This window comes from Drosophila novamexicana, unplaced genomic scaffold (genome assembly GCF_003285875.2).
Source record: "Drosophila novamexicana strain 15010-1031.04,08,12 unplaced genomic scaffold, DnovRS2.1 tig00001488-arrow-arrow-pilon, whole genome shotgun sequence".
NCBI lineage: Eukaryota > Metazoa > Arthropoda > Insecta > Diptera > Drosophilidae > Drosophila > Drosophila novamexicana.
Window position 1 is genome coordinate 72,899 of NW_020824864.1, and position 72,089 is coordinate 144,987.

At 38.1% G+C, this 72,089-nt stretch overlaps 1 pseudogene; it reads right to left on the reverse strand.

Moving 5' to 3' along the window:
* Positions 1-24,098: 24,098 nt before the first annotated feature.
* LOC115767936 lies at positions 24,099-35,361 on the reverse strand (annotated as a pseudogene).
* Positions 35,362-72,089: the final 36,728 nt, after the last annotated feature.

Consider the following 72,089-nt stretch of genomic DNA (forward strand, 5'->3'; position numbering starts at 1 on the left):
GAGACTCGTTCTAATGTGCTCATGCGTGAACACTCTCCGACTACACACCTGTAACAGTTACCTGGGACGCACTACAAGGAAGAACAGACTACAGACGTTGGACATATCGATACATTAATATTTACATTAAGAGTTAACCATTAGACATTCCCGCAGTATAAATATTTTAGAAACAGCTTTAAAAGCAGTAGCAGAAACTCCCGACGTTGATGATTGGGAGCAAATAAAGTTTAGGCAAACGCAATTAATAGATTCAAAAAATAGGCAAACAGTGATAAATACAAAGCTGATGCGAAAGTCAGCATCACTGACAATGCTGGGGCACAACAATCCATATCTGGGACTTACATAGCTCTACCGACCGTTTTTATCAGTAGCTATGGTGTCCTAAGAAAGAAGCCTGTTGTTTCCGCCCTCACGCAGATTATGTTACCGAGTACCGGGAGCATCGTAGTTTGCCATTTCTCTCAGGACCAATCATAAGCACTGGCCTTAATCCTCATATGCCTGATCTATATTCACATGGTTCGTCAACGTTTAAAACTCAGGCTGCAGACTGCATTGGTGGCAAATTTGTAAGCAAACGAGGACGCTCTTCACTTAGCTGAGGGAGGAGTTATCTCCAGCTAGTCCTCTTGAGCAACCGGGTGCCGGCGCAACAATATTGCGACACTTGACGCGGAAGACGCCGACCCTGCAGTGCCCTCCGGTCAACGGCAAGCCTACAGGGAAAATCCGATCACGCACATGCATGTGCTGAGTGGCCGCTGAAGAACGGCACCAGGCGCGGCGTCAGCGATTTGCCAATGCCGAAACGTTGCGGCTTCGAGGCAGCTTGATACATTATTGTAAATCAGTTTTATAAGACCTACGAATCAATCCAAATTAATAGGAGTAATCATCTAAAACCGATTTTATTTTAATTTATACCTTAAATTCACTACTTCAAGCGTTGCTGCTTTTGCTTTCGTAAAGACAAACAGGTATGGCATAATCAGCTGAAATTTTAAGCGCACAATTGTATACCCTATGCCCATTAAAAATGGGTAAAAAGGAAATATTGTATTTGTGCAAAATGTAAAAGTATGTAACAGGCAGAAGGAAAGTAAAGTATATGTATTCTTGATCACCATCAATAGCCGAGTCGATCTAGTCATGTCCGTCTGTCTGTCCGTCTGTCCATCTATCCGTTCGTCCGTCTATCCATCTACCCGTATGTATGGATGCAAGTATAGCAGAACCTATAAGAGCTAGAGACTAGGGACCTGAAATTTTAGATGTAGGTCCTCCTAGTGCCCGTGCAGATCGAGTTTGTTTTTGATAATCGATAACTTACTCTGTTTCAAAGTAATCGATAAAAATCAATATCAAAATCATGTTTTTTGAGCAAATTGGGTAATTATTAGGAGCTTGAGTCACCAAACTTGATATGTTGCTTCTAAAATATTATATATATATCAAGTATCTTTCATTTTATACGTATCGCCACCTCCCCGCTACCACCGCAGAGCTATAAATCAATTGAATAACCCAACTTATATTGCCTACCAATTTAAACCACAATTAAAATGCAATTGACTTTTTGAGAATACACAAATATTCTATAGAAAATTTCATTAAGATCGGCTAAGAGAAAACCAAAGTTATATGAAACTGCGCAATTGGATGGCACAGCTAGCGAATACTTCAATAATTTCTGCATAAATGTACACACACACACATTCATGCGCGTCTGCTTCGCATTCGATCGCATTGTAATTGCGACTGTTTTCTGTGCTGCTATTTTAATTTTTTGTTTTGTTTTTTTCAATAATACTTGATTATTCGTGTGGCTGTTAAGTAAAGGCATAGCGCTCTGTCGCGAGTTCGAGCCATACCGGGAAAATAAAGTTTTTTTTTTGGCTGGTGTGGCTTTTGAGTAGAGTCGTCAGGAAGTAATATTGTCAGTTGCGAGTTCGAACCCTGCCAAGGCAACTTTTTTTTAAATTTATCTTTATTACTTCAAACTTATTCTTTAAGTTACTATGTAGAGCTTTGAAAATAAGTTTGAAGCAAATCTGACAAACCCCAAAATTTCACCAAATATATTTTTAAGTTTACTTTTACAAAGAACACGTCTAAAATGATTTTTTATGTAGATACATGGAAATGAATTTGAGGGTGGAATTTGTTGCGGGTGGAATTTCCCAAATCGCTGAAACACGTATTCATTAAGTTCTTATGTAGAGCTTTGAAAATAAGTATGAGACGAATCGGACAAAAATTAAAACTTTAATCAAAAAATCCTTAAGTCGCATTTCTACAGAAGAAGGTTGGATTCAGCGAAAAGTGTGAAACACCCTTTAAATAATTTTTATGGATCTTTGGAAATGAATTTGAGCGCAAAACGTCACCCACACAATTTTTGACCACCATTTCCACCAAGGAGGAATATATTTAAAAATAAAGGCGAAACACCCATAAAATGAATTTGAACAAATTTCTTTGAAAATGAGTTTGAGGCCGATTGGATGGTAAAGAAACGAGAAAGGCTATCTTCGGCACGCCGAAAATCTAATACCCTTGCAGACCCCACCTTTTCATAATGCTTATAGTGCTTTGCCCGTATCTATGAAGCACAGAGAAAATAGTTAATGCCGAGTTTGGGCAAGATATCTTGATAAACAAAATGTTTTTTCATACAACTTAATTCTCGACCGATCGTTCCTATGGCAGCTATATGATATAGTGGTCCGATCTTAATAGGATTTTGCATATATATGAGGAATAAAGTAAAACTAATAAATGCCGAGTTTGGTCAAGATATCTTGAAAAACAAAATATTTTTTCATACAAAAACTTAATTTTCGTCCGATCTTTCCTATGGCAGCTATATGATATAGTGATCCGATCTTAATAGGATTTTGCATATATATGAGGAGTATAGTAAAACTAATAAATGCCGAGTTTGGTCAAGATATCTTGAATAAAAAAATATTTTTTCATACAAAAACTTAATTTTCGACCGATCGTTCCTATGGCAGCTATATGATATAGTAGTCCGATCTTAATAGGATATTGCATATATATGAGGAGTATAGTAAAACTAAAAAATTCCGTGTTTGGTCAAGATATCTTGAAAAACAAAATGTTTTTACATACTTAATTTAGACAACTTAATTTTAGACCGATCTTTCCTATAGAAGCTAAATAATAAAGTGGTCCGATCTTTATAGGATTTTGCATATATATGAGGAGTATAGTAAAACTAATAAATGCCGAGTTTGGTCAAGATATCTTGATAAACATAATGATTTTGTATACAAAAACTTTATTTTCGACAGATCGTTCCTATGGCAGCTATATGATATAGTGATGCGATCCAGCTGGTTTTCACATATGTGCTGCGTGCAACAGAAAGAGGGACTTCTGCAAAGTTTCATTAAGATAGCTTTAAAACTGAGAGACTAGTTCGCATAGAAACAGGCAGACCGACATACGGTCAGTCGGACAGACGGACATGGCTATATCTACTCGGCTGTTGATGCTGATCAAGAATATATATACTTTATGGGGTCGGAGATGACTCCTTCTATGCGTTCCACATTTCACGACAAAATTATAATACCCTCTGCAAGGGTATAAAAAGTTTCATACAAACATTTTTCGCTAATTACCCACTGTTATGGGTAGAGTTTAGCAAGTCACTGAAACACGCAATTATTAAGTTCTTATGTAGGGCTCTGAAATTAAGTTTGAAGCAGATCGGCCACCATTTAAAGCTTCACCAAAAAAATCTGAGATTCGCACTTTTTACCGAAGCTGCTTTGATTCTGCGAAAGGTGTGAAATACGTTTCAAATGATGTTTCCTATAGATCTGGAAATAAATTAGAGCGTGAAAGGTCACCCACCAAATCTTTGACACCCATTTCCACCAAAGAGGAATACATTTTTGGAAAGGTGTGAAACACCCCTCAAATAAATTAGAACAAAGATCTTTTAAATTGAATTTGAGGGCGATCGGATGACAAACAAAAAGGTTTCCTAACATTTCACACGCAACTGCTGCTTCAAACTCAGTTTTAAACTTATTTGGGAGAATTTATTTGATATCTTTTTCGCAAAATGTATCGCTTTTGGATGAAGAAATTTTTGTCAATAAATGAAAGTTTGCTTTTCGGCTTCAATCTTCTCATCACCAGACTAACATTAAAGGTAACGCTGATTCATATTTGTTTTTCGTTCAATGTACTTTCATCATATTTTCAATAGACAATGAGTTCAAGATAGAGCGTGCAGATTTTAACTCTCCACGGGCCGGAGGTGGTTGGTAATGTTGTATTTAAAGTTGTAGGCAGAAAACTTGCCTTGGGCAAGGGAGGGGTATACCCCATAGTGTTTATAATATATGCAATAATGTGTTGCGTAAAGCATGCTGCATTGCATCTGCATTATAACACTACAACAGAGGCCTATTTATCGATTTTGTGATCTTCGCTGGGTGGCCTCTATGAGCACTTCTCCTGAAGTTATACAAGTTAATTCCAAAGTTTATTAAACAATGAAAAAAATATAATTTTTAGCGAAGCAAGACTTCCTTTATTTTATGTTAATTTGCAACTGAATAAACTTAAATCATTTCTAGCCCTAGTAACCTGTGGCTTAGCGGCAGCGGCGTTGGCAGCGGCGTCGCTGCTTATGTTGTTGGCCTGTTGGGTAATTCTTCTTGAAATTTTCGGCGGTTGCCAGTCGGCGCGTGGAGGAAATGGCACAGACACCAAGTCAGCATTTTGCTGCACTTCTTATGAGGTGTTGCAATGCTTCTTATTGGGACTGTATGAATTTATTTGTTGTTAACTCTTCCCCATTTGATTTAAGCTTGTCCTCAAGCGATCATCAGAAGAAGGGTATGTTATTGAACCTGAGGTTGTTGGCATACGTATTTTGTGTTTGGATATGTGCTGGTTCTTTTTTGGGTCTCTCTTGTTCTTTGTTCAGTTGCAGTATTATATTTTTCTTATTTTTCTTCATTACGTGTAATACACAGGTAAGAAGGATGGCAACTGTGAACAGGGTTATGAAACCGACTCTATTTGCTTTAGAGTGCGTCTGAAGTTTTTGCAGTTTTTTATATTGTGGATGTGCAATTCTTCTAGTGCCTCTAGAGAAAGAATCTTAATTCTGTCGTTTTCTATTGGGGTTATTTGCATTGTAGGATTTCCTGGGGTCATGACGGTGCCCTCTAGGTTGCTGAACTCTTGTTTGTTGATGAATAAGGTTTCGTTCCAGAAGTTAATCATGTAGGTGCCTCTCACGCGTTTCTTCTCTTCTTGCCATCTAATAGTACCGTTGAAGTCGTTCACTAGTATAAGTCCATCGTCGATTTCCTCGATCTCCGGGATATGATCTGCATTGCTAAAGCCACAGAGCGCTTGCTCTCCACTAACTAACTTAGGTATACAATGATTGGTGTTCAAGTTTACAATTTTTGATTTGTTATAAATTTTAATATTATGGTATCTTTTACAATTGTTGTTTATGCCATAGATTGTTTTATTACAATGAAACAGTTCGTTAAATTCTAAATTTATTATATTGTTTTTCACTTTATTGTAGTATTTTCTAAACTTGGAATTTTCACAATATAAAACAGCAAAATGGATACATTTGCAAATTTTAGCATATCTTCAATATTTAAAGGTGTCATGTTGCTTTTATTACAATTATTAATAAGAATCTGTGATTTTTATGTATTTTTTATATTGCTTTTATATATTATTTTGTCAGTTGTTGTTATTACGGTTGTGTTTCTATTTTCTTTAACTATTTCTTTGTTGTATCTGGGTGACAGTTTGGTACCTCATCTGGTATTGACTTTAACGAATATTTCTTGACCAGGTATGTAAGTTTGTATGTCGTTACGTTTCTTGTTATGATTCTGCATGTCAGTCGATTGTTTCTGTTTGAGTCTGTCAATGCTCTCCTTCCTAGCTTTTTCGTATTGGTCTGGGTCTGTAGTCACGTTTCTGCCGTAGAATATGTCTAATGGTCTCTTGTTAGTTGTCGAGTGTGTAGTGTAGTTGTAGTCGCATATTGATTTGTTAAGTAGTTCTTCGAATGTTCTGTATCCCTGTTTTCTTTTGTTGCATCTCATTATATCTGATAGTGTTGAATGAAATATTTCTACCTCACCATTTACTGCGCTTTTGTAGGGTGGTGTTTTATAAACTTCTATATTTAATTGGTCCTGCATCATGAAAGTGATTGAGGCTGAATTAAGGGATTTTTCGTTATCTATTACAACGACTTAAGGTACGCCAAAATAAAAAGGATTTCATGAAGTGGTTTTTTAATGTCTTCTATTGCCCTAGATTTGATAATTCGTCCCTGAGCTAATTTCGAAAATTTGTCTACTGCCGTTAGTACTAAGTTTTTTTCTGTCGTGTATATGTCTATGTGGATTGTATGTCCTGGGTATTCGGGGATTGGTGTTTCTTTGAGTTTTGGGTTAGTGGGATGCCTATCGTATTTTTCTTCTTGACAAACCTGACACTGTTTGACTAATTCTGTTATTCGTTCCTTTATTTTTGGGAAATAGAATCTTTCGGACAATTGCATTTTGTTTTCTAGTGTTCCGGTGGGCTCTGTTGTGTGTAACCAATATCTTCTCATCTTGTTCTGTTTCGTTTGTTAAATCTTTTACTTGAGACTGTGTGAATCTAATCTTGAAGTTACTAAAATGTTAGGGATATATCTGCTGAATTTGGTTCATTATTTCTTCTGAGGGTATTATTCCATTGATTACGGATGGGTTAAGATGAGCTTTCAGTATTCGCGTAAGGTCGTGTTCTGAAAAAGTTGGTCGAGTAATTGTATGCCTGTGGAATGTTGGGAATGGGATGTGGAATTCGTAATTCGTTTCGTTGGCTCTACTGAGAAATATCTGGTTTTTGAATACGTTAATTGGAGCTTCTATGCTCGGAATTAAGTTGTGAACTTGAACTGTCTGCACTGTGCTGGGTGGAGGCTACTGATCCAATATTATTGATCACATGGATACGTGATAGCGCATCGGCTACAATGTTATCCCTACCTGGCTTATAGAGGAGTTCATAATCGAACTCTTCTAGGTAAGCTTTCCACCTCTTTATCCTAGCGATGCCGTTCCACCTGCTAAGAGAGTGGGTTAAGGGCTGATGGTCGGTGTATATTTTTACACTCGCTTTACCGTAGAGGTAATTCTTGGGGGCTTTTAAGGCCCAAATTATTGCCAACATTTCCCTTTCATTAGTGGCGTAGTTCTCTGTTTTAGAGAGAGTTCTAGAGAGGAAACAAATGGGTCGCTTGTTCTGGGATAGGACAGCCCCAATAGCAAAGTTGGATGCATCTGTTGTCAGATGAATTTCTTTGCTGAAGTCCGGGTAATGGAGTATTACCTCATTCGAAACTAGGGAATTTTTTATTTTATTGAATGCTTCGATCGCTTCTTCGTTGAGATTAATGAGCTTTTTAGCTGATTAGTTTTTGGACACGCGTCCATCTTCGCCTCTTAAAAGAGAGGTAAGGGGCTTTGCCAGCTTAGCGAAGTCTTTTATAAACCTCCTATAATAGCTTTCAAGGCCAATAAACGATCTTAAAACTTTGAGTGTTTTTGGAAGTGGGTACTTCCTTATTGTCTCAATTTTGTTTGAATTAGTTTCTATCCCCTTGTCTGAGATGACAAATCCCAGGAATTCTACTCTGATTTTAAAGAACTCGCATTTGTCCAACTGACATTTCATGTTGGCTTCTTGTAGAGTTCTGAATATGGCAGCAAGGTGCTGCGCATGTGATTCATCATCTTTGCTAAAGATAATGATATCGTCAATATAAATGAAGCATATTTTACCAATATGCTCACAAAATTGAAGGCGCATTCTTGAGACCGAGTGAGAGTCGTGTAAACTCGTATTTTCCGTTGTTAACGGAGAAGGCAGTTTTTTCTATGTCTGATTCCTTAAGGGGTATTTGATGAAAGCCACTTTTTAGAAAAACAGAGAAAACTTTGTTATTGCCTAGCTGTGCTAGTACCTCGTTGATTTCGGGTATAGGGTATTTATCTGCGGTAGTTTCTTTATTTAGTGTCCTGTAATAATGCGATATTTCTTTTGGCCGGAGGCATTTAATTTTTTCGGAACAATCCACACAGGTGAATTGTATGGGGATCGGTAGGGTCGGATGATTCCGTCCTTTAAAAGTTCTTTGATTTGGTTGTGTACTTCGTCTTTTAAAGACATTGGAAATTGGTAAAATTTTGAATATATGGAATCTCTGCTTTGACGTTGGTTGTGTATGTCTGTGTTTCGTCCGGATTGGGGAATAGGTGTGGGTGCATTTTAACTAGTTGATTAAGGCTATTTTTTTGTTCGTTTGTCATATGTTCTGTCCGTGGTATTACCGTGTTGACCGCCTCTATTTTTTTCTGCTTAATGGGTATGCAAATATTGTTCTTGATTATAAGTAGATTCTTGCTGCTTTGTATCACAGCATCCAGTTCCTTTAGACTATCGTTACCTAATATGGCGTCGAATGATTTTAGGGTGGGTAAGAGAAAGAATTTTATTTTTATATCGTTTCTATTGAAAAGATTAGCGAACTTGTGGTGTGTGATTTTAATGCTTCTGCCGACTGTGACGGCTTCGAAGGGTTTTTCGTTTGGAATAGGTTCGGACACGAAGTTCGGTTGGACGTAATTTCGGTTTGATCCTGTATCTATTAGTATTTTGAGTAATTTTCCGCTCCCCATCTTACATTCTATGTAAGGAAGAGAGGAGCTCTTTATCCTAACAAATTAATGTCTGAGTGTTCGTATTGGGTATTTTGTCCGTCATCTGTCTCTTCGATTTGTTGGGCGTATTCATACTTTAATTTTGATTGTACGTATTCTTCCATAGTCACATAGTTGTCAGTGTTTTCTGTCTCGGTCTGTTCTTCTCCTGGTTGTATGTTGAAATTTCTTTATTTTTTGTCCGTGGCGTTTGTTGGTGGTGGAGGTCTTTTCCCTACTTTAAAATTGGGTATATTCATGTAATATATCATTCTCGTGCGGATGCTTTGGTCCACGTCCATTGGCTCAGGACGTGGTTGGGGTTTTGGTGCAGAAGGTCTATTGGGTAACTGTTGTGGTTGTGTCTGGTAGGTTCGTTGGTTGGGGTATTGTGGAATCGGTCCATTATTGTTGTAAGTCGGTGGTCCATGGTTTGTATTGGTTGGCCAAGGTGTATGGATCGGGAGTTGGGGCCTGAAGCTAATGGGTGGTGGCCTAAAAGTTTGGGCAGAAGAAGGCTGGGCTGTTCGGGGTGGCAGTGTAGGTGGTAGTATATTTCTATTTGGGTTTCTGGCATGTGTCTGTTGATTTCTATTCAAAGCCATGTTAGTGCGATAGCTTTGATTCTCTAGTTTTTAACTATATTGAAGGGCTGAAGGTAGATCTGATGGCTCCTTTATTCCAAGAATCAGTGGTAAATCTCCCTTTAAACCTCTAATGAAGGTATCTAATGCTTTATCTCGGTATATTTTTGTCATAAGGGTTTCGGATTCCCTCTTTAATTCCATGCATCCTACCTTATTTATTATCAGCGACAAGTGGTTGTAAACGACCTGGTAGAACTTCTACTGTTTGGTTCTTACCTTGCACTAACATTGTCATCTGATATTCTAATGTTCCCAGATCTCTTTTGTCTCCGTAGTGCAGCGTGAGACATTTGGAGATAGCGCTCCAATTTAGGGGAACATTATACGACTCGAGGGCCGTGTCGGCATTGCCAGTGATTTTGTTTCTCACTGTATGCAATATGCCAAAGTATTTTGGCGAACCTGCCTCAGCTGCATAGGCAGAGCGTATACGATCTACACTCTTCTTCCATGAGCTAAATTCCGCTGGATTACCGGAGAACTCTCTGAGGCTTTTAACTATGTCCGGAACTCTTTCTAAGTCATTCAAATTATGGTTGGCAGTTATTGTTTAGTCGTCTACGTCACTTAACTTCCTAAAGTGGTTGCCTAACTGCTTAACTAATGTCGGCAGTTGTTGTGACAAAATCTGGCTAGCCGTGGCTGCTATCATCTGCTCTGCGTTATTCGCCATGACTCTAGTTTGTAAATGTTCGTTTTGTCAGTCGATATGTCGTTGTTGCTGTCTGTTTGAGTTATGTCCGCCTACCTGTGGTTGATCTGATACTATTGGGCGCCTAACTAACTTGCTTTCATTAGCCATAAACGAGTAATATTACTTATATTGTATATTTTAAGATATTTTCGAAGTACATTTAAATCTAGTGTTAATTTTGTACTCTATATTTTAATTGAATTTTTGATCGTTTTTTTGTTTTTTTATACCCTGAGCCCATTAAAAATGGGTATAAGGGTATTTTGTATTTGTGCAAAATCCAAATGTATGTAACAGGCAGAAGGAAGCATCTCCGACCCCATAAAGTACATATATTCTTGATCAGCATCAACAGCCGAGTCGATCTAGCCATGTCCGTCTGTCTGTCCGTCCGTCCGTCCGTCCGTATGTATGAGTCAAAGGATCTCAGAACCTATAAGAGCTAGAGAAATTTTAGATGTAGATGCTCCTAGTTCCCGCGCAGATCGAGTTTGTTTCTGATAATCAATAACTTACTCCGTTTCCAAGCAATCGATACAAATCGATATCGTCATCCTGTTTTTTTTTTTAGCAAATTGGGTAAATAATAAGAGCTAGAGCCACCAAACATGATATATTGCTTTTAGAATATTATATATATTTCAAGTATCTTTCATTTCATACCTATCGCAAACCTCCCCGCTTCCACCCCAGAGCTATAAATCAAGTTAATAATCCATTTTTTATGGCCAACCAATTTAAGCCACAATTTAAGGCTTTTTAAGAATACACAAATATTCTATGGCACAATAAAATATACTGTAGAAAATTTCATAAAGATCGGTTAAGAAAAACCAAATTCGAGCCCTGCCAAGGGAACTTTTTTTTTTTTTTTATTTGGTGTTGGAATAAGAGGGTTCAGGGTATCCCCGAGTCGGGAGCTCCCGACTAGAACCTCTTACTTGTTTCTTTTTAAAAACCTGTGGCTGGTTTCTTCCTTCTACTTTGGAGGGTCCCTTGGGAGTCGCAAAGTTGGAAATAATTTATACTACGTTTGTAGTCCTTATATTTGTTTATCGTTTCACACTTCTTTATCTTGCTTATTGTTCTACAATATTTAGTATTTATTATTCTTATAATTTTATTTCACTTTTTTGTGTCAGTTGTTCGTTTGTTTTTTTTTTTTTGTTTCACTTAATTTCTAACTTACAGTACTATTCCTGATGTGGCAAACTCCCCTGCCGGTCCGGATTTCATCCTTTTTGAAGCCTTTGGGTATCTACTGGGGATCCTGCGACCAGTCTTCGTTGAGAGTATCCTGCGGGCGGGCCTTACAAGATGCGTTGTCCACCAACGCTAATTGCGTTCTAATTGCCTTTCGCGAATTTCACCAATCGTTGAATTTAATCGACGAGAGTTGCACTGGTTTTATTTTATCGTATAACCGACTAACGCGCACGTAGAAGCGTTTTGTTCTGTTGTAACACGAGCCGGACCCTGCTCGGGCAGTTAATTCCAAAGTTTATTAAACGATGAAAGAAATATAATTGTTAGGGGAAGCAAGACGTCCTTTATTTTATGTTAATTTGCAACTGAATAAACTTAAATCAATTCTAGCCCTAGTAACCTGTGGCTTAGCAGCAGCGGCGTTGGCAGCGGCGTCGCTGCTGATGTTGTTGGCCCGTTGGGTAATTCTTCTTGGAATTTTCGGCGGTTGCCAGTTGGTGGAGGAAATGGCACAGACCACAAGTCAGCATTTTGCTGCACTTCTTATGAGGTGTTGCAATGCTTCTTATTGGGACTATATGGATGTATTTGTTGTTAACTTACACAACGTTTCCTAACTAGATTAATTATTTGCAATCAAATTTTCGTTTGCTCGACTGATAATTGGATTGATTTATAATTAATTTGAGAAAGGCGAGCCGGCCGTTTGCTAAGGTAGAGACGTATGTCTATCAATGCTCATAACATTTGACATGTCAAGTAAAAATATATATTTTATTTTTTTTTTTTTGGGATGATAGAACCATTTTATTTCTTCGGCACGCCGAAGATCTAATACCCTGGCAGACCCAACATTTTCATAATGCCCATAGTGATTTGCCCGTATCTAAAAAGTACCGGGAAAATGGTAAATGCTTTGGTCAAGATATCTTGATAAAGAAAAAAGGTTTTTAATCAAAAAACTGGTTTTCGACCGATCACTCTTATGGAAGCTATATGATATAGTGGTCCGATGTTGATAGAATTTTGTATATAATAAGAAGCATGTTAAACTAATAAATGCCGAGTTTGGTCAATATATAGTGAGAAACAAAAAATTTTTCCATACAACAACTTAATTTTTGACCGGTCGTTCCTATGGCAGTTATATGATATAGTGGTCCGATCTTAATAGGATTTTGCATATATATGAGGAGTAAAGTAAAATTAATAAATGCCGAGTTTGGTTAAGATATGTTAAAAAACAATTTGTTTTCGTTCCTATGGCAGCTACATGATATAATGGTACGATCTTGATAGGATTTTGCATATATATGAGTAGTATAGTAAAACTAATAATTGCCGAGTTCGGTCAAGATATCTTGATAAGGAAAAAGTTTTTTTATACAAAAACTTGATTTTCGACCGATCGTTCCTATGGCAGCTATATGATATAGTGGTCCGATCTTAATAGGATCTTGCTTAAATATGAGAAGTATAGTAAAACTAATAAATGCCGAGTTTGGTGGAGATATCTTGAAAAAAAAAAATGTTTTTTCATTCAACAACTTAATTTTCGACTGATCCTTCCTATGGCAGCTATATGATATAGTCGTCCCATCCGAATAAGATTTTACCTATATATGAGGAGCATTGTTAAACTAATAAATGCCGAGTTTGGTCAATATATCGTGAAAAGCAAAAAATTTGTCCATACAACAAGGTAACTTTCGACCGGTCGTTCCTATGACAGCTATATGATATAATGGTCCGATCTTAATAGCATTTTTCATATGTATGAGGAGCATAGTAAAACTAATAAATGCGGATTTTGGTCAAGATATCTTAAAAAACATACGAGAATCTACTTTTCGACTGATCGTTTCTATGGCAGCTATTTGATATAGTGGGATTTTAATAGGATTTTGCATATATATGAGGAGTAAAGTTAAACTAATCAATGCCGAGTTTAGTCAAGATATCTTGAAAAGCAAAATGTTTTTTCATATAAAAACTTAATTTTCGACCGATCGTTCCTATGGCAGCTATATAATATAGTGGTCCGATCCAGCTAGTTGTGACATATGTGCTGCGTGCAACAGAAAAAGGGACTTCTGCAAAGTTTCATTAAGATAGCTTTAAAACTGAGAAACTAGTTCGCATATAAACAGAGAGACGGACAGACGGTCAGACGGACAAACGGACAGACGGTCATGGCTATATCGACTCGGCTGTTGATGCTGATCAAGAATATATATACTTTATGGGGTCGGAGATGTCTCCTTCTATGCGTTACACATTTCACGACAAAATTATAATACACTCTGCAAGGGAATTAAAATGGTAATATTAAACAAGTAAGGTTCTAGCCTACAAGTAGGTTCTAGTCGGGAGCTCCCTACTAGGGGATACCCTGAACCCTCTTCTTCCAACATCAAATGCATATATATATTCCATATTAGAAGCTATATGTCAAGTTTGGTGACTAGCTCTTATTATTTACCAAAATTGCCCAAAAAACAGGATATCGATATCGATTTTTATCGATTGCTTGGAAACGGAGTAAGTTTTCGATTATCGGAAACAAACTCGATCTGCGCAGGCCCTAGAAGCACCTATATTCAAGCGTCTAGCTCTATAAGGTTCTGAGATCCTTACGTTCATACATACGGACGGACGGGCGGACAGACAGACGGACATGGCTAGATCGACTCGGCTATTGATGCTGATCAAGACTATATATACTTTTTGGGGTCGGAGATGCTTCCTTCTGCCTGTTACATACATTTGGATTTTGCACAAATACAATATACCCTTATACCCATTTTTAAAGGGTTCAGGGTATAAAAAATACTTTCACCGGTAGGGCTCCAACTCGCGACAGACCGCACAACTTCCTATGCCTCTACTCAGCAATAGGTATAAAATAAAAAATACTGGACATATATATAATTAAGTTTTACGCGTTCAGTTAATGTACAAAAATATATTTCAATTTATTATTTTCACTGAAGGTTACTTATGTTGAGTACAATCCGCTTTGGTTACCGAATCTGAACTAATTTATCTAACCATTGCCGTCGCTTAGCAAACTTCGCTCGACTCATAATTGAGTGAAGTTCGAGCTGCATCAGCAATTATGCGTGGGATAATGCTATGGTGAGAACATTGATAGTGGCGTGATTTTAGGGTGAATTGTTTATGTCTACCAAAGGGAACAGTTTGATCTTGCCCAATGTCAATGCTATCACCAGACTCTTTGTTTACAAGAATTGGAAATGTTTATACATGTGCTTAAGTGCTAAGTTATATTAAAGGGTGGGTGCGACTATGGATATGTCACTCCCCCAACCATTAGAAAAGAACCTGTCCTTAGGTGTTTAAGTTTGGGTATAGTACAACATTTTCTTCTTTTACAATTGGTGTATCTTCTGCTATTGTAGGTGTTTCTTCTGTTTTTGGTTTGCTATATTCTATTTCTGTCAAAATGTTATTATTATCATCCGGGTATGGAATTATTTCGAATACCGGGCTTTTTATTATTTCTCGAGGAATATGGGATAAGATCAGTATTTCGTTTGTATCTGATTTAAACCAAGTGGAAGTTTTTGTATTCAACAATTTCTCAGAGTTAACATGCAACACATAGTCATGTTTTAGTAATTTCGGGTTAAAAATGCCTAGTCTTGTGAGCTGCATACCCATCTCAATGTCTTCTATATATTCTGTAATGTGTTGTAAGTTAAATATAAGGATATCTAATTTCTTTCCTTTTTATTTCTCTTGATCTAGTTCGTTCATAATTTCTATTCCTTTGTTTATAGCTTCTATTATGTGATTTAATTCGTTAACCTGAACGCTGTTTTCTGCTAAGCTGCTTATTTTTTGTTCAATTTCTATCTTGTCTTCTTGGTCTAATGTTCCAAATAAGTATTTATATACTGTTCCTACTATGTTAACTAAACCTCTTATGCTGCGTTTGGCTATTTTTAAGCCGTTTATTTCTCTGTTTAGTTTTTCTACTAGGTATTCGATTTGTATTAGGTTATTAAATTCTTTACTTTGTTCAATTAAGTTGTTAAAAGTTTCTTCGGTTTTTGTTATGTTAACCGTTAAACAGTGGAATTCATAATCTGTCGGAATGTCTATGGTTCCTGTTTTAAATATGAGATAGCCGTTATGGGCTTTAATAGGATTAATTTCAATGCTTTGTGCATTTATGTGGTTTACAGTTATTGATAGTAATATTATAATAATTAGTTTAAGCTGGTGCTTGTATGTCTTGATCGCTGTCTGTTGTTGACCTGTAATTGTTATATTTGCTTTGATTAGTCTTCTTTTTCTTTTTAAATTTGGTTTTGTAATGTGTTATCTTCCTGCCTTTGTTTGTTTCCTCAAAATGTTTGTCGTCGATTTGTCTTAGTTCTCCTGTCTTCTTGAACGGGGCTGTCGTCTTTGATTTAACTAATGGTGAATGTTTGTATCTAGTGTCAATTTCGTAATTTGTTCGTTTTTTGTTGAGGTTATTTATTAGTTTTTCTTTATTAGATTGAGTGTCATACTCTGTCCGCAGGTGTTCTGTTAGTCGTTTTGTGCTTTGTCTTATGATTGTACGTGTAGAGTATAGTTTCAAATTTTGTAAGTTTATTTTCGACGTCTGAGTCGCTGTTAATGATTCTTAATTTTTCGTTAACTGTCTTATGAAATCGTTCTACGTCGGATATGCCATTTTTACTAGTGGTTATTATAATACTTACTGCTTCTGATTTTAACCATAATTGTAAAGCTGTGCACATAAAAGCTGAGTCTTTGTCTGCTTTTATTTCGATGGGTTTACCCATTTGGTTGAATACTTGTATTATAGCTCGTTTGGTTTCTAACCAGTCTCTACTTTTTATTTCAATTAATGACGCAAATTTTGAATAGATATCAATGCAAGATAAAAATTGTTTATCTCCTACTATGTAAAAATCCATTACATATTTTTCTCGGATATTAGCGATTTCTGGAGTTATTTCGAAAGTTAATTTTGTATCCCTATGTTCTGTTTTTGCGATGTTGCAAATCTCACATTCGTTTATTAGATTTTGAATTAGATTTTGATAATCTGGGAAATAGTGGGTTTCTTTGAACCAATTGATAGATTCCTGAATGTAATAATTCTTTGTGTTTTTTTAATATTAGTTCTTTGAATTCTGCGAATGTTTGAAGATATATTAATTTTTTACTAGTTTTCATTGCCTTTGTTGAATTATTCGGACTTATTATTTCTAAGTAGGCTTCTTGAAAAATTGGAAAATCTGGTTCGTTGTGGAAGTATAGCACACTTTTCTTTGTGCATAAGAATTCTTTAATTAATTCTTTGGCATGCGCGTTAGTCATGTCTTTGTATGTAATTTGTATGTTGGTTTTATGAAAGTAATTCGTAACTTTTGTTTCGTTCGCGGTTCCTTTTTCAAATTCTATTTGTCGATTATAGTAATTAAGGGGTCTTTCTGTGATTTGTAAATGGTTATTGTTGACTTCTTGAGCTCTTGTGCTAATATAGTTCGTAACGAAATTATACGAAACTTTAAAAAAATTACTTCAAACACTCGACAAATCGAAAATGTTATTAAATCAACTCACACGATGGAATAAAATGAGAATGCAAAGCGTAATGTGCAATAGAGAACCGTTACATTCTATATTTATCCTATGCTGGAAATGTCCCGTTAGATTTGCTTCTAAAAGCCGTTGTTTTGCTGAAATTTTATTGTAACGAAATTATACGAAACATTCGAAAAACTGATCTTTAGGCGTGCGTATCAACTTTGTTTGATTTGTAATTTTGAATTTTATCAATTTTATTTAAAAAATCACGAGGTACGCGTTTGACTGAAGAGGAAAAAGGGAAAATTCTCGCTTTCAAAGCGTCTGGCTTATTAATTAACCAAATTGGGAAATTAATTGGTCGAACATGCTGCGTAATCAATAATTTTTTATCAAATGAGGAAGGATACGGCAAAAATAATAATGCTGGAAGAAAATCCAAACTTTCTGGCCGTAACAAGCGTCAAATTTTGAAAAAGGCAAGTAATTCGACCTTGTCGTGTCGACAACTTGCTGCATACAGCAGCATTCCAGTGTCACCAATGTGCCAACTCTCAAAAATCACCACAAGGCAGCACGACTTGAGTTCGCTATTAAAAACCTTGATACGTGCTGGGACATGGTAAGGAATCGTTGTCTTGTAATGCTGCATGCAACATGCAGATGCAACACATGCAACATAAGATTTTTAAATATTTTTTTCTTCAAAAGGTTATTTTTTCGGATGAGAAAAAGTTTAATTTAGATGGTCCAGATGGATTTCGTGGCTATTGGCACGATTTGCGTAAGGAACCCCTCGTATTTTCAAAACGCAATTTTGGAGGTGGTTCTGTTATGGTATGGGGTGCATTTACCAAGTGTAGCACCCTTGAACTTCGCTTTGTGACTTCAAGAATGACAAGCGTAGATTATGTTGAAGTGTTGGACAACACTCTCCTACCCTTCCTACAGGATAATAGGGAAATTCCTTACATTTTCATGCAAGATAATGCGAGAATTCACACCAGTCGTCATACGATGGCCTACCTATTGTCATCCTCAGTCAATACTTTGGAGTGGCCTGCGTGTTCACCTGATCTGAACCCTATTGAAAACCTCTGGGAAATTCTTGTACGTCGTGTTTACGCCGAAAATAAGAAATTTGATAGTGTGACTGAACTTAAAAGTAAGATTTTAAGAGAATGGGGAAAATTGGACCAAACCCTTTTGGCAAATTTAATAAACTCAATGAAAAGAAGGTTATTCAATGTAGGAAAAGAACAAGGAGGCCCTATTTAACGTTCAAATTTTTTTTAACCCATTATCTCAAAGATTTTTGGTTTTAAAAGCGAAAAAAACAACGTATAATTTCGTTACACTCGAAAAGTGTATTTTTTCTTATTTTTTCAAATATTTTAAAAACTATGAACATTTAAATGCCTATGTTATTATATAATGTTGCTTTCATATACATTTTCGAAAATAAAGCATTACTATACTTCTAAGATTACTCAAACAAAAAAAAGTTAAAAATAAAAAGTTTCGTATAATTTCGTTACGCACCTTAGTATCTTCGCCTAAGAAGTTTTCGTTTAATTGTATTCTGGACAGAGCATCTGCCACATAATTTTCTTTTCCTGGAACGTATTTAATTTGGAAATCAAACTCGTTTAGCTTGATTTTCCATCGTTGTAATTTCATGTTAGGTTCTTTCATGTTATTTAACCAGACGAGTGGTCTGTGATCACTAAGGATTTGAAATTGTCGACCAAAATGGTAGGACCTAAAGTATTTAGTGGCCCAAACGATTGCTAATAATTCTTTTTCAATCGTTGAATAATTTATCTCATGCTCGTTGAGAGTTCTACTTGCATAGCATATAGCCTTATGCTCTTGCGAAAGGACGGCCCCTATTGCCATATTACTCGCGTCGGTAGTTAATGAAAATGGTTTTTCGAAATTAGGGTATATTAAAATTGGGTCGGATGTTATGAGTACCTTAAGCTTTTCAAACGCTAATTTGTAGTCTTTGTCATTTATATTGATTTTTGTTCCTTTTTTTAATTTAAGTGTTAATGGTTTTACTATGTTAGCGAAATTTGGTATAAATTTCCTATAGAAACCACATAATCCTAGAAATGATTTAATTTCTTTTGGGGTTTTTGGAATTGGGAATTTGACAATTGCTTGTATTTCGTTGGGATTTGGTTATATACCTTCAGTTGTGATGATGTGACCGAGAAATTCAGTTTCTTTTCTCATAAACTCACATTTATCCAACTGTAGTTTTAAGTTAGCTTCTCTAAGCTTCTCAAATACTTTTTGTAGCGACAAAATGTGTTCCTCCAATGAAGTGGAAAAAATGATAATGTCGTCTAAGTAGACCAGACAATCCTTAAAAATTAAATCTTCTAAGAGATTGTTCATACAACGTTGGAACGTTGCAGGTGCATTCTTAAGACCGAATGGCATGCGAGTGTACTCGTAATGGCCATGTTTAGTCGAAACTGCGGTCTTGGGTATTGAACCAGGATCCATTTGGATTTGGTGGAAGCCTTTGGCTAGATCAATGGTTGTGAAATATTGACATTTTCCAAGTTTGTCTAATATTTCATCCATGATCGGGATAGGGTATTTATCATTAATAGTTAGTTCATTGAGATTGCGGTAATCTATGACTAACCGGAATTTTTGCTTTCCAGATGCATCGTTTTTCTTTGGAAGGATTATTACTGGTGAGCAGTAAGGGGATTTGGATTTACGTATGATATTTTATTTTATCATATCGCTTATTTGTTTATTAACTTCCTCATCGTATATTTGAGGATATTTGTATAGACGCTTATAAATTGGGTCCTCATGTTTTGTTAGGATTTTGTGTTTAATTGTACTAGTGAAAGTAAAATTGTCACCTTCATGGTACTGGATATCACGAAATTCATGTAAAACTTTTTTAATTTTTTCTTTTTCTTCTCAGTTTAGGTGCTCTAGCCTAAACTCATTGCTTTCTATTAATTCGTTATTAATAGCGAAGTTAAATGGTCTGTCCTCTGTTGAGGGTGGATCAAGGCACTCTTGTGCGGTCATGTCCTGTTCAACCTCTTCGTCATTCTATCTAAAACAAAAGTTAAATTCTCCTAAGGTTACGGATCCTTGTGCATAGTCTATTTTTGCTTAACATGCTTCAAGGTATTCTCTCCCAATCAGAACATCATAATGCTCTGAGAAGTCGTGAATATACAATTTTTGTTCACTCGGACAAATTTTGCTTGCTCCTAATCGTATGCTTTGTTTTAATTCAATAACACCATTTATGGTGTGAACCTTTAATGTATCCTTGTAAATAGGAAAATTTAAGCGGTTTGTTTTCATTAGATTTATTGTTGAACCTGTGTCAATGACACATTTTAAAATTTCGTCATTCATTATCAATTTTATGAATGGATTTCTTCTGTTTGTTCCGAGGCTTGCTGATGTAAATTTTCGGATGTATCCATTTTCATCTGCCCACTGTTACTATCTCTTTGACGTTTAGTCGGAGGGTTTGGCGTATTCAAGCGTGAATGGGACTGATTTTGATAATTTAAGGGATTTTGGGATCTACCTTGATTTAATTTCTGTTGGAACTCGTGTTGAGCTTTCTGCTTGTCTTCAGAATTATTATTCTGTTTATTATGTACGTGGTAACTCTGATTCGTGTTGGAATAGCCACTTGAAGTGGTGGTTGGGTTAGCATATTGCTGATAATTTCCCATGTTCCTACGATTGTTATTTTGATTTCCCTGAACATTATTAGTTTTAGGTTTATCAGTTACACTGTTTTTATATAATCCCTCTCTTTGAGCTACTTGCTTTAATTTTTGTGTCGACGTAATGTCGTATCTGGCTAACATCATGAAAAGCCTATCTGGTAATTTTTTTGTAATTACATCTTTGATTGTGTTATTCATGGCATTTGTGTAAAGTGTCGTATTGCTAGGTATATTATCTAATGCTAACTTATTTAATATAACAAAAGATTTATTTTCGAGATCCTCGATGAACGGACGTATCCCTGGTAATTTGTGTTGTATAAGCGTCGAAGGAGTCAAATGGTGTTTGCACTTTATACTCATCAATCAATGCGTTTCTCAGCTCCTGCCAAGTGTTGGCTGCTGTCCTTTGTGAAATTCTCTGAGCATCTCCAGTGACTTGCAATTCGATGGCTCCGTATAAGATGCTGTGTTGTCTAACATCTCGGGTCGGATAAAGGTGTAGAATGTAATCTATCCTCTTAATGAAAGCGTTGAGATTTTCCGTTGATCCGTCAAAACTTGGCACCTGTCTCAGTTGTGAGAGGGCCTGGTTGAGGTGTTGTTCTGATAATTCCATGGTCATCTTAGTGTAATACACTTTTTTTTGTTTTTATTTGTTGGATGATTTTAAATGGTTTTGAGTTTGTAGTTTTGAACTTTTTTTTTTTGATTTTGCACTTTTATTTCTTTGCACTTTGTTTTTGTACTTTGTACATTTAATTTAGTTTATTGCTTGTGATTGGTTATGTGTTTTAAAAGTTTTTTTTTTTGTGTGTGCGTCTAAAAAAAGACCTAGTAATAACGTATTGCAGGGATCAAAAGATATGCAAAGCCAGTCGTTATTAACTGTAGTAGCTTTATTGCCCAAAGGGTCAATGTTATTAGAATACTAGTGACCCGAAGGTTCTTGTGCGGATACGTATTCGAGAAAACGTTTATTACACACCGACAACAATTTCGGTCGCGATTGTGCGTTAGATCTGGGAATTAATTATCCTTTAGCGATCTTCACTTTTTTCCCGACGTATCCTACCGGCTGCGCCAATTAAGTTTTACGCGTTCAGTTAATGTACAAAAATATATTTCAATTTATTATTTTCACTGAAGGTTACTTATGTTGAGTATCATCCGCTTTGGTTACCGAATCTGAACTAATTTATCTAACCATTGCCGTCGCTTAGCAAACTTCGCTCGACTCATAATTGAGTGAAGTTCGAGCTGCATCAGCAATTATGCGTGGGATAATGCTATGGTGAGAACATTGATAGTGGCGTGATTTTAGGGTGAATTGTTTATGTCTACCAAAGGGGGACAGTTTGATCTTGCCCAATGTCAATGCTATCACCAGACTCTTTGTTTACAAGAATTGGAAATGTTTATACTTGTGCTTATGAGCTAAGTTATATTAAAGGGTGGGTGCGACTATGGATATGTCACTATATAATATTCAAGAAGCAACATATGTTTATGATTTACCAAAATCGCCCAAAAAACAGGATATCGATATCGATTCTTAGCGATTTCTTGAAAACGGAGTACGTCATCGATTATCGGAAACAAACTCGATCTGCGCAGGCACTAGGAGGACCTACATTTCAAATTTCAAGTCTCTAGCTCTTATAGGTTCTGAGATCCTTGCGTTCATACATACGGATGACGGACGGACGGACAGACAGGCGGACATGGCTAGATCGACTCGGCTATTGATGCTGATCAAGAATATATATACTTTATGGGGTCGGAGATGCTTCCTTCTGCCTGTTACATACATTTGGATTTTGCACAAATACAATATACCCTTATACCCATTTTCAATGGGTTCAGGGTATAAAAATAAACAAGTAAGAGGTTCTAGTCGGGAAATATCAACTAGGGAATACCTCGAACCTTCTTATTCCAACACCAAATAAATTAAAAAAAAAAGTTCTCTTGGCAGGGTTCGAACTCGCAACTGACCGCATTATTGCTGTCGATTCTACTCAATAGACACACCAGCGAAAAAAAAAACGAGAAAGAAGGCCTATCTTCGGCTCGCCGAATAATACCCTTGCAGACCCAACCTTTTCATAATGCTCATATTGCCTTGCCCGTATCTAAACAGTACCGCGAAAATAGTAAATGCCGAGTTTGCTCAAGATATCTTGATAACCAAACGAGAAATGAAGGCTATCTTCGGCACGCCGAAGATCTAATACTCTTGCAGAACCAACCTTTTCATAATGCTTATAGTCGTTTGCCCATATCTAAAAAGCACAGGGAAAATATTTAATGCCGAGCTTGGTCAAGATATCTTGATATACAAAAAAGGGTTTTAATCGAAACCTAGTTTTCGACCGATCGTTCCTATGGCAGATATATGATATAGCAATCCGATCTTAATAGAATTTTGCACATATATAAGTAGTATATTAAAATTAATAAATGCCGAGTTTGGTCGAGATATCTTGGAAAACAAAAATTTTTTTTCATACAAAAACTTAATTTTCGACGTTTCGGTCCTATGGCAGCTATATGATATAGTGGTCCGATCTTAATAGGAATTTGGATATATATGAGGAGTATAGTAAAACTAATAAATGCCGAGTTTGGTCAAGATATCTTAAAAACAAAATGTTTTTTCATACAACAACTTAATTTTCGAAGGATCGGTCCTATAGCAGCTATATGATACAGTGGTCCGATCCAGCTTTTGATTTTAACATATGTGCTGCGTGCAACAGAAAAAGGGACCTCTGCAAAGTTTCATTAAGATAGCTTTAAAACCGAGAGACTAGTTCGCATAGAAATAGACAGACGGACAGGTGGTCAGACGGACAGAAGGACATGGCTATATCGACTCGGCTGTTGATGCTGATCAAAAATATATATACTTTATATGTTCGCAATTACCATGCTGTTAGGATGCGAAGCAGACGCGCATGAATGTGTGTGTGTACATGTCTACAGAATTTCTTAAAGCTGCTACCACATCCAATTGCGCAGTGGCATATAACTTTGTTTTTTTCATAACCGATCTTTATGAAATTTTCAACAGTATATCTTATTGTACCATAGAATATTTGTGTGTTCTGATAATGTCAATTGCATTTAAATTGTGGCTTATATTGGTAGGCAATATAAGTTGGGTTATTCACTTGATTTATAGCTCTGCGGTGTTAGCGGGGAAGTTGCGATAGGTATAAGCTGAAAGATACTTGCTATATATACAATATTCTAAAGGCAACATATCATTACTTAATACTTACCAAAATTGCTTAAAAAAACAGGATGTGCTTGGAAGCGGAGTAAGCTATCGATTATCGATTATCTGGCCCTAATTCTCATATGCCTGATCTATATTCACATGGTTCGTCAACATTTAAAACTCAGGCTGCAGACTGCATTGGTAAAGAATTTGCAAGCAAACGAGGACACCCCTCGCTTAGCTGAGGGAGGAGTTATCTCCAGCTAGTCCACTTGAGCAACCGGGTGCCGTCGCAACAATATTGCGACACTTGCCGCGGAAGACGCCGACCCTGCAGAGCCATCCGGTCAACGGCAAGCCTACAGGGAAAATCCGATCACGCACATTCATGTGCTGAGTGGCCGCTGAAGAACGGCACTAGGCGCGGAGTCAGCGATTTGACAATGCCGAAACGTTGCGTCTTCGAGGCAGCTTGATACATTATTGTAAATCAGTTTTATAAGACCTACGAATCAATCCAAATTAATAGTAATAATCATCTAAAACCGATTTTATTTTAATTTATACTTTAAATTCACTACTTCAAGCATTCTTGCTTTTGCTTTCGTAAAGATAAACAGGTTTGGCATAATCAACTAAAATTGTCATCATGAATATTTCAAGTCACAATCTGGCGTAAAATGCTAATGAAAATAAGGGAGAGCGAGTTACCATCTCAGACCCTCCCGTGTTGGCACCCCCCAAACCTCCACGAGGCAAGCCAACATACACAATCTTCATTGTGTGGGCGGCGCTAAATAAGACACCCTTTTTTTTACCAAACCCCCCTCTGCCTCCCATAAAGAACGCAGGTGCTACGCTAGCCTTCGAAGAGCCACTGGTAGATTGGCAAACGGTTTCCGCAAAAAAACGGCGTGGGACTACATTATTATCCGAAGGCGTAAAAAAAGGGAAGCAACTAAATAACCGCAACACCAGCCGCGCTGGAGCTAAGCCCGCAACTCCCAGTACCGCTTCGGCAATTAGCAACAAATATGCCTCCCTTGAGCCTCAGGAAGACGCCTCTGTAATCGATGACGGCGAGATGGACACTGCCGACGAAGCGCCTCCAGTCACAGACCAACAACAATCAGCGAAAAAGATCTCCAAACCCAGGCCGATAACAGTCCCTGGAGTCAGCGATATTGTCGCAATGGAGCGAACCATAGATCAGGCAGTGGGCGCAGACGCCTATGAATTCAAGGTCTCTCCCTCTGGCTATCTAAGAATTTACGCCAAAGATGCCGACACCCACAGAGCAATTGTCCGCAAGCTCACTGAAGTGAGAGTGCAATTTACCCACTTCTGCCTAAAGGAAGACAGACCATACCGCGTTGTGGTTAAAAATCTGGCCGCTTCCACTCCCAGAAGCCAGATTGAAGCTGCCTTTACATCGCACGGCCATATTGTGACGAACCTTTACAACCCGGCCGCCAGACAGCCAACAAGTGATGCCAGTGCAGACTCCACCAACGACTTTCCAAGTCGCAACTTCTGGTTTGTCGATCTCAAGCAGTCTCTCAACAACAGGGAAGCGCTGCGGCTCAACAAGGTTGGCCGCCAACGGGTCACTATTGAGCTTCCGAGGAAGAACAATAGTATAAGGCAGTGTTTCCGCTGCTTCGAGTTCGACCACACCAAAAACTACTGTCTCAAACAGCCCAAGTGTGGTAGGTGCGGTCAGTCCCATTGGACAAACTCCGAGCAGTGCCAGGCCAAAACAGTGGCAGACCTGCGATGCTCCAACTGCGAGGGAAACCATGCTGCTTCCTATAAAGGATGCAAAAGCTATGAGGTGAGACTAAATGCAGGCAGCCGGCCATCAATGTCTCCCCTCCTACACGATATAGCCATCCTCAAAATACACGAAGAACCACTCAGCAGTTCGTACCTTCCCGAATTGTGCAACATGGCCTGTCGTATGCTGATGCGCTACGGCCAGGCCATCATGTACAAGTCCGCCAACCCCCAGCGCGCACTCTTCAGCCCACCGTCAATCCAATGCAGCTCCAACAACCACTGCAAGGACCTCAGGAGCAAGACGCTTCCCTTGGAGGCATCCTTCAAAACCTCTAGCAGTCCATTGCAGCACTGAATGCCGCAGTTGCAACCATTCTGGTTAGCATTAAAGAGCTAAAGGATGCGCAAGGTTCCCCGCAGCTTAGATTCCCAAAAAGCCGCAAATAATGGCTACCCAGTTACGTCTCGGATCGTGGAACGCTCGTGGCATCCTCCAAAATGCTAACGAGCTCAAGCTTTTTCTGAAAAAGCATGATGTAGACATCATGCTCATCTCAGAAACACATCTGCACACAAACTTGTACCTAACAATGGAGGGGTACGTCTGCTACCGTGCGGATCACCCTACAGGACGAGCCAGAGGTGGTGCTGTAGTGCTGGCAAAGCAGGATTTAGCACACTACCATCTACACACAGTGACCTCCAGCGACACACAGCTGGCTGCTATCATGGTGGAGACTCCCTTGGGCGAAATCCTCGTTGCGGCAGCATACCTACCACCAAACATCCCCTGGAACCGAGCGGAATTTGATTTTCTGTTTGGCCAGCTTGGCCCCAAATTCATCGTTGGAGGCGACTTCAACGCTAAGCACAGACTGTGGGGAAACTACAGAGCTGACAGCAGAGGCACTGCGCTCCATGAGGCGCTCACTCCCTGCTCAGCCCAGGTACTGGCCACCGGTAGACCTACCCACTTTCCGTACAACCGGCAAAGTACGCCTTCCTGTATCGACTTTTTTATATTCAAGGGCATCCCCAACAGCGTACTATCGGTTCGCGAAGAGTACGATCTATCTTCCGACCATCATCCACTCCTCACAACGATCAACACGGCTGCACAAAGGATCCCAAAAAAGCGCAGGCTTGTCCTCCCTGGGTCGAACATCCAACGATTTAAGGCCGAACTAAATACTTGATCAACCTAAACACGCAGATTCTGTCAGTTGAGGACGTCGACGCTGCAGTACAAACCCTGTTGGACCAAGTACATGCCGCAGCCGCCAACGCTGCGCCCGCACATATCTACTCAGCCCCTACAAGCCAGCGGCCAAGGACGTTTTCCCCCATCTTGAAAGGTCTTCTCGCCCTAAAAAAGCGACTGAGGAGGGAGTATGTCCGTACCCAGGACCCCACGATTGACAGGATCTATCGTCGTATTGCTAACAGGGTCAGGAAGGAGCTGATTATCTCGAAAAGAAATGCCACAGACACCATGCTGGAGGAAGCAACGGCAGACGAGAGCTCCAAATTCGCGCTGTGGAAACTTAGCAGTCGATACAAGCGGCAAGCTGCGCCAAAGTTCCCCGTTCGACTTCCCGATGACACCTGGGCCAGATCACCAATGGACAGAGCCGAAGCCTTTGCCTGCAACCTGGAGGAGCGCTTCAAGCCGTTTGAGACCGCATCGCATGGAAGGATACAGCGAGTCGCGCAAATCCTGGAGGCGCCACTCCAAATGTCACTCCCTGTATCGCCAATCACCTTCCAAGAAGTAGAGCAGGAGATGAAGAGATTAAAAAGCAGCAAAGCCCCTGGGGAAGATCGGTTGGACAACCAGACAATCAAGCTACTGCCATACAAGGCGGTGCTTTTTCTCGTCGCCATTTTTAATGCAGCTCTTCGGCTAGGTTACTTTCCAGTGGCTTGGAAGAAGGCACATATAATCATGTTGCACAAGAGCGGAAAGCCCCCTAATCAACTGGGATCCTATCGCCCCATCAGCCTCCTGCCTGCCTTTGGTAAGATTCTGGAAAGGTGCATCCTCAGAAGGGTCCTGGATACCCCGGAAATAAAACGCTTGATCCCGAAGTTCCAGTTTGGGTTTCGACTCAAACACGGTACCCCTGAGCAACTACATCGGGTCACAAATTATATTTTGGACGGCTTTCACAGGAAAGAGTATGTGGTGGCAGCATACCTCGACATCCAAGAAGCCTTCGACCGGGTGTGGCACGCAGGACTCCTCTCCAAGATAAAGGACAAATTGAATCCGCAGCTATTTAGCACCATTGCGAGCTTCCTAACTGAGAGAACCTTTCAAGTGGTGCAGGATGGAGTAGCCTCTCAAACCAAACGCATAAAAGCGGGCGTTCCACAAGGCAGCGTCTTGGGTCCCACGCTATATAGCTTGTTTACACATGACATGCCCACAGCAAATGCAAGCAGACGGAATGATCAGCAGGACCTTCTGGTGGCCACGTTTGCTGACGACACGGCAATCCTTGCAAAAAACAAATGTGTGTACGTGGCAACTGACCTCTTGCAGGAATACCTCAAGCGATTTGAAAACTGGGCTTGTAGATGGAACATCGCAGTGAACCCTGGAAAATGCGCCACGGTTACCCACACTCTACGCAAGGACTCATGCCCCGGACTTTTTCTTCATGGTGAGCTTCTAGAGCAATATCGTCAACACAAGTACCTAGGTGTCACTCTCGACAGACGACTTACATTTAGTAAGCACGTCTCTGCAGTAACGAGCAACATCAAATCTAAGATAAGGCGAATGAGCTGGCTCCTCAACTCCAAAAACAAACTCTCGCTCCGAAACAAGGTCCTAATCTACAAGGTAATCCTTGCCCCAGTGTGGCGTTACGGGCTTCAAGTTTACGGTATAGCTGCAAAAACACACCTGAACAAAATTCGCATCATTCAGGCCAAAACCCTGCGCAAAATAACTGGAGCCGAATGGTATATTCGCACACGCGACATCGCCAAGGACCTCAAGGTTCCAATGGTGGGCGACGTAGTCAACAGGCAAGCAGCGAGCTACTCAACAAAGCTCCACAACCATCCAAACATCCTGGCGAGGAGCCTGCTAAGGAGGCGAAGAAGAAGGCGACTGAAGAGGACCTACCCAACCGACCTAATCGATCGTTATGTATAGGTGACAAGCTTCGTTAATTACATCAAAATATGTTTCTGTAATCTGTTAACCTAATTGTAAAACTAATTGTAAAACCACAATCATCGCTAGGCTAAGTAATTATGTCACTCTGATAAAAGTTGCTAACATAGAGTAACAGGATACCAGATTTCTTAATAAACAAAATATAATTAAAAAAAAAAAAAAAAAAAAAATCTTTTTACCAAAAGTGCCTACACAACATTGTAGTACTATGTTGCTACATCAGCCAAAAAACGCAACATCAGCAATAGACAGGATGTTGATGTTGCGACACTTATAGAAATGGGACACCAGCGACGACCAGCTTGGCAGCTTGTAGAAATTTAAGATATATACATACTTCTGTTAATAAAAAATAATTCAGTTTGGATTGAACTTCATCACAAAGCGGTTGCAATCTTTTATTTCGCATTATTAAATTCCTCACTTAATAAATCACTTAAACTGGAGGAACCTCTTCAACATCAGAGGTCACGCTACAAGGCACTAAGGAAGTCACCTTTAACTCTGGACAAGAATCCCCTCTGGTAACTGGCGCAGAAGGACTACGGATCATGAAGCTCCTTTGTATTATTATCTTGTAAGTAAAAGAAAAATGAGTTATGGTAGAACGAATGTTGTCAAAAGTTTTCGTTCGAAAAGTTTCGCTCAAAAATCAAAGTCGCAGCAATATTAACAAGTAAGAGGTTATAGTCGGGAGCTTCCGACTGCCTCTTCTTCCAACATAAAATGCATATATATATTCTATTTTAGAAGCTATATGTCAAGTTTGGTGACTCTAGCTATTATTATTTACCAAAAATGCCCAAAAAATAGGATACCGATATCGATTTTTATCGATTGCTTGGAAACGGAGTAAATTATCGATCTGCGCGGGAACTAGGAGCATCTACATCTAAAATTTCAAGTCTCTAGCTCTTATAGGTTCTGAGAGCCTTGCGTTCATTCTTATGGACGGACGGACGGACGGACAGACAGACGGACATGGCTTCTTTCTGCCTGTTACATAAATTTGCAATTTGCACAAATACAATATACCCTTATACCCATTTTCAATGGGTTCAGGGTATAAAAATAAACAAGTAATATCAACTAGGGAATACCTCGAACCTTCTTATTCCAACACCAAATAAATTTAAAAAAAAAAGTTACCTTTGCAGGGCTCGAACTCGCAACTGACCGCATTACTTGCTGTCGATTCTACTCAATAGACACACCAGCGAAAAAAAAAAACGAGAAAGAAGGCCTATCTTCGGCTCGCCGAATAATACCCTTGCAGACCCAACCTTTTCATAATGCTTATATTGCTTTGCCCGTATCTAAGAAGCAGAGGGAAAATAGTTAATGCCGAGTTTGGGCAAGATATCTTGATAAACAAAATGTTTTTTCATACAAAAACTTAATTTTCGACCGATCGTTCCTATGGCAGATATATGATATAGTAGTCCGATCTTAATAAGATTTTGCATATATATGAGGAGCATAGTAAAACTAATAAATGCCGAGTTTTGTCAAGATATCTTGAAAAACAAAATGTTTTTTCATACAAAAACTTAATTTTCGACAGATCGTTCCTATGGCTGCTATATGATAAAGTGGTCCGATCTTAATAGGATTTTGCATATATATGAGGAGTAAAGTAAATCTCGTAAGCACTAGGCTCCCGCCAACTCTCGCCATTATCAGATCGTAATATGATAATTACCAGCTCCTTCTCGCGCAGCGATCCAAAATGCGGCACCTCTAGTACAATGGGGCTTAGAAACTTTCCCTCGACTGGGGACATTTCCAATATGCGACTAACCAAGGCCTCACCCTCCATCAATGGCGGTGGATTAGCCACTCTCTGAGGCTTAACATAGCGACAGGTTACACGCGTGGGTTCTGCACGCGCCTTGGGCGGCACAATGATGCGAACTCCACTGTGTCGACTGCCACGCATTGATCCGCCACGCGCGTCCACGAGGAACGAGACGAGGAATCCCAGGTGAACGGGCGGTTCTAGTCGGGAAATATCAACTAGGGAATACCTCGAACCTTCTTATTCCAACACCAAATAAATTTAAAAAAAAAAGTTCCCTTGGCAGGGTTCGAACTCGCAACTGACCGCATTACTGGCTGTCGATTCTACTCAACAGACACACCAGCGAAAAAAAAAAACGAGAAAGAAGGCCTATCTTCGGCTCGCCAAATAATACCCTTGCAGACCCAACCTTTTCATAATGCTCATATTGCTTTGCCCGTATCTAAGAAGTACCGCGAAAATAGTAAATGCCGAGTTTGCTCAAGATATCTTGATAAGCAAACGAGAAAGAAAGGCTATTTTCGGCACGCCGAAGATCGAATACCCTTGCAGACCCAACCTTTTCATAATGCTTATAGTGCTATGCCCGTATCCAAGAAGCACTGGGAAAATAGTTAATACCGAGTTTTGTCAAGATATCTTGAAAAACAAAATGTTTCTTCATACAAAAACTTAATTTTCGACCGATCGTTCCTATGGCTGCTATATGATATAGTGGTCCGATCTTAATAGGATTTGGCATATATATGAGGTGTAAAGTAAAACTAATAAATGCATAGTTTGGTCAAGATATCTTGTAAAACAAAATGTTTTTTCCTACAAGACCTTAATTTTCGACCGATCGTTCATATGGCAGCTATATGATATAGCGGTCCGATCTTAATAGGATTTTGCATATATATGAGGAGTAAAGTAAAACTAATAAATGCCGAACTTGGTCGAGATATCTTGGAAAACAAAATGTTTTTCATGCAAAAACTTAATTTTCGACCGATCGCTCCTATGGCAGATATATGATATAGTGGTCCGATCTAGCTGGTTTTCACATATGAGCTGCGTACCACAGAAAGAGGGACTTCTGCAAAATTTCATTGAGATAGCTTTAAAACTGAGAGACTAGTTCGCATAGAAACAGACAGACGGACAGACGGACATGGCTCTATCGACTCGGTTGTTGATGCTGATCAAGAATATATATACTTTATGGGGTCGGAGATGTCTCCTTCTATGCGTTACACATTTCACGACAAAATTATAATACCCTCTGAAAGGGTATAAAAAGGTTTTTAATCAAAAAACTAGTTTTCGACCGATCGTTCCTATGGCAGCTATATTATATAGTGGTTCGATGTTGATAGGATTTTGTATATAGATAAGGAGCATAGTTAAACTAATAAATGACGAGTGTGGTCGAGATATCTTGAAAAACAAAATGTTTTTTTCATACAAAAACTTAATTTTCGACCGATCGTTCCTATGGCAGCTATATGATATAGTGGTCCGATCTTAATATGATTTTGCCAATATATGAGGAGTATAGTAAAACACACGAATGACAATTTATTAAACACTTTCAATAAATATTGTTTTTACTGGTGCAACAAATTTGGAAGATATCTCGTCGGGCTTCTATTTAAATTAGAATCTATATTAAAAGCAAAAAACTAAAATTGAAATTGTTTTCCTGTCCGTCGAAATAAATCTGCTTTTAATACATTTGAACATGTATCGCATACTACATGAGCTTCGTTTGTAGTTGCAAACAAAATAAAGAGTACATACATATAAATAAATAAATATAGATCATACCAAAACATGATATATCAACTGTTCAATCTTCTGTTTTGTTTGAAATATTGCTTTGCAAATCGGAATTACGCGTCGTAATTGCTTTAACATTTATAATGCCGGCCGGTTGGCACTTGTCTGGAATCCTGAAAAAATCCCAATGATTTTATTAAATTGTCCCCCGTCTCGATGCCTTTTGACACGATATTTTCATGCACATATTCGGGAATCTGATGTTCTTGCGGCTCACTCGGAGTTGGCGGAGGTGTCGAGCAGAGCCTATTTGTTGTCTCATTCTGGGATTGGCGTGCTTTTCGGCACAATTCATCAGCTAAGCTAAGCTGATCTATATTTAATGTTTCATTAAGGCCATCGGCAAGATTGGTTTGATTTTGTTGCAATCTGGCCGTGGCCAGGCCGCGCTCTAGTTTATAGGCGACTGGCTCCAAGTTAAAGATGCACTGTTCCACAATATCGTCCCGGCCAATTTTGTTTAGTACCTGGGCCATGGCATTGCCGGTGGCGCGAGAGCCCTCCTGTTTTAGCCAGAGTCGCAGCATAACCAGACCCTGCTGGGCAGCCGGTTGACCAGCGTACTCAGCTTTGACTAGCTCGATATCGGTCTCGGGTACACCCAATTCTTTGGTCAGCTGCGGCCAGTCACTTTCCAGCAAATTCGATATATCCGATAATCTGATATCAGCGCGCTATATGTTTTCCGTTGCGAGGGCAATTGGCCGTATTATTGAATTGTCTGGCGATTTTGTGCTGGCCTTAATGCCGGCATTGATCATATCCTTGTAGTTCAGGCCATGTTATATGCATTGTCGATACCATTTTCATTCGACCGGTTAAAGACCTGATTAACCTCGTGGGCTGCCAGGGACACGTTTAGAGCACAGATTGGCTGCAATGGTGCCTCACCGGGTCCAACTCTCGGCTCGCTCATAAAACAGAGGCGAGCGTGCGGCTGCTCTTGATCCTTGATATGTACTATGAAAGACGAGCGATTCTCACGAAATGCCTGGAACTTGGTATTCAATTGCTCGCCCGATTTCAATACGGGCACCAGATTGCCAGCAAACTCAAGATATATATTTTGATTCTGCAATACCTCGACGTCCCGACTCTTTGCCACCTCGCTGAAATACTCCTGCTGTTCGCGAGTTTTGTCCTCTTTATCGTCGGTCATACAGAACACGGATAGCTTTGCTTCTGTAGCGGATATTTGCTTTGAAAATACCACAAACTTGACCATAAATGGCACCTAAGCCATATACGTGTAAAGTTCTGTGGCCAGCGTCGGCAACATTGCGACAATCCATTAGCCAAAAGCGTGCCGATACGGTCGTGGTAAAGCTAACGCTATCCTTGACAAACGCCAAGGGCGTCGAACCAGTTACGTCCTCCCAAATGGCTCGGTTCTGTCCTTCAGTTCTCGAGCACAAGAGCCTCAAAGTGGGCGCGGCGTTACCATTCGTACCGCTATATGGTGCATTGACCATGCCTTGATTGCATGTTATCGCCTTGTGAAACTTGCGTCGGCGTGGCTCCACGGTGACAACGGGCGAGACTGCAACACCCTGAGCAAGCAGCTTGGAACAGCCAATCAAGTCTACTGGCTGTACCTGAAGACCGACTCGAATTTTCTTAGTCAATGCATGTGGTTGATATTTGGATTGCACCTGCGGCACGGAGTAGATGAAACGGTACCGCCGGCCCAATTGCATGGACCTCCTGGAGGATGCGCGAGACAACGGCAAAGAAATGCGGCACATTTTATGTCACAATACGTATTATACGGTTTGTGTGTAGATCCTCCAGTGGATTTAAATCGGCATCCATCGTTTCGTTTAAGGCGCCCAATAAGTGCTCTTCGTCCTCGTAAGCACTAGTCTCCCGCCAACTCTCGCCATTATCAGATCGTAATATGACAATTTCCCGCTCCTTCTCGCGCAGCGATCCAAAATGCGGCACCTCTAGTACAATGGGGCTTAGAAACTTTCCCTCGACTGGGGACATTTCCAATATGCGACTAACCAAGGCCTCACCCTCCATCAATGGCGGTGGATTAGCCACTCTCTGAGGCTTAACATAGCGACAGGTTACACGCGTGGGTTCTGCACGCGCCTTGGGCGGCACAATGATGCGAACTCCACTGTGTCGACTGCCACGCATTGATCTGCCACGCGCGTCCACGAGGAACGAGACGAGGAATCCCAGATGAACGGGCGGTCGTACGATGACCCCATTATCGCTCTGTCGTTCCATAGAAGATGCATTCAAATTTGATTGAGTTGTCCTGGTTACTTCTCTTTCGATTGTTCGGCCGCCAAGTCCATCCAATTGATCGTGTTCGGGATTGGTGGTGTCAAAGTCTTGGTTATCATGATCGTTGGCGGCTTTTAAATCGTTGGTCGATTGTATTTGTATTGAATATGATCTAAAAATTCTTCGCCACCTTCGTCTTCGGAATCGGATAGCAGCGCTTCGTGCATAAATTCTGGAGCTACGACTTTGTACTTTTCCTCTAGCACACCGGTCGATGAATTAATTACGGATGTTTGCGTTACGACTTTAAGTGTCTCTACGGCTGTTATGTAGCCCCGATTGTGAGCTATATTCAAAGCTGTTAGACCATTATTTGTAATTGCATCGGGACTTGTCTTGTGTCGAAGCAGTAGATTGATTACCATTGTATGTCCTTGCTGTGCCGCCTGATGGAGCGGTGTGTAGCCAACATTTGTTGTCATTTCATTGTTGGCATCATTTACGAGCAGAAATTTAATTTCATTAATTTGATTGTAGTGGGCAGCAATGTGAAGGGGCGTATAGCCAGCCTTCGTACGCTCTGAAATGTTTGCCCCGTGTTCGAGAAAAATATGCGAGACTTGAATACGCCCCTACTGGGCAGCCAAGTGCAGCGGAGTCAAGCCGTTAAAAACAGTTAAAAACAAGATTGAGGGCAAAGCCAACGAGGCTATCATAAAAGCCGGAGCTGGCCTCAACTGGGACGAGATTAAAGAGGCACTTATTGCATATTGCGCAGATAAAAGAGTTAAACCCACTCTCATGTATGAATTACATAATTAAGTTCAAGAGGGATTGTCACTACGCGTTTTATACGACAAAGTCTGTGAAATCAGATTAACCATAACAAAGGAATCTCAACCCCTATTCATAAAAACAAAGAAAAACTTGTTTGCTGACATATGTCTAAATTCGTTTCTGTCAGGAAATAGAGGCCCATTAGGAGCGAGTGTTCGGTCCATGAGACCGACCAATCTTCAAGGGACAAGATTTCAGTTCTAGTATACGTACTACTTAAACAGCGAAGAGAAACAAGAACTTAAAAAACTCTACTTAAAATTTCCAAACCTATTTTACCAAGAAGGAGACCCTCTTACCATAACTAACCTAGTGAAACATAGAGTCAAGACAACGGACTAAAACAAAAAAATTAAATGACGAGAGATTAGACCCAGAGACATTTGAAGCACAAGACACTATTTTTAGAAAGAAATTAAAGAAACAAATTAGCACTCAAATTTTCCAAGCCCCAAGTCCTCTTGGACACTTGAAACTACAAAAAACCAAAAGATACACAAATCAAAAATTAGAAAAATAATTAAAAAATAACCGTTCCAATATATTTACTGATTTTGCTATACTAGTGCTCAATTTTTAAAGATTCAACAATTTACGGAAAAAGACAAGCTCGCTCCAATTAATTTAGGCAACGCCAAAGTTAAAATATCATATAAACATCTTATCCACAAAATAGACCTGAAAGACTTTATAGACAATGTAAGCAAACTCGAAATAGCCTTAAAAAAATTTTCCGACGAAATCGTTCAAACAGTAAAAACACAATTCACCCAACATAAAATACGAATAAATGCCTTTCTGCCAAAAAAAAAATATATCAAAATTTTGGTAGCATGATAAAGGTCGTAACAGGTAACATGGATGCTAAAGATAAAAAAATATCGATGAAAAATTTAAAGCAATAAAAGAAAATGAAGAAAATATTGTAAAAAACCTTAACCAACAAACTGTATTTGGCGAAAAAATAGCATTAAGATTCAACGAGAAAGAAGGGCTATCTTCGGCACGCCGAAGATTTAATACCCTTGCAGACCCAACCTTTTCTTAATGCTTATAGTGCTTTGCCCTATCTAAGAAGCACAGGGAAAATAGTTAATGCCGAGTTTGGGCAAGATATCTTAATAAACAAAATGTTTTTTCATACATCAACTTAATTTTCGACCGATCGTTCCTATGGCAGCTATATGATATAGTGGTCCGATCCAGCTGGTTTTGACATATGTGCTGCGTGCAACGGAAAGAGGGACTTCTGAAAAGTTTCATTAAGATAGCTATAAAACTGAGAGACTAGTTCGCATAAAAACAGACAGACGGACAGGCGGACATGGCTATATCGACTCGGCTGTTGATGCTGGTCAAGAATATATATTTTTTATGGGGTCGGAGATGTCTCCTTCTATGCGTTACACATTTCACGACAAAATTATAATACCCACTATATCATATAGCTGCCATAGGAACGATCGGTCGAAAATTAAATTGTATGACAAAACATTTTGTTTATCAAGATATCTTGACCAATCTCGGCATTTATTAGTTTTACTATACTCCTCATATATATGCAAAATCATATTAAGATCAGACCACTATATCATATAGCTGCCATAGGAACGATCGGTCGAAAAGTAGATTCTTGTCTGAAAAACATTTTGTTTTTCAAGAAATCTTAACCAAACTCGGCATTTAATAGTTTAACTATGCTCCTTATATATATACAAAATCCTATCAACATAGGACCACTATATCATATAGCTTTTGATTAAAAACCTTTTTTGGTTATCAAGATATCTTGACCAAACTCGACATTTACCATTTTCCCGGTACTTCTTAGATACGGGCAAATACTATGAGCATTATGAAAAGATTGGGTCTGCATGGGTATTAGCCCTTCTTTCTCGTTATATATCAGACGGTCAGCACCACAATAACTTAACCTCGAACAATCAATGTTTCAGCAGATGTTACTTACAAAAACTGTACGCTGAACATCAATGATTTACTATACGACGATGCAGAATGCTAATATGAAGAAACAAATCAGCTATCGATACAAGCCTTTGAAGATTTGAAAATTAACAATACCATCGAAGACCTCAGCGTACACAAACTCCACCTGCAAGCTTTAATTAGCCGAAACGACATTATTCAAATGAAAAGCACCGCGAGAAGCCGCATCTTCATATTTTACATCCTGGGCGTAATATGGGCATGTAAACCAAGGAAAATTCCGTTCGTTCCAATGGACACACCCTCAATCGACATCTCGGCCATACCATCCTTATGGCCCTCACTCCACACTAGGGGGTAGGAGTAACCATCACAGCCCCTCTCGAGATGGCACCCCCCAAACCTCCATGAGGCAAGCCAACATAAACAATCTTCATTGTGTGGACGGCACTAAATAAGACACCCTTTTTTTTACCAAAAGTGCCTACCCAACATTGTAGCACTATGTTACTACATCAGCCAAAAAACGCAACATCAGCAGCTTGTAGAAATTTAAGATGTATACATACTTCTGTTAATAAAAAATAATTCAGTTTGGTTTGAACTTCATCACAAAGCGGTTGCAATCTTTTATTTCGCATTATTAAATTCCTCACTTAATAAATCACTTAAGCTGGAGGAACCTCTTCAACATCAGAGGTCACGCTACAAGGCACTAAGGAAGTCACCTTTAACTCAGGTTCCCCTCTGGTAACTAACGCATGTTAGGACAATTGTTTAAAAATTAGTCATATAGACATATAAAGAAAGGCGAAAGGAACTTGCATTAAAAGGCACGTGCTCTAAACATGAATGAGAGACTGGCGATTTTAAATACAACGCAAATATAGTGACTAATGGTGGTCGCGTCCACATCTAATCACGCATTTTGTTTGACGTTCAGTCTTGTGTGGCTTGAAAGAAATTTGTGCGAGTTACGCTCTCATGGTGGCAGCTTCGATCTTGACCATGCAGTTATCGATCCTGTTTCAAGAAAAACATGCGTATATTTATTTAAGCGCACATTTTGTATTTGTGCAAAATGCAAATGTATGTAACAGGCAGAAGGAAACATCTCCGACCCCATAAAGTATATATATTCTTGATCAGCATCAATAGCCGAGTCGATCTGGCCATCTACGTCTGTCTGTCCGTCCGTCCGTCCGTCCGTCTGTCCGTCCGTTCGTCTGTCCGCCTGTCTGTCCGTCCGTATGATTGAACGCAAGGATCTCAGAACCTATAAGAGCTAGAGACCTGAAGTTTTAGATGTAGGTCCTCCTAGTTCCTGCGCAGATCAAGTTTGTTTCCAATTATCGATAACTTAATCCGTTTCCAAGCAATCGATAAAAATCGATATCGACATCCTGTTTTTTTTAGCAAATTGGGTAAATAATAAGAGCTAGAGCCACCAAAAATGATATGTTGCTGCAAGAATATTATAGATATTTCAAGTATCTTTCATTTCATACCTATCTCCACCTCCCCGCTACCACCACATAGCTATAAATCAAGTTAATAACCCAACTTTTATTGCCAACCAATTTAAACCACAATTTAAATGCAATTGATTTTTTCAGAATACACAAATATTCTGTGGTACAATAATATATACTATAGAAAATTTCATAAAGATCGGTTAAGAAAAACCAAAGTTATATGCAACTGCGCAATTGAATGGGGCATCAGCTTTAAGAATTTCTGTAGACATGTACACACACACATTTATGCGCGTCTGCTTCGCATTCTAATAGCATGGTAATTGCATCTTTTTTTGTAATGTTATTTTAGTTCCTTTTTTATCATAAGTACTTAATTGTTGGTGTGGCTGCTGAGTAGAGTCATAGCAAGTGTTTTTTTTTTTTTGCTGGTGTGGCTGTTGAGTCGAGTCGACAGTAAGTACTGCGGTCAGTTGCAAATTCAAGCCCTGCCATGGGAACTTTTTTTTATTAATTTATTTGGTGTTGGAATAAGAGGGTCCAGGGTATCCCCTAGTCGGGAGCTCCCGACTAGAACCTCTTACTTGTTTTAAATTTATTTGGTGTAGGAATAAGAGGGTTTAGGGTATTCCCTAGTCGGGAGCTCCCGACTAGTACCTCTTACTTGTTTATTTTGGCATATGTTAGAAAGAGTCTTACAATTTAAATTTTACCTCCCTTAATTACAGTACATTTTTTTGTATATTAACAAATCAATAATTACCCTCTCTTTCTTCCACAGTTTGGGAACAAGTTGGCTGGAAGCACGTGCATTAAGCGATTATTTTATAATAATGAAAAGAATCGCTCAAGCCCTTAAGGGTTGTACTTAATTCACTGGTAAAACTCGAAATGAAAAGATTAAATATTTTAAGCTTTTGAATGATGTTATACATATTTCACAATAAATGTACATTTTTCAATAAGTACATCGAAATTTCACATATTATACAATAACGTAGGCCGACTAAGTTCCAAACTATTGAAGAAAGAGAGGTCAATTATTGATTTATTAATATACAAAAAAATGAATGTAATTAAGGGAGGTAAAATTTAAATTGTAAGACTCTCTCTAATAAATGCCAAAAATTTTTTAAATTTTTTAATCTAAATGGCAAAAAACGCAAAATCGTCTATAGAATTCGTGAAACTGAAAATGCGTAGGAAAAGAAATAACGTTTTCTGCTATTCCGACCCCATTAAGATTATTTAATACCATCCTATCATCCCATCATAATTTTACATTGATAGACATACGTCCCTTGTTTCAAGTATTCAGAAAAGTGTAGTCTAGTCGTTTATGTAGAGCCAGAGAGCTCTATCCATATTAAATTGAGACATAAACAGTAGGCAGTTATGACTTCACGCTAATGGAGGATTCAGTCAAACCAACAGTTGCCGTCTTTTCTAATACAGTTTGAGAACAAGTTTGCTGGAAAAAACGTTCACTGGTAATATTAGAAAATGAACAAATATTTTATATAAATGGAAATCTCTATATATAAAACTATTTGTCCTGACTTACTGACTGATTGGTGATTAAGGCACAGCCCAAACCGTAAAAGCTAGGAAGCTGCAATTTTAACTGTAGTTACCTTATGAGATGTAGGTGCATGTTTCGACGGAAAAGTTTGGGAAATTCGGGAAACTCTACTTGCAAGTGTGGAAAAATCGAGAAAAACGTATGTATATAACTTTTTTGTTTACCATTCGTTCAGCCTCAAGCTCATCTTCGTTCAAATTCATTTGAGGGGTATTTCGCACTTTTGGAAAATCGATCCCTCCTTGGTGAAAATGGGGAGAATGTTGAAGAATCCAAACTTCTTCGATAGATATGCGATCAAAGATTATATTTCATTATAATTATAGTCTTTTTCTTAGCCTTGCTTCTTTTATTTTTATCATGATATTTTTTAGCTTAGGTCACTTGAAAATCTTGAGCGACCACGTGTGTGTTATCTGTTTTTATGCAGCCGTCCGCAGTTGTGTACAATATGAAATTTTACCGAGGGTCTAATTAAGACTCGGTGTAATGTGTTCATGCGTGAAGACTTTCCGACTACATACCTGTAACAGTTACCTATGACACACTACAGGGAAGTACTGACTACAGACCTTGGACATATCGACACATTAATATCAACATAAAGAGTTAACCATTAAGCATTCCCGCAGTATAAGTCTTTTAGAAACAGGTTTAAAAGCAGCAGCAGAAACTCCCGACCTTGATGATTGGGTGCAAATAAAGTTTAGGCAAACGCAACTAATAGATTCAGAAAATAGGCAAACAGTGATAAATACAAAGCTGATGCAAAAGTCAGCATCACTGACAATGCTGGGGCACAACAATTCATATCTGGGACTTACATAGCTCTACCGACCGTTTTTATCAGTAGCTATGGTGTCCTAAGAAAGAAGCCTGTTGTTTCCGCCCTCACACAGATTAATGTTACCGAGTACCGGGAGCATCGTAGTTTGCCATTTCTCTTGGGACCAATCATAAGCACTGGCCCTAATCCTCATATGCCTGATCTATATTCACATGGTTCGTCAACGTTTAAAACTCAGGCTTCAGACTGCATTGGTGGCAAATTTGCAATTTGCACTTATCTGGGATGAGTTATCTCCAGCTAGTCCGCTTGGGCAACCGGGTGCCGTCGCAACAATATTGCGACACTTGCCGCGGAAGACGCCGACCCTGCAGTGCCATCCGGTCAACGGCAAGCCTACAGGGAAAATCCGATCGCGCACATGCATGCGCTGAGTGGCCGCTGAAGAACGGCACGAGGCGCGGAGTCAGCGATTTGCCAATGCCGAAACGTTGCGTCTTCGAGGCAGCTTGATACATTATTGTAAATCAGATTTATAAGACCTACGAATCAATCCAAATTAATAGTAATAATCATCTAAAACCGATTTTATTTTAATTTATACTTTAAATTCACTACTTCAAGCATTCTTGCTTTTGCTTTCGTAAAGATAAACAGGTTTGGCATAATCAACTAAAATTGTCATCATGAATATTTCGAGTCACAATCTGGTGTAAAAAGCTGCTGAAAATAAGGGAGAGCGAGTTACCATCTCAGCCCCTCCCGTGTTGGCACTCCGCAAACCTCCACGAGGCAAGCCAACATAAACAATCTTCATTGTGTGGGCGGCACTAAATAAGACACCCTTTTTTTTACCAAAAGTGCCTACACAACATTGTAGTACTATGTTGCTACATCAGCCAAAAAACGCAACATCAGCAATAGACAGGATGTTGATGTTGCGACACTTATAGAAATGGGACACCAGCGACGACCAGCTTGGCAGCTTGTAGAAATTTAAGATATATACATACTTCTGTTAGTAAAAAAATTTCAGTTTGGTTTGGACTTCATCACAAAGCGGTTGCAATCTTTTATTTCGCATTATTAAATTCCTAAATTAATAAATCACTTAAAATGGAGGAACCTCTTCAACATCAGAGGTCACGCTAAAAGGCACTAAGGAAGTCACCTTTAACTCTGGAAAAGGTTCCCCTCTGGTAACTCACGCATGTTAGGAGAATTGTTTAAAAATTAGTCATATAGACATATAAAGAAAGGCGAAACGAGCTTGCATTAAAAGGCACGAGCTCTAAACATGAATGAGAGACTGGCGTTTTTAAATACAGCGCAAATATAGTGACTTATGTTGGTCGCGCCCACATCCAGCCACGCAAATTGTTTGAGCTGCAGTCTTGTGTGGCTTAAAAAAAAAATTTTTTTTTTATTTAAGCTCACATTTTTATACCCTGAACCCATTAAAAATGGGTAAAAAGGGTATATTGTATTTGTGCAAAATTTAAATGTATGTAACAGGCAGAAGGAAACATCTCCGACCCCATAAAGTATATATTCTTGATCACCATCAATAGCCGAGTCGATCTAGCCATGTCTGTCTGTCCGTCCGTCCGTCTGTCCGTATGTATGAACGCAAGGTTATCAGAACCTATAAGAGCAAGAGACTAGAGACAAAATTTGAGATGTAGGTCGAGTTTGTTTGCGATATAAATCGATATCGAAATCCTGTTTTTGAGCGTAAATAATAAGAGCTAGAGTCACGAAACTTGATATGTTGCTTCTAGAATGTTATATATGTCGAGGAATGTATGTACCAAAGAGAGAATCAATTAATAATTGTAATAAGAGAGCACCATAATACTGTAAATGGTGAAAATGTGCTGATTTCGTATCACTCAGAGAGAGAGAGAGAGAGAGAAAGAGAGAGAGAGAGAGAGAGAGAGAGAGAGAGAGAGAGAGAGAGAGAGAGAGACGTTTTGTTTTTTTGCTTTGTGTTTATATACATAGCAAGTGGTGCGGTCTGTCGCGAGTGCGAACCCTGCCAAGGAAACATCTTATTATACCCTGAACCCGTTACAAATGGGTATATTTTATTTGTGCGAAAGCCAAATGTATGTAACAGGCAGCATAAATAGCCGAGTCGATCTAGCCATGTCCGTCTGTCTATCCGTCCGTCCGTCCGTCCGTATGTATGAACGCAAGGATCTCACAACCTATAAGAGCTAGAGACTTGAAATTTTAGATGTAGGTGCTCCTAGCTCCCGCGCAGATCGAGTTTATTTCCGATAATCGATAGCTTACTCCGTTTCCAAGCAATCGATAAAAATCGATATCGATATCCTGTTATTTGGGCAATTTTGGTAAATAATAAGAGCTAGAGTCACCAAACTTGACATATAGCTTCTAAAATAGAATATATATATGCATTTGATGTTGGAAGAAGATGGTTCAGGGTATCCCCTAGTCGGGAGCTCCCGACTTGAACCACTTACTTGTTTGTTTTAATTTTCATAAAACACCGGCGTTTTAATATTTATATTTAAAATATTTCCATTATTCTGTTTGCCTTCTCGGTTTATTATTTTATTCTATCGCGCGTACATGCTTGTGGCCTGTGCATATTATCATTTAAATATTGTTACTTGTTAATTTGTGTTCTTGTGCATTTTTGTTTGTGCGCTTTCGCTATTAGGTTTTGTGGGTAAGCTTCTTGTGGTTGCTTTGTTGTTTATGTTTAACTGCACATCGCCTCTCTTGGTGTGAAAGAATTAGTGAGCAAGCAAGCAATCTTAAAATAGACTACTCTCGCACTCTCCCACTCTCGCGCTCTCTCACCATTCTTTTTCAACTTGCGCTTTGATATTGTTCTAATTGCCTACTTGCCGCTTGTTGGTGTTCTATACGCTATTAATCTAAACTGCTCTCTATTTTACATTTGGCTGCGTTATTACAGCAGAGACTCACGATAATGGACCATCGTGCATTCTAAATGTGCGGGGTACACTGGTCTAGTTGAGGATGCTATTGCCAAACGTAATGGTTTGCACTATAGTTGCGACTCGTGTAGGGAGATTGATGGTGAAATGCGGGCGTTTATGCGTCAGACCAGGAGTGGCTTTAGGTGTCTGATTGTTGGTTTTCGTAAACTAAACGATCAGCTCACAGCCCTGGATATCCTATTTAATAGACTTAACCTGTTGGATGAGTCTCCTGGGCCTAAAAAGCCCACTCCTTGCGATTAGACATTGCCTAATACCCTTCAGCCTCCGAATGCAAATCAGCAGCCGACTACACCGATTACCCAGCAGCTTATCTCGTTTGTTACTCCGGTAGCTGTGAGATCTGCTATGGACACTGATTCTCACCTGAATTGTGTGAAATCGGCTCGAGAAAAGCCGTGTCGTCCGCTGCCGTAAAAGTTCCGAAAGGGCGACAGCAATAATTAATTTACAACAGCCGCTAGAAGGCTCGTCGTCCGGAAGAGACATTCCACCGAAGAGACATATTTTTGTTTTTAGGCTTGCTCCCTACTTCTCATCAGATCATGTACAAGCCTTTACACAGGCAAAAATGCAAGCCCCTGGAGGGATATTGCGTCCTTTGAAATAAGTGTTTTGCCAGAAATATTTACTAACATTTATGTAAAGAGTTTTGGCAGGTAATAGTCACTTAATAGTCAAAGAATATAAGGCCAAAAAGAAAAATCGGACTCCGATTTAATTACCACATATTTCTTGGGGCGCATCAACTTTAGCTGTCGCGTCAAAAAACTAAATTCTTCTCTCGAGCTTGCCTACCAGAATGTTAGAGGTCTTAAATCTAAACTTGTGAACCTGTATTTTGATTCTCTTGCCTTTAATTTTCAAATTATCGCTTTTACTGAGACCTGGCTGTAACCAGACATCTCAGACTCTTCAAATTTTACCTTCAAATACACCACTTGCACATGTAATCGAGCTTCCTGTATCGGTGGAGGAGTACTCATAGCTCTCGAGTCTGCTCTTTCGTCGGAACGCATTGATCTTCCCATCTCAGAGATAGAACTGGTGGCTGTAAGAGTTGTATTTGGAAGTTTTTCTATCTTTATTTCATGTTCTTATATACCCCCTCTATCTAACTTGTCCACCTGGATGGGTTTGATCCATCTTAATGCTATTAAATCTATCTCCTCCCTACTTTCTGACCTTTAAGTAGTTCTTGGGGACTTAAATCTTCAAGATGTCGAGTGGTCATCGCCATCAGTCTCAAACTTTCTGTTGCCGTCTTCTTCAAATGAATTTATTAATGGTCTACATAAAATGTCCTTACTGCAGGTTAATCGTGTGCGTAATTCAAGAAATAGATCTTTTGATCTAATTTTCGTGCTGGATTCGTTCAACAGTGTTGTGCACAGGATCAATCCGCTTACACTTCCTGAAGACCCTTTTCATCCAACTCTGGAAATGGTCATTGATATACCAGCCCGTGTCACTATCAAGATGTTAAAAAAAGTTTAAGAAATCGGGAAATCACTCTGATTTTTCCCGTTATGTAGTTGCCCGATTAAATTTTTCCACTCAAAATTCCATCTGTTATAAGGATTACCTTCGGCTTTGTCGCCTTCAATTTTCACATAATCCCAAGTAATTTTTTAACTTTCTCAGACATCTATTTTGCCTTCTTCGGTTAAGTTTGCAGATGAGAGCGCGAACACTGATTCAGGCATAGCCGATTTGTTCGCAAACTTTTTTCAATCTACCTACTCCTCCTCTGAGTATAATAAAAATCAGCCTTACCCTTATCAGTTACTGAGGTCAAACTGCATCTTAAATCGCATTATTACCGAAAGTTCGCTTCTTAGCGAACTTAACACTATCAAGCCGGCTTACTCAGCAGGCCCTGATGGTGTAGCATGTTACATGCAAATAAGCATGTGCCCACCATATTGCAGTGTATACAATATGTTAAGTGGTCATATGCTCAATCTCAAAGTTAGACTATCAAGCGCATTGTTTACAAAATACAACTACCGCCAAGTGCCGTAATATGATCAGCCACTTATATGTGGACTGGCCTGCAGCGTGAGATCTGCAGCGCAAGCACTATGACGGTTTGACCGTTCGGTCCCAAGCGCATTCCAATGTATGTATATGCCTTCTGCATGTACATATAACAACATATATACAAATACATATGGCATGCTATGTACTCCCGTTCTGCCGATGCTTTGAGCGGCAGAACTCCAAACTATAGTATGTACTTTAGGCTAAGTCCATTTTACGTAAAGAGAGGCGATTCATTCTGAATCTGACAAACAAGCGAACCAGACTTTATATTCCTACAATGGTGTTCCTGCTTGCTTGCTTAAGTTTGCATTATGCAAACCTGTTTTAAAACATTTTGAATTGTCCGTAAACAGTTCATCTTTTCCGACCATTTGGAAGGAATCATACATTATCCCTCGCCTTAAGAAAGGGATTAAGTCCGACGTCGAAAACTATAGAGGTATTTCCAATTATCCGCAATACCTAAAGCTTTTGAGAGGATTATAACTCAACTGCAACATTTATGTAGTTCTATTATTTCACCTTCCCATACAACCACTAACCGTCATGAGTTTACTTCGTTTTTAATTGATGGGCTTAAGAAAAGAATGCAGACTGACGTCATCTACACTGATTTCAGTAAGGCCTTCGACTTTGCCAACCACTCCTTGCTGCTTTATAAATTATGCCGTCTCTGCTTCCCAGTCAATCTTTTGAACTGGATTTCAGAGTTTTTGCGTGATAGAACCCAAAAGGTTCTTTTTTGAAATTTGTTTTCTAAACGTATTCTGGTAAGGTAATGACCTTCTATAGAAGCCCTCCACAATTGGTTTCTAAGATCCTTGATAGCGTGTTAACAGTACAGCGTGTTAACAGTACTTCTAATGAAGTTAATGATCTATGTGTCATCCTTGATCATAAGCTTAAATTCGATTCTCATGTTAAGACCGTGGTCAATAAGGCCAGAAGTTATGGGTTTCATCAAGCGATGGTCGAAGGAGTTTGACGATCCGTACACGACAAAAACACTTTATATATCTTTGGTACGACCTATTCTTGAGTATGCCTCATGCATCTGGTCACCACAATATGCAATCCACCAGGACAGAATTGAATCCGTTCAGAAACAATTCTTGTTGTTCTGATGATTAACCTTCTTTCTTTGATTAATCGTGGAACCATGGTGGGTGTAATATTAATTCATAAACTAATTACTGGTGAAATTGAATCTTCTGTGTTGACTAATTAAATTTATCTATCTAACCTACTAGACTAAAACGCAATTTTGTACCCCTATCGCTTAAATTTTGCTCAACTAATTATGCTTTGCATGAACCGTTCAGGGTTCTTTGTGATGACTATAACAAGCATTACAGAGTATTCTGCTCGGATTCTTCTCTTTCTCGTATAAAGTCTTCCATTATAAACTATTGAGCAAGTAGATAGTCTTATTTTTATTTGTAATTGTATTTGTACACATACTACTAGTTTGTATCGTTTTTTTTTTTTTTTTTTGTAATATTTTTTTTTAATTATTTGTTTTTTATTTCATTTTTATTTCGTGTCGTAAAAAATCAAAAAAGTGTAGAAAAATCGCGAAAAACGTTTGTATGAATCTGTTGGTTTACCATTCGTTCAGCCTCAGCTTATCTTCGTTTAAATTCATTTGAGGGGTGTTTCGCACACGAAAATCGATCCTTTCTGGTGAAAATGGGGAGAATTTTGCAGAATCTAATCTTCTTCGATAGATATGCGATCAAAGATTACACTTCATTATAATTATAGTCTTTTTCTTACCCTTGCTTCTTTTATTTTTAACATGATATATCTTGAGCGAGTACGTGTGTGTTATTTTTTTTTATGCAGCCGTCCGCAGTTTTGTACAATATGAAATTTTACCGAGAGTCTAATTAAGACTCGGTGCAATGTGTTCATGCGTGAACACTCTCCGACTACATACCTGTAACAGTTACCTATGACACACTACAGGGAAGTACTGTCTACAGACCTTGGACATATCGACACATTCATATCAACATTAAGAGTTAACCATTAAACATTCCCGCAGTATAAGTCTTTTAGAAACAGGTTTAAAAGCAGCAGCAGAAACTACCAACTTTGATGATTGGGAGCAAATAAAGTTTAGTCAAACGCAATTAATAGATTCAGAAAATAGGCAAACAGTGATAAATACAAAGCTGATGCGAAAGTCAGCATCACCGACAATGCTGGGGCACAACAATCCATATCTGGGACTTACATAGCTACTTTCAATGACAAAATCGAGATTAACAAGACCGTTTTTATCAGTAGCTATGGTGTCCTAAGACAGAAGCCTGTTGTGTCCGCCCTCACACAGATTAATGTTACCGAGTACCGGGAGCATCGTAGTTTGCCATTTCTCTTGGGACCAATCATAAGCACTGGCCCTAATCCTCATATGCCTGATCTATATTCACATGGTTCGTCAACGTTTAAAACTCAGGCTTCAGACTGCATTGGTGGCGAATTTGCAATTTTACTTATCTGGGAGGAGTTATCCCCAGCTAGTCCGCTTGGGCAACCGGGTGCCGTCGCAACAATATTGCGACACTTGCCGCGGAAGACGCCGACCCTGCAGTGCCATCCGGTCAACGGCAAGCCTACAGGGAAAATCCGATCGCGCACATGCATGCGCTGAGTGGCCGCTGAAGAACGGCACGAGGCGCAAAGTCAGCGATTTGACAGTGCCGAAACGTTGCGGCTTCGAGACAGCTTGAGACATTATTGTAAATCAGTTTTATAAGACCCACGATTCAATCCAAATGAATAGTAATATTCATCTAAAACCGATTTTATTTTAATTTATACTTTAAATTCACTACTTCAAGCATTCTTGCTTTTGCTTTCGTAAAGACAAACAGGTATGGCATAATCAGCTGAAATTGTCATCATGAATATTTCAAGTCACAATCTGGCGTAAAAAGCTAATGAACGCATGTTAGGGCGATTGTTTAAAAATTAGTTAGACATATAAAGAAAGGCGAAACGAGCTTGCATTAAAAGGCACGAGCTCTAAACATGAATGAGACTCTTGCGTTTTTAAATACAGCGCAAATATAGTGACTAATGTTGGTCGCGCCCACATCCAGCCACGCAAATTGTTTGAGTTGCAGTCTTGTGTGGCTTGAAAGAAATTTGACCGCTTCGATCTTGACCATGCAGTTAGCGATCCTGTTTCAAGTATAACATGCGTATATTTATTTAAGCGCACATTTTTATACCCTGAACCCATTAAAAATGGGTAAAAAGGGTATATTGCATTTGTGCAAAATGTAAATGTATGTAACAGGCAGAAGGAAGCATCTCTGACCCCATAAAGTATATACATATATATAAGTTATATACATATATATACATGTACACACACACATTCATACGCGTCTGCTTCGCATTCTATCGCATTCTAACGGAATTGTAATTGAGACATTTTTATGTAATGCTGTTTTAGTTCGTTTTTTTTTCTCAATTATACTTAATTATTGGTGTGGCTGTTGAGTAGAGGCATATTAAGTGGTGCGGCCTGTCGCGAGCTCGAACCCTACCTGGAAAACTGTTTTCTTTTTTAAAATTATCTTAATTACTTCAAACGAGCGCGTTGCGCGAACTGCCTTTGGTGTTGGAATAGGAGGGTTCAGGGTATTCCTAGTCGGGAGCTCGCGACTAAAACCTCGTACTTGGTTTTTGGCATTTGTTAGAAATAGTCTTACAATTTACATTTTACCTCCTTTAAATACAGTAAATTTTTTTGTTTATTAACAAATCTATAATTGCCCTCTCTTTTTTCCCTATTTTTAGTACTTTCATCGAAATTCAACATATAATACAATAGAGTAGGCCGACTAAGTCCCATTGTAGCATTTGCGATTGTGCCGGGAAGATTTTGCACCCACGATTTTTTGAACAAAAACAGAATCCTGATGCATTCCCTGTGAGACAAACATTTGTTTGTGTTCGTCAATCAGATCAGCGATTGGATACTTAGGCTGGTGGTAAAGCTATGCGCCAAACTTATCTCAAGCTGATTTGTAGTCAGTCATTGTATTCATACATCGTTTCGATTCCCAGCCGCTTTGGCTATGCTGAACATACTTTCACTTATTCATGGAAAATAATGGGATAATGCAATTGAACAACGAATGGATGAGGCAACCCCAGGCGTAGATGGTAGACAGAAATTGCAAGAGACCAACCGTCACGCTACTGGTGCTGCATCATCTTAAAGTAGAAAGCCCCTAAGGAAAATCTCGCTTAGGGGTTAATAGGTCATGGCACCTGAAGGAGCAGGCAGTGTCAACACTGGGAAGACGAACGGTAAGGTGCTAACCAGCAGTAGTTTGACAATCCAGCAGCTGCTACCGTCTCATTGCCTCACTGAATATTCTTCCGAGTGGTTCCTTACTTTTCTGGTGTAGGGTCGGAGACCAGAAGAGGCGACGAGATTTCTGTTGAGTGATCAGCGACACACTCCAAAGAGTTGTTGAGATTGATAGTCACAAAGTTCTCGAAAATCGACTGGACGACAAACTTACCACAACATTGATGTAAAGGTGCGACAGAATACATGTTCCTGAGATGTTATGTCAGCATAATGTGAATCAATAACAGACAAGCACGTACAGTTGACCAAGCACCAGCAGACGCAGTAGAAGAGGCAGATATGATACAAGCTGGATTTCACAATATAGGGGGGCGATGGCAGTTGACAATATGACACTTTAGTCAAAGAGTGTCATGCTGGTCTACTGTTCAAATTTTTATGTGTTCAACTTAAACGACCTGACTTTAGTCTACAAGCGACCCTTCCGTGATTACGTACCACCCTCCGGAACGTATTTTAACAATACATAGCGCGGATTCAAAAATTGGCCAATGGATACTTTAGGCAGTAAAAATAGTGAATATTTTAGTCTGGCATGCTGGCGGAGTTGGTCCGGGTACACTTGCTTTCAGTCGAACATATCCACAGCGGCTAGCACAGCGGCTTTAACCCACTATCTAACAGTAAAGACGTGGGGCTGTATCAGATCAGTATCTGTGCACTCTGTTGCAGCAATGCAACCCAAATCTATACACCCATAACCGAAAGCTTGTCAAGGTGGCAGAGCTAGACTCTCAACAATCAACACCATCTCAGAAACAAAGTGCCAGAGCTTTTATCAGACTCTCAATAATCAACACCTGGTAAGTTATTTCTGTAGTTGTCTAGCTAAGCCAGGTCGATGGCTTTCCACTGGACGTCACAGGCGACTATTTAATGGCGATGGAGACTAACAGTGAAAATGTATCAAAAAGTTAATTAAATTAATTAATTAAACACCAGCTGCCGTTCTTTTGTTCCGTCTGTAGTAGCCGAGTGGGACCAGTTTTTGGTTTCTAGAAACATTATGTGCTACCCTCGCACTTCGCTGCATATTCTTTTTTGATGTCTGATTTGACACGTAAGAAGATCAGGCGATAATGCAGTTAATATGAGAAGCGATCGCTGAAAACTTTTATCACCATTACAGTTTGGCCTATAAAGGGGCGTGCGACAGTCTCCAGCTCAGATTGGCAGCAAAATGACAATTCTTTCGTCAAGAAGACAATTTAACAGTGTAATTATTTAAAACGAAGTCTAATGTTTAAACAACTAATAAAAGGGAATTGCTCGAGGAAGTCACATTTCTTATTCAGACATACAAAGGTGTTGCGTAGTGTAATTGACTATTTATTATCTTTTGTGCTACCTTCGTCGCACCTGTTTAAAGAATGAGAATTAGAGTTATCAAAGGTAAAGTGAATTGACAAGCCAAAAGATAAAGGCAATTACAAATAGTAAAACAGAAGCCACCTAAACGAAATGCATACACTGAACTTGAAATTATGTCTTTCTGAGCTTCGAGTTTAAGTAAATTTAAGGAACTTAACGAACATGATGTATATTGTATTAAAATGAATTAAAAACTAGTCGATAGATATTAGAGTTAAGCAGCATTAGTAGTATTCCGTTTGTCCTTTAAATATACTTGGTAATGGTAAGGCTATGATATTCTTATGCACACCAATAACTCTATATATAAAACAAGTAAGAGGTTCTAGTCGGGAGCTCCCGACTAGGGGATACCCTGAACCCTCTTATTCCAACAGCAAATAAATTAATATAAAAAAAGTTCCCTTGGCAGGGCTCGAATTTCCAACTGACCGCATTACTTACTGTCGACTCTACTCAACAGCCACACCAGCAAAAAAAAAAAAAATAATAATATTTTCCCCGGTAGGGCTCGAACTCGCGACAGACCGCACCACTTGCTATGCCTCTACTCAGCAGCCACACCAGCAATTAAGTACTTATGATAAAAAAGGAAATAAAATAAAATTACAAAAAAAAAGATGCAATTACCATGCTATTAGAATGCGAAGCAGACGCGCATGAATGTGTGTGTGTACATGTATACAGAAATTCTTAGAGCTGCTACCCCATTCAATTGCGCAGTTGCATTTAACTTTGGTGTTTCTTAACCGATCTTTATGAAATTTTCTACAGTATATCTTATTGTACCATAGAATATTTGTGTATTCTGAAAAAATCAATTGCATTTAAATTGTGGTTTAAATTGGTTGGCAAAAAAGTTGTGTTGTTAACTTGATTTATAACTCTGGGGTGGTAGCGGGGAGGTGGCGATAGGTATGAAATGAAAGATACTTGAAATATCTATAATATTCTAGAAGCAACATATCATGTTTGGTGGCTCTAGCTCTTATTATTTACCCAATTTGCTAAAAAAACAGGATGTCGATATCGAAACAAACTCGATCTGCGCGGGAACTAGGAGCATCTACATCTAAAATATCAAGTCTCTAGCTCTTATAGGTTCTGAGATCCTTTGACTCATACATACGGACGGACGTACGGACGGACGGACGGACAGACAGACGGACATGGCTAGATCGACTCGGCTATTGATGCTGATCAAGAATATATATATTTTATGGGGTCGGAGATGCTTCCTTCTGCATGTTACATACATTTGGATTTTGCACAAATACAATATACCCTTATACCCATTTTTAATGGGTTCAGGGTATAAAAAAGGTACTGACCCTCGCCTTAACCTAGGGAGCACCCTTTCTATAACGAGAAATATATTGAAGCTCATCTTTTTACCCCCTTTGACAATCAGTTGGTGACTGAGAGCGTCCATGGAGTGTGAAGGCAGATTGATTGCATATGCAGATGACGTTACGATCCTCTTCGCATACTTTCCTTGCACTGGCTTTAGTTCCAAAGAAAAGTCGAGTTAGTTATTATAAATAGGTTACATAAAATCTGAATCCTAACTCCCCAAAGCTTAATGTAGTAGCTCTCTTCTCTTTACCAATGAGGTATCGTATTAAGAAACCATCAGTTCACAGCAATCAATCGCCCGATCCTACTTGCCATGGTGGCCGGTCATAAAGAAAGATACCCCCATTACTAACTGGTGTTCTACGAACAACACCCAGTGAGCCAGAGATGAATGACGATTGAATTCACCAGGATTCGGATATGGGCCATAGCTAGACAACGGCTTAGGAGACGAGCGCAGCAGCTATAATGCTTAAAGTAGATGTTATTTGACCAATTGCCAATCAGCTGTCAGTTTACCTCATATGGGTCCTAGGATACAGGGATATCGATGGCAACTTCCAAAAAGACAAAGTGGCAAGTTAAAGAGTACATCGGTAAACCTACTGATAGTTGGAAGCTCCTAATTCTGCACAGCTGAGCAGCAGTGATCCGATACTGAACACTGGCTGGTAGGCACTCCTCGCACTAGACTCCTATATAACGACTTCTGTAAAAGCTGTCGCGACGAAGAAGAGACAGTGTCACATTCTTCTGCATCTGTCCAGGTCTACGTACCTCTAGACGTATATCTGTCCACTGGGGCATCACAATAAACCAATCTTGGTCTTAATGAGTCGAGGCCAAACTATCCTCGCCTAATTTAATCTAACCTTATTGCATTTGTCCCTAATATGATTTTGATAGCTTCAAACATGCTTAGTGCTGTAGATTTATACTGATTAGTCTGCTGCGTGCATACGACTTCATGCTAAGCAGTATCCCCAATATGGAGTAGAAAGGTCGACAATGACTCAAGCATTGTTTTGGAGTAAAGGGACAGCTTATGAAATATTCAGGTTAAACGGCTTTTGAAAGTCTGCCCTGGGTATTTTTTCAGTATTTCCCATTAGATTGAACACCTGTATGTTCCCGTTTGGGGACGGAAGAAATTGCCTCTAATATGTATTTTTTCATTTACCCGATAAACTAGATTGTGCATACTTCAAATATAATTTTTGTTTAACTTTTCCAAAGCCACAATATTAAACCTGGTGGAATGACAAATGTTTGGGCCAAACTACACTAAGTGCAATACAACAGATAGTGTATGTTATGTAGTTTCAACACAAATTATTCAAAAAAATTCCCTTTGCTAAATATTGAATTAAAATTTCAAAATAATACAAGAGGTTCTAGTCGGGAGCTCCCGACTAGGGGATTCCCCAAACCCTTTTATTCCAGCACCAAATTCAGCTCTCACTACGCGCTCGTTTACTTTAGTAGTACCAAAAATAAATTAAAAAAAAAAAAGTTCCATTAGCAGTTTTCGGACTCGCAACTAGCCGCACTACTTGCCGCCGTCTCTACTCAACAGCCACACCAGCTACAAAAAAATCGACAAAAAAGGGCTATCTTCGGCACGCGGAAGATCTAATACCCTTGCAGACCCAAACTTTTTTAATGCTCATAGTGCTTTACCCGTATCTAAGAAGTACCGGGAAAATAGTAAGTGCCGAGTTTGGTCAAGATATCTTGATAACCACAAAAGGTTTTTAATCAAAAACCTGGTTTTCGACCGATCGTTTCTATGGCAGCTATATGATATAGTGGTCCGATCTTAATAGGATTTTGCCTATATATGAGGAGTATAGTAAAACTAATAAATGCCGAGTTTGGTCAAGATATCTTGAAAAACAAAATGTTTTTTCATACAACAATTTTCGACTGATCACTCCTATGGCAGCTATATATGCTATATATATATATATATATGAGGAGCATAGTTAAAATAATATATGCCGGGCTTGGTCAAGATATCGTGAAAAAAAAAAAATTTGAATAAATTGAATGAAATGGCTTAATTTGATAAGCTAATAAAAGTATAAACACTATAAATATGTAATCGCTCCTTTTTATTTGGTTTATTTGAATATTTTAAAGATGTTAATTCTTACACAAATTTCCGCTGGTCATAAAATTATTTAGGTGATCAGTCACTTGACCTGCATATGTATGCAGGTGCAAATGCTTTCCAAAAGTTTACCTTTCGGTCCAACGGGCTGCTGCAGGTATCAAGGGGTCAACATTCATTGACCAATTTAAACCCAAAATCATAAAAAAGAAGGCCGCGCGTCTGACGCATGCCAATAATGAAATTTTCTTTTGGCCCATAATCTGCCCATTCATACAAATTTGTGTGTGTGTAGAGGTCGAAATTCAGAAATCCCAAAATCTTGTCAAATTTGCATCGGGGACAGACAGATAGGCAAGCAACAGGCACACAAGCGCAAAATTGTTATATTCATATACAAAATATGCAAGCAAGCATGCGTGAATAGCGAGTCCAAAATATTTTAAATAGACACGTGGCAACGTTTAGGTACCCTTACCAACGATAACGAGGTAAACTTCAAGAATTTCGCATCGACTCGGCAAACTCTTTCTTTATTTCATATTACTCGTGCCTTCAAAAGGTTAGAAATGCCACCGACTGTTGAACAAATTGAATTTGTGCGCATTTTTGCTTGTCGGACACATACACGCACACACACATTTAAACGATCCCTAAACATGAGAGAGCACTGAAAGTAAGTGCGAGCGAGATAAAAATAAACAGCATTGCCGTTCTATCGCACAAATCATATGGAAGAGAGTAGGCCAATCAGTTTCCTGTAGAGTAAGCGAATAAAAAGACATCATATGTATATCTTCCACCCTTGCTCGCGATTTTGGACCAGATGCCACCGATATTTAAATTAGCGATGGTCACTTAGCGTCGATTTTTGATACTTGGCATCGGGAAAGGAATCGGTCACTTTTAAATGCATTTATTTATATTTTATGCACAGAACCTAATAAATTTAAATGCAGAATTGTAAAAAATTAAATTATTTACTGCCTACATTCATTTGATTTTGAATTTTAATTTATAATATGGTAAACCAAGGGGTTGAAATATTAGGTTTCCACCATTCCATAAATATCTAAATAAAATAAATATACACGATTAAAGCCTATAGTTTCGCCTAGCGAACTGTGAAAATTTGATTAAAATCGTCGATACCATTTTAAGTATATTTGGAAAAGAGTGCAGCAACCCCCAAGTCAGCCCCATATAAAATGACCGCAAAAAATCAACCTTGTTTTCGAGCCCTTATTTCTTAAGTCAGAGACAATGGCCCTCAATGCACGGTATACCTTCTTGTAGATATATATTTTAAGAAGCTTTAGGCACTAATTTTAAGTAAATGGACGGTACAGATTTTAAGAAAATTAATTAAATGTAAACCAATCTCATATAGTTCATTCATAAAGTCTATCGAACTGCTAGTTCCTACATGAACTGAACCACTGCCTGGCATCAGTGTTGAACAATTTTGTACGGAATTGGGCGGGAAATAATTCAATTTGAATTATATGTAATCATAAAAAATGGAAAGGACTCACAGTTAACAAAATTAATAAGTCAAAGCAAATTATATGAGAAGTATTAAGTCATACTTAATAGCGCAGTTTATGGAAAAATTGCATTTTTCCATTTTTTTCATTACATCCCATGATAATGCAAAAAAACATGCTGGAAATATTAGATATCATACTGTTAAATGGCAACCATATTTTAAACTTAATTATTTAATTTCTCCGAATGCGGCCCCAAATGCAGGGTAATTGTGCATATAGAGCACGATTTATCAATCATTTTGCTATTTATTTCATTAAAATCATCGGTACAGATATTGAGAAATTCTCATTTTTCTATTTCTCTCATAACATCCTATGTTAATGCAAAAAAACATGCTGGCAATATTAGATATCATACTGTTAAATGGCAGCCATATTTTAAACTTTATTATTTAATTTCTCCCAAAACGGCCCCAAATGTTTCCACCATCCTTGAAATATCTTAATTTAGGGATAATGATAATGATTGTCGATCAGCCCGTTTTTAAGATATCTGTACAACAGTGCAACAACCTCGTTGCTCGCCCGAAACAAAATAACCGTATAAAATTACCCTTGCACTTGAACCCTAATATCTTTTGTCAGGGATAATGGCCCTCAAGAAGGGGAAGCTTTACGCATTAATTCTTAAAAAAATTGACCAGCCAGTTTCTTAGAAAAATAATAAAATGTAAACACACCTCATATTGTTCATTCATAAAGGCCTCCAATGGGAACCGAACCTCTGCTCGGAATAAGTGTTGAACAATATTATGCAGCATTGAGCGGGAACAAATTAATTTAAAATATTTGTATATGGAAAATAAATGCAGTAATGAAAGAAATAATTGGCATTTTATAATTAAACGTTATCATTCGTAAAATAAACTGCTACTAAATAAGGCAACAGTGCATTTATGTATTAATACACAGTATAATAACAAAAAGGTGGCAATATTTATTTATTTTTATTATTATACCCCGTTTTAATCAACAGCTGGTAACATTTACATACTTTACATATTTCTACCAAAGGGTGGCAATATTTATTTTATAACGGTTCTTAGCTAAAATGAGTTGGCATTGTTTGAAAATGGGTTTCCCCATTATCAAATAAGGAATGAACCTGAAAAGCCATCAAAAAAAGGCGTGGGATGCGTTTGCACGCCTCAAATTTCTAAAAATGCTGCATTGAAAAAGGAGGCGACCAGCAGCAAAGCCTTATAAGAGCTCAACAACATAAAATAAACAAGTAAGAGGTTCTAGTCGTGAGCTCCGACTAGGGGATACCCTGAGCCCTCTTCTTCCAACACCAAATGCAAATAAATATACTATTCTAGAAGGTACATGTTAAGTTTGGTGACTCTAGCTCTTATTATTTACCAAAATTGCTCAAAAAACAGGATTTCGATATAGATTTTTATCGATTACTTGGAAACGGGGCAAGTTATCGATTATCGGAAACAAACTTAATCTGCGCAGACACTAGGAAGACATACATCTAAAATTTCAAGTCTCTTGCGTTCATACATACGGAGAGACAGACGGACGGACAGGCGGACAGACAGACGGACAGGGCTAGATCGACTGGACTGTTGATGCTGATCAAGAATATGTATACTTTATGGGGTCGGAGATGCTTCCTTCTGCCTGTTACATACATTTACATTTTGTACACATGCAAGATACCCTTTTACCCATTTTTAATGGGTTCAGGGTATAAAAACATGTACACGCAGCATCAGCGACTTTCGGCGTAGGTGGCAAAGCTAAAGGCGACACATGCGCCGCAGATGCTACAGTGCTTTGCTTTGCTCATAGTGCTTTGCCCCTATCTAAGAAGTAACGGGAAAATAGTCACTGCCGAGTTTGGTCAAGATATCTTGAAATCTAAATGATTTTTCAAACAACAACTTAATTTTCGACCGATCGTTCCTATAGCAGCTATATGGTATAGTGGTCCGATCTTAATAGGATTTAGCATATATATGAGGAGTATAGTAAAACCAATTAATGCCGACTTGAAAGACAAAATGTTTTTTCACACAACAACTTAATTTTCGAGCGATCGTTCCTATGACAGCTATATGATATAGTGGTCCGATCTTAATAGGATTTTGCCTATATATGAGGAGTATAGTAAAACCAATTAATGCCGAGTTTGGTCAAGGTATCTTGAAAAACAAAATGTTTTTTCATACAACAACTTAATTTTCGACTGATCGTTCCTATGGCAGCTATATATGCTATATATATATATGAGGAGCATAGTTAAACTAATATATACCGGGATTGGTCAAGATATCGTGAAAAATAAAAAATTTGAATAAATTGAATGAATAGGCTTAATATGATAAGTCAATAAAAGTATTAACACTATTAATATATAATCGCTCCTTTTTTATTTGGTACATTTGAATATTGAATTTAAAGATGATAATTCTTACACAAATTTCCTCTGGTCATAAATTATTTAGGTGATCAGTCACTTGACCTGCATATGTATGCAGGTGCAAATTCTTGCCAAAAGTTTACCTTTTGGCACAACGGGCTGCTGCAGGTAATAAGGGGTCAACATTCATTGACCAATTTAAACCCAAAATCAAAAAGAAGGGCGCGCGTCTGACGCGTGCCAATAATGAAATTTTCTTTTGGCCCATGATCTGCCCATTCATACAAATTTGTGTGTGTGTGTGTCTGTGTGTAGAGGTCAGAAATCCCAAAATCTTGTCAAATTTGCATCGGGGACAGGCAGGCAGGCAAGCAACAGGCACACAAGCGCAAAATTGTTATATTCATATACAAAATATGCAAGCAAGCATGCGTGAATAGCGAGTCCAAAATATTTTAAATAGACACATGGCAACTTTTAGGTACCCTTACCAACGATAACGAGGTAAACTTCAAGAATTTCGCATCGACTCGGCAAACTCTTTCTTTATTTCATATTACTCGTGCCTTCAAAAGGTTAGAAATGCCACCGACTGTTGAAAAAATTGAATTTGTGCGCATTTTTGCTTGTCGGACACATACACGCACACACACATTTAAACGATCCCTAAACATGAGAGAGCACTGAAAGTAAGTGCGAGCGAGATAAAAATAAACAGCATTGCCGTTCTATCGCACAAATCATATGGAAGAGAGTAAGCCAATCAGTTTCCTGTAGAGTAAGCGAATAAAAAGACATCATATGTATATCTTCCACCCTTGCTCGCGATTTTGGACCAGATGCCACCGATATTTAAATTAGCGATGGTCACTTAGCGTCGATTTTTGATACTTGGCATCGGGAAAGGAATCGGTCACTTTTAAATGCATTTATTTATATTTTATGCACAGAACCTAATAAATTTAAATGCAGAATTGTAAAAAATTAAATTATTTACTGCCTACATTCATTTGATTTTGAATTTTAATTTATAATATGGTAAACCAAGGGGTTGAAATATTAGGTTTCCACCATTCCATAAATATCTAAATAAAATAAATATATACGATTAAAGCCTATAGTTTCGCCTAGCGAACTGTGAAAATTTGATTAAAATCGTCGATACCATTTTAAGTATATTTGGAAAAGAGTGCAGCAACCCCCAAGTCAGCCCCATATAAAATGACCGCAAAAAATCAACCTTGTTTTCGAGCCCTTATTTCTTAAGTCAGAGACAATGGCCCTCAATGCACGGTATACCTTCTTGTAGATATATATTTTAAGAAGCTTTAGGCACTAATTTTAAGTAAATGGACGGTACAGATTTTAAGAAAATTAATTAAATGTAAACCAATCTCATATAGTTCATTCATAAAGTCTATCGAACTGCTAGTTCCTACATGAACTGAACCACTGCCTGGCATCAGTGTTGAACAATTTTGTACGGAATTGGGCGGGAAATAATTCAATTTGAATTATATGTAATCATAAAAAATGGAAAGGACTCACAGTTAACAAAATTAATAAGTCAAAGCAAATTATATGAGAAGTATTAAGTCATACTTAATAGCGCAGTTTATGGAAAAATTGCATTTTTCCATTTTTTTCATTACATCCCATGATAATGCAAAAAAACATGCTGGAAATATTAGATATCATACTGTTAAATGGCAACCATATTTTAAACTTAATTATTTAATTTCTCCGAATGCGGCCCCAAATGCAGGGTAATTGTGCATATAGAGCACGATTTATCAATCATTTTGCTATTTATTTCATTAAAATCATCGGTACAGATATTGAGAAATTCTCATTTTTCTATTTCTCTCATAACATCCTATGTTAATGCAAAAAAACATGCTGGCAATATTAGATATCATACTGTTAAATGGCAGCCATATTTTAAACTTTATTATTTAATTTCTCCCAAAACGGCCCCAAATGTTTCCACCATCCTTGAAATATCTTAATTTAGGGATAATGATAATGATTGTCGATCAGCCCGTTTTTAAGATATCTGTACAACAGTGCAACAACCTCGTTGCTCGCCCGAAACAAAATAACCGTATAAAATTACCCTTGCACTTGAACCCTAATATCTTTTGTCAGGGATAATGGCCCTCAAGAAGGGGAAGCTTTACGCATTAATTCTTAAAAAAATTGACCAGCCAGTTTCTTAGAAAAATAATAAAATGTAAACACACCTCATATTGTTCATTCATAAAGGCCTCCAATGGGAACCGAACCTCTGCTCGGAATAAGTGTTGAACAATATTATGCAGCATTGAGCGGGAACAAATTAATTTAAAATATTTGTATATGGAAAATAAATGCAGTAATGAAAGAAATAATTGGCATTTTATAATTAAACGTTATCATTCGTAAAATAAACTGCTACTAAATAAGGCAACAGTGCATTTATGTATTAATACACAGTATAATAACAAAAAGGTGGCAATATTTATTTATTTTTATTATTATACCCCGTTTTAATCAACAGCTGGTAACATTTACATACTTTACATATTTCTACCAAAGGGTGGCAATATTTATTTTATAACGGTTCTTAGCTAAAATGAGTTGGCATTGTTTGAAAATGGGTTTCCCCATTATCAAATAAGGAATGAACCTGAAAAGCCATCAAAAAAAGGCGTGGGATGCGTTTGCACGCCTCAAATTTCTAAAAATGCTGCATTGAAAAAGGAGGCGACCAGCAGCAAAGCCTTATAAGAGCTCAACAACATAAAATAAACAAGTAAGAGGTTCTAGTCGTGAGCTCCGACTAGGGGATACCCTGAGCCCTCTTCTTCCAACACCAAATGCAAATAAATATACTATTCTAGAAGGTACATGTTAAGTTTGGTGACTCTAGCTCTTATTATTTACCAAAATTGCTCAAAAAACAGGATTTCGATATAGATTTTTATCGATTACTTGGAAACGGGGCAAGTTATCGATTATCGGAAACAAACTTAATCTGCGCAGACACTAGGAAGACATACATCTAAAATTTCAAGTCTCTTGCGTTCATACATACGGAGAGACAGACGGACGGACAGGCGGACAGACAGACGGACAGGGCTAGATCGACTGGACTGTTGATGCTGATCAAGAATATGTATACTTTATGGGGTCGGAGATGCTTCCTTCTGCCTGTTACATACATTTACATTTTGTACACATGCAAGATACCCTTTTACCCATTTTTAATGGGTTCAGGGTATAAAAACATGTACACGCAGCATCAGCGACTTTCGGCGTAGGTGGCAAAGCTAAAGGCGACACATGCGCCGCAGATGCTACAGTGCTTTGCTTTGCTCATAGTGCTTTGCCCCTATCTAAGAAGTAACGGGAAAATAGTCACTGCCGAGTTTGGTCAAGATATCTTGAAAACCAAAAAAGGTTTTTAATCAAAAACCAGATTTTCGATCGCTCTTATGGCAGCTATATGATGCAGTGGTTCGTTTTTGATAGGATTTTGACCGTTCGGCAGCTATATGATATAGTGGTCCGATCTTAATTGGATTTCGCATATATATGAGAAGCATAGTAAAACTAATAAATGTCGAGTTTGGTCACGATATCTTAAAATCTAAATGATTTTTCAAACAACAACTTAATTTTCGACCGATCGTTCCTATAGCAGCTATATGGTATAGTGGTCCGATCTTAATAGGATTTAGCATATATATGAGGAGTATAGTAAAACCAATTAATGCCGACTTGAAAGACAAAATGTTTTTTCACACAACAACTTAATTTTCGAGCGATCGTTCCTATGACAGCTATATGATATAGTGGTCCGATCTTAATAGGATTTTGCCTATATATGAGGAGTATAGTAAAACCAATTAATGCTGAGTTGGTCAAGGTATCTTGAAAAACAAAATGTTTTTTCATACAACAACTTAATTTTCGACTGATCGTTCCTATGGCAGCTATATATGCTATATATATATATATGAGGAGCATAGTTAAACTAATATATACCGGGATTGGTCAAGATATCGTGAAAAATAAAAAATTTGAATAAATTGAATGAATAGGCTTAATATGATAAGTCAATAAAAGTATTAACACTATTAATATATAATCGCTCCTTTTTTATTTGGTACATTTGAATATTTTAAAGATGTTAATTCTTACACAAATTTCCTCTGGTCATAAATTATTTAGGTGATCAGTCACTTGACCTGCATATGTATGCAGGTGCAAATTCTTGCCAAAAGTTTACCTTTTGGCCCAAAGGGCTGCTGCAGGTAATAAGGGGTCAACATTCATTGACCAATTTAAACCCAAAATCAAAAAGAAGGGCGCGCGTCTGACGCGTGCCAATAATGAAATTTTCTTTTGGCCCATGATCTGCCCATTCATACAAATTTGTGTGTGTGTGTGTCTGTGTGTAGAGGTCGAAAATCAGAAATTCCAAAATCTTGTCAAATTTGCATCGGGGACAGACAGATAGGCAAGCAACAGGCACACAAGCGCAAAATTGTTATATTCATATACAAAATATGCAAGCAAGCATGCGTGAATAGCGAGTCCAAAATATTTTAAATAGACACATGGCAACTTTTAGGTACCCTTACCAACGATAACGAGGTAAACTTCAAGAATTTCGCATCGACTCGGCAAACTCTTTCTTTAATTCATATTACTCGTGCCTTCAAAAGGTTAGAAATGCCACCGACTCTTGAAAAAATTGAATTTGTGCTTTTTGCTTGTCGGACACATACACGCACACACACATTTAAACGATCCATAAACATGAGAGAGCACTGAAAGTAAGTGCGAGCGAGATAAAAATAAACAGCATTGCCGTTCTATCGCACAAATCATATGGAAGAGAGTAAGCCAATCAGTTTCCTGTAGAGTAAGCGAATAAAAAGACATCATATGTACATATATCTTCCACCCTTGCTCGCGATTTTGGACCAGATGCCACCGATATTTAAATTAGCGATGGTCACTTAGCGCCGCAGCAGCCGTGGATGCAGCCGCAGCAGCCGTGAATACAGCAGCAATCCACGCAAACCTATTATTATATAATGTTTGACTCCCAATAAACATATGTATATATATTAAAACAGTCCCAAATAAAAAAAAAAAACATTAATATTATGAATTATTAATTAAAATTTCCATGAAAAACATATATAAAAGCTAGTAGACGTCGTATGGAATTTGCGCCGTTTTCTTGAATACATAAAAGTGCCGTTATAATAGACCCTGCCAACCCATTATACGCCTAGCAATAAGTGAATAATTAAAATATCGGTCACTCTTTTTATACATGGCGATGAATAGTTTGTAATTGGGCTCACAATAAAAATTTATATTTTGTATCTATATTTATATATACGCAGATAATAATACAAATTGTAGAATGTTTTAACAACTATGTAAAGTATTTATTTTATATAAATAACATGTTTAGATAATATTCATCGTCATGTGTACTTTTACTTATTTTTACAAGGTGGCATCTTTATTTTCCCATAGGTTAGCTTTCTTCGTAAGTTGGCAGCCCCTAACATAGCGGCACTTTTGCATTGCATGCTATTTAATTTAAATGAAATTTATATATGTACATATTTAAACATATGTATATATTTATATCATTTGTTATTTATTTGTTTATATTTTCATCTAACAAGTTTGAAATGGCTCCAGGAAACGCAAAACGGTAAGATTTTATTTATTGACTGATTGTGTTCGCGTTTTTATAGCCTGAACCCATTAAAAATGGATTAAAGGGGTATAATGTATTTGTGCAGCCGTATGTAACAGCCAGAAGAAAGGATTTTCAACCACTTAAATTATGTATTCTTGATCGGCATCAATAGCCAAGTCGATCTAGCCATGTGCGTCTGTCTGTCCGTCAGTGCTTCTGTCTGTCCGTCCGTATGTATGCACGCGTCGAATTCAAAACCAATGAGCTCCTTTTGTCCGCAAGTATATAGCTTCCTGAATAGTTTTTTTTTTCTCGTTATACCTGGTTTATTTTCATTTTGCGCTGGAATCGATCAGTGTCTTCTGATCTCTACCAGGCGGAGTTAAGGGTATAGAGTATAGTTATTATTTAATAACTTAAATGATAATTACAGACTTAAAAATATATAACAATATTGGGAAAGGGATGTTTAAGTGATGCGCCTCGTTGGTAGGTCGTCGGGGTGTAGCCTTCGGAGGCGCCTCTCACTGATGGGGTCAGCCAGGGCCCTTGCGGCCGCGTTCGGATGCTGCACCAATTTGTCGGAGTATCGGCTGCTGAAGAAGTTGAGCTGATCTCCGACCTTTGTTAGGCGGAGATCGCGTTCGATAGCGTCTGTTGTTACGTACCATGGCAGGCCAGCCACCTTGCGTGCTGCCTTGGCTTGGACCACTCTTATGCGACGAAGCTGGTGTGCTGATGCCGTGCCCCAAACTTGGATCGCATATGTCCAGATAGGCGTTACCATCGTTTTGATAAGCAGTGTCTTCGTGGATATGTGCAGCTTGCTTTTTGGCTTTAGTAGCCAATCGAGCTTTTGAAGTCTTCTCAGGCATGTTGCTCTCGTTGCTGCGATGTGAGGCCCCCATATGTGCCTTCGATCCAGGTGGACACCCAAGTAGCAGAAAGAGTTGGTCTGCTCAATGGTTCCTCCATCGAACCGTAGCCTCTGGCAGCTGTCTGGGCGCAGCGTAAAAGTGACGCAGGCGGACTTGGCACAGTTTATAGCGATGTTCCACATAGCTGTCCAGGTTTCGATCTGCAGCAGCCAGTCCTGCACTGCACTTGTAGCAGCTTGCAGATTTTTGTGGGAGGCTAGGAAGGCAGTGTCGTCCGCAGATGTTGCCACCAGCAGTCTCGCAGGGCTGAGGTCTTCATTGCTTTGTCCTTGTGTGGGCAGGTCCGCCGTATACAGCGTGTACAGCATCGGACCGAGGACGCTGCCTTGTGGGACACCTGCTTTGATGCCCTTAATTGCCGACCTTTGGTCTTTAACGGCCACATTAAAGGTGCGTCCTGCCAGAAAGGAGCTAAGGATGCTGAAGTATGGCGCTGGGAGTATCAGTTTGATCTTGAACAGAAGACCATCGTGCCAGACCTTGTCAAACGCTTGTTTGACATCGAGAAAAACGCCGACGCAGTATTGCTTCTGCTCAAAAGCTTCTAGTACATGTTTTACTGCCCGGTGGACCTGCTCGGGGCTCCTGAATAGTAAATACAAATCAAGTATCTTTCATTCTATAGCTATAGCGGCATTTGTTGTTGGTAGGAACGGTACCCCCTAGCCGTGCACTCCCAACTAGAGCATTCTTACTTGTTGTACCCTTGCAGAGGGTATTATAATTTTGTCGTGAAATGTGTAACGCATAGAAGGAGACATCTCCGACCCCATAAAGTATATATATTCTTGATCAGCATCAACAGCCGAGTCGATCCGTCTGTCTGTTTCTATGCGAACTAGTCTCTCAGTTTTAAAGCTATCTTAATGAAATTTTACAGAAGTCCGTCTTTCTGTTGCACGCAGCGCATATGTGAAAACCAGCTGGATCGGACCACTATATCATATAGCTGCCACAGGAACGATCGGTCGAAAATTAAGTTGTTGTATGAAAAAACATTTTGTTTATAAGGATATCTTGACCAAACTCGGCATTAACTATTTTCCCTGTGCTTCATAGATACGGGCAAAGCACTATAAGCATTATGAAAAGGTTGGGTCTGCAAGGGTATTAGATCTTTGGCGTGCCGAAGATAGCCTTTCTTTCTCGTTATTTACCTTAAAGCTATAGAAAATGAATGATCATTTTTTTTGCAAACGAACTGGTAAATAAAGGAATTTTGAATTTTCGTTAGTACATTTTTAAAATTTTTTGGGATTGTACTGAGTTTTTAAAACTAAAATCTAAAAATAGATAATAAAATTGTTGTTTAACTTATTCGATTTAATTTTACCATTAAAATATAAAAAATTTTTTAAGGACAATCTTTCTTGGATTTCGTGATGCCATAACAGAAGCCATTGCCAGAAACATAATATCTCCAGTTGGAAATTTAAGTCCAACTGATTTTCAATCTATATTACTTATTGTTAACAATAAGATTATAGAGCGAAATTGGACAGATTTTCAACTAGCAGATAATGTTAAGAATCGAAAAATTATTACAAAAAGTTTTAAACGCGTAAGTAATCATAAAGCTTTAATATATTTTATAACCTTAATTGGTGTGTTGTTTTACCAGTTTCAGACTGCCTACTCAAAAGAACGCCAGGACGTATCTAATGGTATTAATCATGTAAGCTGTAAACTAGAAATTAGCTATAATATTAGTGATATGTCTAGCATAGAAAATAATAATTCTAATTATAGTGTTAATAAGCCTACAAATTGTCCGTCTGAGTTAAATAATGACGCAAGCTTTGTCGAAGCGACATTAATATGCTTTCGGAAAAAATACCACAATTTTCATGATAGCTTAAACAGAAAAGTTCAGTTAGTTAGTAATTTGAAAGGATGCCGCGCAGCACTTTCAGGTTACAACAATTTGGATACTGAAGCGAGTATACAAGAATTTATGGCCACATTAAATCAATTGTGTGCGATTTAAAAAAAAAAAAAAACCATTGAACACATTATTTGAGAAGCATACACTTCTCATAACAACGCATGTGTTTTGTATTTTAAGTCAATTAGACTTAACAAAAATTCTTTTGCTGCATATGGTTACTGCAAAGATTCGTCATGCAATCACTTTTTGTTCCGAGGGACATTTGACGGTGTTGTAAGTGTATACACAAGCAGCCCACATATCTCCCATACAATTGGCCTTAAAAAGGCAACGCAGTGCAGAGCAATAAATAGATTTATAGAAAAGGCTTCCATTAGAAACTCTTCTGCGTTTGAATATAGATCAAAACAAATTAACAAAATCAATATGTAATGATCAGATTACTAATGAGAAACTACACTTTTATAGAAATTTAATTTCGGAGGAAAATGGAAAATTTGATTTTGACAAAGATCCATTTAAAGATACCTTCGTTATGATTTCTAATGGGTATGCCTACTTTATTCAGTTACTTTCTACGAAACTAAAAGTATTTTTATGGGACAGACAACATATAAGTATGTTGTTGACCCATTACAGACACTGCATATTGACGCGACTGGGAATGTAGTACAGCCAATGAACTTTATCAAAAAACGTACATTTTTATATTCATTGGTAGCTCATATTCCAGAGCTTCGAATCGTTTTTTCTGTCGCGCATAAGATTCTCTCCAATCATAAATCGTCAGATATAGGCAGATTTCTATGTGAGCTGCGCGAGTTTTGCATAAAAAATAAATGAAAATGGCCTATTTGCAAAAGAACTGACTGAGAACTGATGTAAGTTTTGTCATAATTGGAGTCATTTTAAAAGAATATAACAACATTGATCTTGCAACGTACAATGAAATTTGTTTTAGTTTTTTGTATAATTTAAATCGCACTTTTCAAAAAGTCTGCGTTCAATTTTGTACGAGCCACTACAGCAAAATGATGTAACGCAACATAGATGAAGTAGTTGGTTTGGACAATATTGATCTCAGATCATTTTTAAGAAATGCCTTGGGTTGTGCATATTCCATAAATAATATTGGAGAATTAGAAAAATGGTTCCGAAATATTGCCATAATACTTCTTTCTCCATATGTTAATAATATTGTGGATGATGCCATTCATTATTTTGCTAAATATTGTGAAGAGCCATCCACATTTTATTTGATAGACAGTATAAAATTGGGAGAAAGTAAGGAAGTTGTCGATGATCCAACTTTGCTGTCCGCTGCCGAAAAAAGTCCATTTAAACTTAAGTTTCAAGAAATACGTACAGAAGTTACAGAACTTGTATCACAATATAAGAGCAACTTCTGTACGTCAAATATTTATTTAAGTCCAGAAATGCTGGATCTAATTTTAAATAAATACATTGTTTACGCACCTTTTTGGAACAATATTATAAGCACTTTTATTGATAAATCCAATAAAAGACCCAGTAATGGGCCTATAGAATCTTTCTTTAAAACACTTAAAAATAGTGTTATAAAGACAAATAATAAAAGCGGCTTAAAGCTAGGACGATTTATCCGTAAGCTGGATGAGTTGTCAAAGTCCATTACTAGATAAGTTGAACTTGCGAAACCGGGTATTATGGAACCGTTTAGTGAAATAGTTGTAAGGCCTACAAAAAATAAATATAAGTCAAAAACTTAGAAACGGTTGGAAAAAATCGGTTAATAAAAGACTAAAAGTAGGAATGTTAAAAAAATTTTTTCTACATTATTAAAAATTTAAGAACAATGTCATGAAGCATCCATATGCCATGACCATTCCTATATAATCGTAGAAAACAAATGTGCTTTTAAAATGGAAGGAAAATCTAAAAGAGATTTCTCCATTTTAAAACAGCATAGTGAATTAAACATTAATTCAGAACTGTACATTTTAAGTTGTGAATTATTGTTTAAATGTGTGCACGGCGATTCCAATTCAAGCCGTTTCATGCACTACCTTACTATTAGGGATTTATTTTCATTAAATGGCCGAAATTGGTTAACAAACTTCATTGTGGATGTTTGCTTAACAACTATTTTATACGAAAATGGAGAGGAGTCTTTTATAAATTTGCCTTGTCAACTTAATGATTATTGCTTTAACAATGAAAAGGATATTGAAGATGGTTTAGTAAAAAATTCCACTTTAATAGTACCTCATTGTTACAGAAATCATTTTTATATATTAATTATTAATCAAAAAAGACACGAGATACTATTTTTAGACCCCTTTGGTAATTCTCAAAGCACTCGTGTATTTAAAAATTATTATTTAAAAATGTTGCAACGTTTGAAGCCAAAAGTAAATTATTCAGTGGCTCAAATACAGCATGATGTGCAATCGGATGCCTACAATTGTGGCATTTTGATTTTACAATTTGTAGAAAGATATGAGTCAAACTTTTCACTAACAAATTTAAAGTCTAATGACCTATTTAGAAATGAATTGTTTGATAAAATTCTCAAATTTAGAGATTCATTAAATTATTTATGTTTGCACTGCTCGTTTAAAAGTAAAGGCCCTTTAGAATCTCGCTGCCGTAAATGCGATCGTTTTATATGTGAAATCTGTGTAAGAAAAGAAAATAAAAATGATCAAAAAAGTATTATTTGCTTAGATACCACCAGCTTAGATCCATACTTGCAAAGTGTTTTTAAAAATGAGTGAGACCACACTTAAGAGTTGAGTAGAACTTCAGGACATTGCTCGGTAGTTTCTATTTTGGCTCGTTATAAGTATTACCAAATATTTATATCGTTAAACATCAGCATGCAAATTTTACGATATATTTTGGCCAGCTTTAAATATGCTGTGGTGCAGAATATGCGTCTAAAATATTTAAGCATGCCATATTATATATTGACACAAATACTCTTATTTAGATCTAACTTTATTTGTTTATTATATTGAAAATAGACGTAGTTGTTGTAGATAATAGATGTATTTGTAAATATTACAAATTAGTAAATACTAATGTAGTGTGGATTAGGCCTACTGGGGATACCACATTAAAAAAAACGCGCTGTTAATTCTACCTCAATGGTGGCGTGGAAAGAATTAAATAACATATTTTTGGTTAATTTAACAAACCGTACGTTTAACAAATGCATATTCGCAAACAAGTCAATAAATATTGAGGTCTTACAATTTAAAAACTTGCGACCAGTATGCAATTGCATTTATAAATAAAACAAACATGTTTTTAAATAAATATGTGGGCTAGTCTTTGGAAAAATGTATACATGATATACTTGTACAAGCTTAAAATTACTATTACGAACAGTTTCAGCTATTAACATTTTGTAAGTGTATAGGAATGGCCTGACGCAAATAAAATGTAACCGTTCTTGTGCGCGTCACTTTCAGAATGCCGCCGCAGATCATTTTTATTTCACCATCGTTCTCGTTTTTCTTATGCTTGTGTCAGAGCGAGAGTAAGAGCATCGAATGTTTCGCTCTCTGAGCGAAGCCTTCGATGTGATTACAGTTATATTTACAGTGAGACACTTAATGCTATATCACAGTAGAATCTTACAGACACACACATAAGTATTGGCACAGCAAGCATTTTCTACTTTGTAACCATTTTGCGTCCGTTTTTGGTAACAAACATCCATGCAAATTAATTTTCCTGTATAGGCCAGTTAATTTCCTACAAAAATCAGTTAAAGTTTTGTAACAAAAACATAACAGTAATTTTATTAAATTATTTAAATAAAAAATGGCACATTTTCCTGGCACAAAAGTATTGGCACACTTAGTTTTTAGCTCGATTTATTTTTATGCTTTTACCCATCTGGCAACGCTATTAGCAAGAACATGTGTTGCAACCTACCGTTATTTAAAACCACAGATTTTTGTCGAATTAAAACTTGCATTTTGTCCCAAACAATAAGAAAAAGTCAAATATGAGTCCAAAACAAAAAGAAACCACTGAATCT